The 72089-nt window shown below is 37.5% G+C and overlaps 3 protein-coding genes across 6 annotated transcripts; 2 read left to right on the top strand and 1 right to left on the bottom strand.

The window, feature by feature from the left end:
• Positions 1-26054: 26054 nt before the first annotated feature.
• hey1 (hes-related family bHLH transcription factor with YRPW motif 1) lies at positions 26055-29480 on the top strand. Its single transcript, XM_065253723.2, has 5 exons — positions 26055-26351; positions 26619-26694; positions 26773-26856; positions 26952-27033; positions 27556-29480. The coding sequence occupies exons 1-5, from the start codon at positions 26266-26268 to the stop codon at positions 28182-28184; spliced, it is 957 nt and encodes a 318-aa protein (XP_065109795.2). The 5' UTR covers positions 26055-26265; the 3' UTR covers positions 28185-29480.
• Positions 29481-32856: 3376 nt separating this feature from the next.
• stmn2b (stathmin 2b) lies at positions 32857-41102 on the bottom strand. Its single transcript, XM_065253724.2, has 5 exons — positions 40892-41102; positions 36375-36470; positions 36015-36190; positions 35336-35527; positions 32857-33945 (listed from the first exon to the last, which is right to left on the bottom strand). Exons 1-5 carry the CDS (start codon positions 40908-40910, stop codon positions 33886-33888), a joined length of 543 nt encoding a protein of 180 aa, XP_065109796.1. The 5' UTR covers positions 40911-41102; the 3' UTR covers positions 32857-33885.
• Positions 41103-45209: 4107 nt separating this feature from the next.
• On the top strand, positions 45210-71325 carry LOC135735083 (Y+L amino acid transporter 2). 4 transcript variants are annotated; one of them, XR_010527464.2, is made up of 10 exons: positions 45210-45341; positions 48668-49255; positions 60194-60319; positions 60780-60924; positions 61336-61459; positions 63309-63412; positions 63479-63575; positions 63672-63821; positions 67416-67577; positions 69629-71325. XR_010527464.2 is itself a non-coding variant. In XM_065253725.2 (10 exons), exons 2-10 carry the CDS (start codon positions 48820-48822, stop codon positions 69724-69726), a joined length of 1464 nt encoding a protein of 487 aa, XP_065109797.2. In that variant the 5' UTR covers positions 45210-45341; positions 48668-48819; the 3' UTR covers positions 69727-71324. The 4 variants fall into 4 exon arrangements, 3 of the variants coding, with proteins under 3 accessions (XP_065109797.2, XP_065109799.2, XP_065109800.2); XM_065253725.2 differs by having other exon boundaries at positions 67394-67577; positions 69629-71324; XM_065253727.2 differs by lacking the exon at positions 60194-60319 and having other exon boundaries at positions 67394-67577.
• Positions 71326-72089: the final 764 nt, after the last annotated feature.

The raw sequence follows: 72089 nt of genomic DNA, 5'->3' as shown, positions 1-72089 counted from the left end.
GTATGAGGTACTGTACAGTGCCAGGTATACTTTTTTACACGTCAGGCACGTGCATGCGTCCCCACAGCCTTTATAGTATACTCACCGAGGCTACGCGCGGATGGCCATTTTCGACACGTATACGCAATACAAATGATTTCTTATTCAAATTATTACTCTAACAGGCCGCCATTCAATTAAGGATGGATGAAGAAAAGTAGCAGATTCACCATTGCAAACAAAGTTTAGAACAAGCAAGAAGAAAACAAAGAACAGGAATCAAACATTATGGTGACATAAATGCTCCACAGCTTTCTGTTCTTGGAAGAAGTGAAAACGAAAGAAGGCAATATGATGGTGTGTGTGCAAACGCTGTCTATTGCCTTTGTGAAATTGTTTGTATTGGAGTGTCTCAATATTTTCATTCACATGCACTGTTGTACGCATACTGGTCTCCAAATTGCTTACAAAAAGGTTGGAGACCCCTGCGGTACGTGTACTGTCCGCGTACGTGTACGGCCCTACCCTCGGCTTTCTAGACCAAAGAATTCCAGTACTGATTTGAAGGTGAACGTCAACTTTTCACATTCCACCCACTCAAAAAAGGGGAGTTAAGGGGGTTTGGGGGGTAGTCAGTAAATGTTCCCCTTTTATTTTCCGTTCCCTCCAACTTCTTGTTATACAGAAGCACATTTCACAAACCTTGGATAAATCATCTTGTCTTGAAACATGTGTTTCGCGGTGAAAATTATTCTGAACGTTTCCATCTGACCTTTCTTATTTTTTCTTGAACAATGTAATGTTCTGAATGACATTTTAACCTTGCATTATGTGCAAACAAGTTTAATCCATTAAGTCTCTCACTTTCTTTTCTAAAAGGATAGAGTTTAACTGTCATATCCTCCCCTCAGGGCTTCGACACCTCTATAAATCTGGTTTTCTCACCTCATCCGCATCTCCTCTCATTCTCCATACGGCAGGTCCGGTCATGCAGAAGAAGGGATTTTCACCAGGTGCTGAAGGATGAAGTAGACAAACAAAGCCACTTGATCACTCGAGCTGATCCACAGTAAGAGTTTGCAGTCACAAATACTTGCATGTTGCATATAGATGTTTATGTGATACCATGATACAGCGGGTCCTTTGACAGCGTGAGTTTGAAAAGGTCTTCAGAATAAAACATGTGGCTTTTCATGTCCACTAACTCTCATTACACTTAGTTATTTATAAACAGATAAATGGAACCCAGTCTCATGGAGTTGCGTATAAATAGCACAAAGTGTGAAAATCGTGCAATACATATATACGCCAAATTCCAATTTGGCATGCATATGATAACGCTAGACACCCCATTCACTTAAATGAAAACTTTGTCATTTTATTTATTGGTTTCTCGATTTTTATGCTATTTTTTACCATTGTCGATTGGCTTTAGGCTTAGAACAACTTTATGTAACATTAAAATGAGATCCTAACCCCAACTCCAAGCGACCATGGCTTAAAAGTAGACAAAAACATGGAGCAATATATATTAGTATAGTATATTAAGTAACCTCTTTAAGCAAATCTCAAATCTAACCCTAAACCCAAGCGAAAATGGTTTAAAAAACTGAAAAAAAAGAAACCAATAAATGAAATGACAAAAAAAGATTGGCGTATCATATGCACGCCAAATTCCAGTTTGGAATATATGTATTATATATATATACATATATATATATGTATTGCACGATTTTCACACTTTGTGCTATTTATACACATCTACATGAGACTGGGTAGGTAAATGTCTGTTGGGTGATCATAAGAATATAGTGTAAGCTGATAGTCTATTAATACTGTAATGACCTGTAGTTGACAGACGAAAAGGTTGCAAAGTTACTTATAGTTGGTGATATTGCTGCGTCCCAAATGGCGCACTTCATGTGGACTTAGAGACCGTAGGGGGACCTATTTGTCATTTTAGGTATCAAATGATGCTCATGGGCCCCTTTTCGGTCACTATGTGCCAATGATCCACACCTTTTCTGTCCCTCAAAAAGTGTGAGCTTTGTGTCAGACTTCTTTTCGACAGCCAAAGCAACATTACATCACTCACAGTACTTTCACACGGGGCGTCAGCGTTAACGTTTCGCATTTACTTTGAATGGATGACGTCATGCGTCATACTGAATTGTGGATCCGTCTGCGTCGCGCAACTGCCATTGCTCGTGGCAGAAGTTGAATATTTTTCAACTTTTCAAGTGGCAACACGTGCAACAGCCAATCAGATCACCTTATGCAAATAACCTAGTGCAGAGCCAGCCAATTACGTTTATGCAAGTGTTAAGCGGTCACTATGATTGGCTGTTGGCCATGCTTCAGACACGCCTTACGTCAAGTGTAAACGCTGATGCCCCGTAAGAATGTATCGTAAGGTGTGGACTTGTAAGACCGGGAATGTTTAGGGTGCCATTTGGATGAGGCCAATGTCTGAAGTGGAATTATAAAAAAATAAGTGTTACCAAATAGTTACTATTATAGGTTGGAATTAAGGGTGCTTTCTCACCTGCTTTATTTAGTTTGGTTGAATTGCACCAGAGTTCGGTAGCTCACTTGGTGCTGTTTGTTTGGGAAGGTATGAATGCGGCAATCGAACTCTGGTGTACACCAAAAGCGGACCAAACAAGTGGACTGAGATCTCCTTGAAGAGGTGGTCTTGGTATGCTTTCAAACGAACTGTGGAGTGGTCTGTTTTTGGTGAGAACGTGATCCAAGATAAAACAAACCTAAATGCAAAAAGTACTGCAAATTTTTTGACTAAACCAGCTTCCATAGTCAGCTGCGCTGTACATTATGGGATGAGGAAGTTGACAGTTTCTATTAGCAATATTATCACAATGGCAAGTTGCTGACATACCTGGAGTTGCGAGGTGCGGAGCCTCATAGAAATATGGTGGCTTCGGCGTTTGCAGTTCATTAAAATGTTGTTTTCAAGCCGCATCCGCGCCTCATTCTGGAAATGAATAGTTTGCCTAGATTGCTGTATACCAACTATGTAGTATATAACAACCACGGACATAATTACAGCGATCAGCCGTCTCTCCATGTTATCTGCTGTATTTTCCTCCTTTTTGTTTACTTCCGGGGTTCCGTTGGAATTTCACACACATTGTTTCTGACCAATCGAGAAGCAGTTTAGGAAATACGTTCAAAGACATGTGGCCAACAAGTGATGTGGATGTTATCACGTGACTGCATTTTGGTTTGTTTGGTTCTTGTGGACCAGAGCAATCAGTTGGGTGTGAAAACAAACCAAAACTGCTAAAAAAGCTATATTATTTGACTTTGGTGTGGACCAAATGAACCAAACTACAGATGTGAAAGCACCCTAAGAAGTCAGAAACTATTAATATAGGAGCTTTGTGGGCTTTTGCATCTGTTACCCATGCAAAGGTTGTGCGCTCAATTCCTATGGGACACAGAAACTGCCAAACTACCAACTGCCAAATACATAAAATGTAAATGTAAGCATCAAAACTAGAAAAGATGCTTTGAATTGGGTTTAAAAAACACAAAACAAAGGTTTGCGTTTATATACAAGACATACTTGACCTGTCATCCACACTAATAGAGCTGTGTGATCTGTGTGAGCAGTTTACGATTCCCAGCATTTCACGTGAAGTTTTTATTTTTAAAGAGATGAATGCTAAGACCACTGTGTTTTTAGCAGGGGCCCGGTCCTTTACTGTGGCCCGCTGCATGTGTGTGGTGCGGTTAAGGCCTGAGAATGACAGAGAACAACAAGAATCTCCACGCTCGATCCAATCAGCCTTTCTTTCTGTCTGGGTCTTTGTACCCACATTCTTTCTCTGGTGGTTAGGGTGTGGTCAGGGGGGAATCTTTTCTGTCGCCTGCCAGTACGTCTGGACCATTGAGGACAAGCTTGATTATTCTTGGCTTCTTCTGCTTTGTTGTTGGAATGCAATTTGAAAACCACTTCTGTTTCGCTTTATTTGGATGTTTTTTATAACATCACCCACATCAAACTGAGCTGTCCAGAGTTCCACTTTGTGCTCAGCGTGTCATTATTGCGGACTGAACAGTGAAACTTCTTGTAGTCCAACAACAAAGCTAAATTCCTGACCGTGAGTGGATAACAATTTCATTTTACATCCATAATTTCCGTATTTAATTGTGAGGTATAAAGTTGCCACGGTGATGAGACGTTAGAGAGAAGCAGCGGTCACTGGACGCAGATCTACTGCACTGCTCGTGTATTCTTTTCATTCAGAACTGCTTTACAGTAAACAATGACTCAAAGGTTTATGTGTCAGGCATCACAGGCCATTGTATAAAGTGAATGAGTCTGGACGATCACAGTGTGTGATGCAATGGGAGAGTCAGATTCTGTCAGGCCGGTCTGGACCCCACGGCGCCTGAACCGTCAGGAAACACCAACAACAAACTGAGCTCTGAAGAGGACAGCACAGGTTTGGATTTGACCCATGCTTTTCCCACCATAAATATATGACTTCAAACTCTTTATTGGAAGTATTTACTGAGGCAAGCATCACTATTATTATTGGTCAATAATGGTGTTTTTCAGGGCCGTGCAGAGACCATTGGAGGGGCAGATGCTCAAAGAATAAAAAGGGCACTTTGCTCGCCGACACGCAAGCACACAACTGAAACAAATAATAAAGTAATACAGAGTAGAAAGATGATAAGTCTAACGTTTTTCTTTATTTTCCTTGAAAATAGAGTGAGACAGAAAAATCTATATAGACTGAGTTTTATATCTATATATTTATGCATTTGGCAGCAGCTTTTATCCAAAACGACTTACAGTGCATTTCATTTAGTGTTTGTGTGTGTCAACACAGTATATGCAGTTTTGAAATTATATGATATTATATATTGCATTGTGACATTAAGATATTATTACGTTTACAGGCTTGTGTTTTTGTTGTCATATTTAAAATATAATTCTATTCTATTCTAATCCTGTTCGAAATTTGTATAAAAAGAGAGTAGCCTACATATTTTAGTTTTGAATCGTGTTTGTGTTGTGTTTTTGCACACTTTGATGCCTTGATGACAGGGCAATAAAATAATGACATTCATCTCTCCTTTCATTCATTTCATGAAGCCTCTAGTACTTTCTTTATTTTCAGGTAAACTAAAACTGGTTGCAAAGCTGGAGAGTTTTTGACTGAGTTAATAATTTAGCACGAGTATGGCTATATTACCCAACATCAGCTCCCATTGTCTTTTATCAAAGGCGAGTCCAGGAATCGTAAATTCAATATGATACAAAAATTAAGTGTTTTTACCGTATTTATCGAATCTTGCTCTTCCAACAAACTCCGCGTGACAAGTGGATGACATTAGAACAGCGCGAGAGCGATTTGAAATCAAACTCCTCCGTATTATTTCCCGAATATTTCTCGCGGTACTTTGATGTCATGTGCGTTTCGGTTCTTGCATTGCTGCGTGAAGTTGAGCACACCTAAAAACTCGAGACAGCTACCTGTATGAACTTCCGGCAGAGAACGTCCCTGCCTTTGCCTCATCCATTGTTTTTATATGGGAAGAATGTTTTATTTTCAGCGTGAGAAATACAAGGTGTGGCGTGTGAAGGCTGAAATGCGTGAGACTTGAGAGCCCTATTTGCATTTAACGTTCTAGAGATGTTAATACACACAGACAGCAATAAACAAAAGCTGTGCATGCTCTCCTCACGTTGTTCTTGTAAAATAATAATAATATAACAAGCATACCGCTTCAGTTCAATGCCGGCTCGAGGAGGATCCTCCCTGGACTGCGCACCGTGTCGTGCACGTGTGGGCGCTGCTAGCGCTGTGAGTGTGAGCTTTCCCTAAAGAGATTGTCCAATAAAAGGTCAATACGTCATAATGTGACTAATTTTATTTTGCGGCTAAATTAATTTTTATTAATTTTACTAATAGTTAGATTGGGCAGGCCTTCACAAAAAGGCATTTAATTACAAAAAAAATGCCTTGACAAAAAGGGCACTTTGGTCATCCAGGGGTAAAGGGGCAGGTGCTTGGGCACCCGCCGCCCCCCCCCCCCCCCCCCCTCTGCACGTGCCTGGTGTTTTTCCACTGCATGATACAGCTCGGTATGACTCAATTCTTGGGGAAATTTCCACTCTTTACAGTACCTATTTCCTGGTACTTTTTTAGTACCACCTTTGTTGAGGTTCTAAGTGAGCAGTACTTTATTAATGGGACAATAAGTAGGATTTACCCCCATCTAGTGGTGAAATTGTATTTTGCATTCAAACGAATAGTGCTCTCTAGCGCCTTACTTTTCCAAATGCGTGTTGCAACTGCGGTAGCCGTTGTGTACTCACGGATCTCCTTGTCCATTTCAGCTGGTTCATGTGTTCTGAATGAAAACGCGTTGTGGAAACACGTTGGTAGGCTAGTGCTTTTTGTCCCTCTCTGCTATTATAGTTTATCAGTATGGCGGAACGACATGGAAGCCTCTTTGGACTTACCCGTTCAATGTAAGCCAAGAGAAGAAATTCTAAGCTTACAAAGAAAAGTCAGATCATCAGCAGAGGTCATTTGACACCAACGAGGACATATTTATGAATAAAGACATTAATAAAACACTTAAAACCCTATTACTGTCCCCTTCAGTGATTGGTCAGAGATAATCGTTACTACCAAGCATCATTGCTAAATGCAAGATTAGCCTACTCTCATGTGCTGTCGAGCAAACCAAGTGATGCCGCCATCTGTGCTTTGTCGTACAAGTTCCCAAAGTCAATGAAAAACACCCCCATGCCAAAAATCAAGAGCATCATTCCATCGACATGCTCCATTGCTCCTGTGTTGTTTGTGTCATGTTTCCGACGATATCATAGCCGTAGATGTGGTCCAACTAAAATAAGTCTATAATCTCACACACTTTGAAGCAGTGCTAAACTGCTGTGGAAAAGCAAACCAAGCCAAAGTAAAACAAGCCGCATCGTGGAAAGCCTAGTCATGCCGCACGGTTGAAAACTTCATTTGAAAAGTCATTTTGCATAGTTTTTACGCTTCTCATATACTTTGAATGGGTGACGTCATGTGTCTTAGTTGTGAATCCGTCTGTGTCGGTTTACTGGCATTGCTTGTGGCAGAAGTTGAAAATTTGTCAACTTTTTAAGCCTTATCGCCATATGGAAATAACCTAGTGCAGACCCTAATCAATAATGTTTATGCAAGACTGGAGAACAGAGAAGCAAAAAATGGAAGGAAGTTAAATTGCAGTGGGTAATCACTCTGTCCTTTATGACAAATCTCTTTTTTAGCATCTATTAGCTTTCAGACAAAGCTGTGATTGGCTGTTGTCACTATGACGATTTCATCAGGGCCACGTTTCAGACATACCCTCTGTCAAGCACGAAATAAAGTGTGCTATTATTTCGCTAAATAATTTACATTTTCAAATTAAACACTTCAATTGGTGGAGAAAATCATATATAGATTTACATTTGAGGAAGGACCGGAGTCATAAGGGCATCCCAATTCGAAGGCTGGATTCTTTTGAATGAGCCTCCGAATTAGGACAGCCTTCGTCGAGGCGTGGTGATGTCATTGGCCTTCAAATACAGCCTTTGGAGGACGAGGTCTTCAAATTGGGATGCACCCATACTGTATCTAAGAATCAGAATATCATGTTATCTGGCCATGGTCTATTTTGACTTCTTACTGTTTTGACTCCTTTGGCCAGTAAGCATGCACTTCGTAATGTCCACATAACCACCCAGCAACCCTAGCAAAATGTTAAGGACCACTCAGAAGTCCTTAGCAAGCGCTTATGTGACTTTCACATAGGATGCGGTTTGCGCTGCGCTATGAAACCCATTCATTTCAGTGGCTTGCACCGCGCAAGGACGGTTTGTTGTTGCGTCAAGCAAAGTGCTAGCGGAGCGCAGCAAAGGGCAGCTTGCTCATGCCACGGTCAAATTTTAAAATAGCTTAACTTTTGCACTGAGCTCTGTGATGATTACCCACACGGCCAATAGAAACGCGGCAATGGACAAAAAGCTTGCACTGTGTGATAATACAAGTTTACGCTCCAGAGACATCGGAGGGATTCAAGTTGGCATGTCAGGTGTGTTTTAAGTCGGGTAGCTTGTTGTAAGTAGGCAGCTTAAGTTACGTGACATGGAGACGAGCAACATCAGCGTCTGTATTCCTCATCTGCTATTTAACGCAAATATAAATACTGATCGTTTTGAAAACTCCGCCTACTTTGGTCTGACCAGCAGAGCACAGCGCACATCGCATTAGAATTGGCCTTCTGAATCCCACACTCTTGGAATTGAAAGTTCCTAAAAGGTTTTTGTTGGACTGTATGGTTCCATAAAGAACCTTTAACATCTGTTGAACAAAAGTTTCTTTGTAGCTAAAAATGTTCTATAGACTATATTTGGCAAAAATAAATTGTTCTTTTGAGAACCTTTGACCAGTTGCAGGTTTTGCTTGACTCACATTTTCCTCTGTAAATGTACAAAACTCACTTACTTTTATTTTGTTATCCATCATGTTTCATTAAAATGTTCCCCTGCTCTTTCCAGCTCACTCAGAGCTGTTTGGCCTACAGAGGAAGTTCTCACCAGGGTTTTGAGAGACTGCTCAGGTGCCAAAAAGAACATCTGTATAGATACACAGTCTAGCAAAACACAAGAACTGAATCTGCAGATAATTACATCTGAGAGGGTGGGACAGATCTGCATCTGGCTTTCTCACACACAAACACACACATTTCCCCACGCGCACACACACGCACACACAGTCACCTTAACTCAGAGAAACACATGACTGTGAGGTTATATATTCAAATTCATGACACTTGGCGTGTGTGTACTGTGATCCAGTGAGTCTTGTTTTTCTGCATCTACTGAGTATTACCGCACAGCTCAACCATGTGCACGAACAGCTGGATCCTGCTGCGGCCAACAGTTGCTTTCCGTGATTACGGCAGAGGAAGTGACATCAGCGGCCCAAGACAACAATAAAGGAGACAAAATCACAGCAGCTGACCGGTGAGTGATTTTTCAACCAAATTCATCCAAACACATCGAGCAGTTGGAGATCCAAAAGATGTCATTGGTCCTGAAGACGCATGCATGGGAAAATGTGAGTGGTTTTGTGTCTATGAATGACGTCAGTAGACGGACTCATGAGAGACTTCCTCCCTGTAATAAATACAGAAATTGTCAACATCTAATACAAAAACATTGGCTTTTTCAACTTTTTATTATTTATGAGAATATTACAGGACATAAGAATAATATGTGATCCTGTCTGTGAAATCCAGACTCATAATGATGATGAGGCATCAAAGTTTGATTTTAATGTTATAAATGATCTTACTCAGTCAATATTAAAGATATTAAGATTATATTTTAACAAAATCTTCTTTAAATAATTGTATATGTATTTTATGGTATAGACACAAACATTTCCTTATAAAGGTGCATTTAGTGCAATGAAACCCCAAACGAATAGATCTTAAAGGATAATTCCGGTATTTAACACTTTGAGTATCATTTCTGGTTTGTTTTGGATGAACTACAGTGATGGACACAGAAATTTTGACAATGGGTCGTGTCTTGAGTTTTTGGGCTCTATTTTAACGATCTAAGCGCATTGTCTAAAGCGCACAGCGCAACGTCTAAATGGGCGTGTCCGAATCCACTTTTGCTAATTTAACGACGGGAAAAATTGTTTTTGCGCCGAGCGCATGGTCGAAAAGGGTAGGTCCTTTTGTAATGGGAGTATTTTGGGCGTAACGTGCAGTAAACCAATGAGAGTCACAGCTCTCATCCCCTTTAAAAGCAAGTTGCGCTGGCGCTATGTCTAATCCCTATTTAAATGACGGACTTTGTAAACTGAAAAACTAAGCGGAGGAAGACGATCCCCAGTTTAAGATTAATGTTAAATAATTGTGTTGTTTTTCACTTGTATTGAAATTGTTATTTTTTATTAAAACCTTTAAAACCCGTTTTCTTTTAGTCATGGAAGTAAAAAGCAGGCTTGTAATTGCTTTAAATGTATGGCTATCCAATATCATCAAAACATAATTTACAAGTATGTAAGAAAAGGTTTGTACTCTAAAAATACTTTATTTGTAACAAACAGGAGATAAAGAATTTACAAACGGCTCTCCTCACGTTTCAGCACTTTGGACAGCGTTTTTTAGCAAAGAGTTTTTTTTTAAGCATTACTTAAAAATGTTTCTCATCTCACCATATCCACAGTTACAGAGTAATCATATACAATAAATCCGTGAGGTAGCATTAAAAAAAACATTTAAAAACAGATGCATTTGTTCAAAGCAAAGCATTTATTTACTAGGCTGCAGGTGAAGCAACTCTTTGCGCCTTAACGTCTCATAATCAGTCCTCATTTATAAATATGTCCAAGAGACTCAATAATAATCTTTTACATTCAATCCTTTAATCTTTCATATTTAAAAGCATTTTTGTGCTGCTGCGCATTCATGTAGCCTACTTTGTGATAAGCAAACCCGCGTTGTCCTCCCGTTTATAGGCGCATTTTACTAATGCGCTCTTTAAATAACATAAAACACATTGCGCCATTGACTTTAGACTTTAGACCAGGTTTTTGTTGGTCAATGGCGTAGTCTATTTTAGTTGCCTCAAAATAGCAACGCGCCAACAATGCGCCTGAACACACCTCATTTTCAGACCAGAACGCCCATGGGCGCAAAAGGGGGCGCAAATGCATTTGCTATTTAAACAACGCGGCGCTAAACGTGAAAATTAGGGTGGAAACTAGCGAAAGACACTTGCGTCGCGCATTGCGCTGCATTGCGCCGGGTGTAAGATAGAGCCCTTTGACTCGTTTAGAAGCGTCTCTTGACTGCTTCAGAATGGAAGTCAATGGCCATGCACAAACATGTCATTAAAACAACACTTAACGTTCATTTTCAAAATTGTACTACTCACCGAGTTGTTCGTGGTGTTCGTTGATGATTAAAAACAAATATATTGGCGCAATGTACTATATGATTTCAATCCGTGTTATTTGCTATAATGGAACTATTTTTTCAGATACCTCACAACCGCGTATATACTTCCGCTCTATATTTGAGTCTGAAGCGTTAGCACACTCGGCGTGCCTCTCACGCGTCCTGCGAGAACAGCATTAGTGAAACAAAACACAGGAGCAATACTTTTAATAAGGTAGCCTAACATTTTCTAACAAACAAACATTCCCGTATCAGAAATAAGCAGCACAGTAACAGCACAGCTGACAACAGAAAGGGTAGGCTATTTAAATAAAACAACGAAAATAAATGAACGAAGTTCAACAAACTGTAATAAAACGGTAGCATACTTTCAAAATCAAGTTTATTTATAACACTTACACCATCCAATATGTTTTTTCATCAGCAGAACAATAGAGAAGATATTTTGCAGAAACCCCAGTGCTCCGTCATGCAAGTCAACCGATCCGCACACTTTAAGAGCTAAAGCATATATATCCAATACAACAGTAATCACCCATAACTCCATGTGACATATTGACGTCTTGTGAAGCAAATCAATCAGTTTTTGCAAGAAACTGAACGTTAACACTATTAGCATGAATGCCAAAGCAGGAAGCGCGCTTTCCGTTCGAGGCGATCTCTTCTACTGGTGGCGTTTGGTGGCTGTTGGCTATGGATGTTGGTCTCTCTGCGCCACCTATAGAGCGGGAGTGTGAAGCGCACTTCCTGCTTGGCAAAAGCTCTGCATTAACGCTGTAAAATATTTATATATATATATATTCGAATCTCAAAACTGAAAATCGAATGTCAACCCACGGAACGAATATTTGAATATTCTGGTCCAGCTCTACAAATATGGGAAAAATTTCTTCTGAGAGAAACCGAGCGAAAAAACTACAACCACATGTAAACAGACCCTTTTCTGTTTCCCGGCGGCGGAGTGATATATCAGCAAGCAATGAGTCTTCCAAGCAAAGTCAATGGAATTTTCCAAAATGCCAAATAAAACACGACAGAAACTGTATTTCGCTACACAACTTGTTTTTAATCATCACCGAACACCACGCACCACTCGGTGAGTAGTACAGTTTTGAAAATGAACGTTAAGTGTTGTTTTAATGACATGTTTCTGCATGGCCATTGACTTCCATTCTGAAGCAGTCAAGAGACGCTTCTAAACGAGTCAAAAACTCAAGACACGACTCATTGTCAAAATTTCTGTGTCCATCAGTGTAGTTCATCCAAAACAAACCAGAAATGAGACCCAAAGTGTTAAATACCGGAATTATCCTTTAACATGAACCAATAAAACTGATTGATTGTTGTGCATCCTACAGTTTCCCCCAAATTAACAGTAAGGTCACTCTTGGTGACGTATGGTATGTCAAGGAGACAGTGATCAAAATATTTCATTGAAAATGAGTTTTTAATGCTGGGTTTGTCCTGTATCTATCCAAAACCCGTTGTTGGGTCAAATATAAACATTTTGTGGGTTCATCCCTTTAGACCCAACACTGGGGTAAAAATAACCCAGCATTTTTTCGGATGTATAATATAACATGACAGCCAATCTAATATTATATATTAGTCCGAGCACATGTGTGAGGGGAAGGACTGTCTCACGTGGGGATAGTGCCTCTTTTATGGGGCAGTCTGTGATTGTCCTTAGTTCCTGTTGTTCTATTTGGGACTCTGTGGTCGTCTCAAAGGTTTCCCACCAGATCAGATTGCTGCAGCGCACAGCCTAGACAAAACTCCATTCAGGTCCTTACCAGGCCAGCTTCTCCCTCTCTCACCACCCTCTTTCCTGTAACCCTTCCCCGGTCGGGACCCAGATGGAGAACAATGTGTCGTTACCTACAGAACAGTGTGACTGGGTGAGACAGAAACCAAACCACCCCTTAACTGCATGGGAATTGGCTCCTCGAGGGACAAAGGAAGTGTGTGTGTGTGTGTGTGTGTGTGTGTGTGTGTGTACCTGGTAATTATCACGTTGTGGGGACCGATTGTCCCCACAAAGATAGGAATACCAGTGTTTTTGTGACCTTGTCGGGACATTTTGATGTCCCCATGAGGAAACAAGCTTATAAATCAAACAAGATGATGTTTATTGAAAATCTAAGGTACAAGAAAGGTTTTTGTGATGGTTGGGGTTAGGGAATGGGGCAGGTAAGGGGAATAGAATATACAGTTTGTATGGTATAAAATGCATTACGTCTATGAAATGTCCCCATTAAACATGGAAACCAGAATGTGTGTGTGTGTGTGTGTGTGTGTGTGTGTGTGTGTGTGTGTGTGTGTGTGTGTGTGTGTGTGTGTGTGTGTGTGTGTGTGTGTGTGTGTGTGTGTGTGTGTGTGTGTGGGTTGGTCTATGTGGTTTACGAGGACATGAATAGTGTATAATAACATGTTTATTATGCTATAAAGGTGGTTTACGGGGACACAGAGAGTGTCCTCATAAACGGAAAAGCTAAAAAAACATACTAAATGGTAGTTTTTCATAGATTAAAGACTGGCAACAGGTTTTTGTGACATTGGGGTTAGGGACTGGGGTAGGTAAGGGGAATAGAATATAACAGTTTGGACAGTATAAAATGCATTGCGTCTATGGAGATGTCCCCGTAAACCACATACACCAACATGTGTGTGTGTGTGTGTGTGTGTGTGTGTGTGTGTGTGTGTGTGTGTGTGTGTGTGTGTGTGTGTGTGTGTGTGTGTGTTTGTGTGTGTCAATGTGTGCATTTGTGTGAATGTAAGTAAGAGAGTTTCTATTGAATGTGTTGATGCATATTTGTAAGGCAAACAGATGTACCATACAAAAACCATGTTCTTTGCTGATGTACTGTGCTATTTACTCAGTATTATTAATAAGTTTTTGCCACCAGCTAGTGCTTCTGTGTTGATTTATTTTGGATTTCTTTCAGTCAAAGTATTGCCACAGTATTATGTGTTGCATTGAATCTCCCGCTCTCCCTCCCTATGAGGTGTCACCATTGGAAGCTGTGACGTGACAGCTCTCCTCAGGGCGAACACTCACAAGTCACAACCAGATTAATTGATCGCATGTTGACAATGATATGATTGTCGTGGGTGTAACTAGTTACTATATAGTATACTATACTGTAAGTAATTTGTTACTATAATTTTATTACTTTTCCCTTGAAAAAGTAAAGGATTACTCTTATTTTTATTTTTATTATTAATGCCTGCAAAACCTTATTTTACATCCTTAATCCTACCCAATTCCTACCAATACTTAAACTTAACAGCTACTTCACTAAGTAAGAATAAGCAGTAATTAGGAGAATTGAGGCAAATGTAGTTAATAGTTAGTTAATAGTAAGAATTGCACCTTAAAATGTGTGAACAGATTAATTGATGTACTTTTATATGATTTATTCGAGCTGTTTTAAGCCTTTCTTTTTATCATTTACTAAATGGGTCATTCTACAGAAACATCCACTTTTGGTACGGCAAGACAATACTTTTAAACTTAGACCACATTATTAGATTACGCTTTGACTTTATAAGTACACATAAATGACAGCTTAACGATTTTTTATTTTTTGTGTGCATATACTTAAAAACTGCATACACCTTTTATTATTGTCACTGGTGTTACCTTACTTCTTTAGCAATATTAAAGGTGTTTATTAAATACTTTTTTTTTTCAGCTTTAAAGCTTAATTCTTAAGTGAAGCAGAATTCAATGAATTAAAATTTATCATCATGTCACATGTGAAAGATTTGATTTAATGTGTAAGAAAAAAGGTGCTCAAGAAGGTGTAATTGTTCAAATAACACATTGTTTCATTTTAAAATATAAAAAAATGTACCCCTAAAGGGTGTTTCAAGTGTAATATATCTGTAAAAGCTATGGACAGGAAAATTGACATTTCCATAGAATGACCCAAATAGGATTTATAAAGTAATTAGTAATAAGTAATGAAATAATTTTTGGAGAGAGAAATTTGTACAATAATCTAATTACATGATTAAAGATGTAATTAGTAGTGATTGGGACGAGACCGCCTATTCCGAGTCCTTGTCAAGACCGAGTCTTTGAAGGGTCGAGACCGAGTCAAGACCGAGTCTGTTGGTCTTCAAATACAGTCGAGTCGGAGTCAAGACTGAGTCTTTGAGAAAGCAAGTCTTAAGCCCGGTATACACTGTGCGATTTTAAAAAGTCCTTTAGGATTGTTGCTTGCCACACTGTGCGATCAATATCGTAGTAAAGTCCATGTCACACTGTATGATCTCAGTTTCCATCAATGTCGGACTGTACGAGTTTAAAGACTTTTAAAAATCGGACACACGCAAACAAACGCGTCCGCAGTTTTACGTCATCGATTGACGACGGCTGGGAAAACACACGCTGAAGCGAAGGCTAACAAACTGAAACAACATCTACTGTTCATTTTAATCATGACTTGTCTCGAGCATAAAAAGAAGACAAAACGAAGGAGACGAGTATTGGCATTTGAATTTCCAGCGCGATTTCTCTCCATGCTGCTTCATTTTTATCCTATCGTGGTAGAGTGGCGATGACACGTTGTACAAACACTCTTTATTGTTTCCATAACTCCACAAGTTTCTCCTCCTGCTGTACAGTCTACCTGGTTCTTTTTTACATTTGTCTGCGTTGATTTGTTGTCGCCGCACTAACTGTGTCATCGGGTTCTGTGCTTCTATTGGTTATTGAGCTGCCGGTTGTCGTAGGGAGATGTCACACAGCAGGATTGTATCTCAAAATTTCTGACACTGCCAGAATTTTGTCGGAGGATAATTTTGATCGCAACGCTCATTAATCGGCTGTCTGTGAACATGTCAAACTAGCGATCAAAGATGGCAGATTTTAGCCTGGGATTCCAGAAATCGTTTAGGATTTCAAAATTTGTCCCAGACAGCTAAATCCTGGCTGAAATCTCACAGTGTGCACCGGGCTTTAGTCAAGACCAAGACCATAAAAACATGTCAGTTTTCATATTCATGATTTAGTATCACTCCAGTTAATAATCAACAGTTAGGTCTACAGACTAAGCTAGATTGGGAATTGTTTAGGAGCAGTCTTAATGTCTTAAAGGGATAGTTCACCCAAAAATGAAAATTCTGTCATCATTTCATCAATCTCATGTTGTAACAAACCTGTATAAATGTCTTTGTTCTGGTGAACACAAAGGAATATATTGTAAGATATGTTTGTAACCAAAGCATTCGTAGACCCCATTTACTTCCATAGAATTCTTTTTTCCTACTATGGAAGTGAATGGAGTCCAAGAACATTTCTAAAAATATCTTTCTGACATTTCGTCATCAGAATAGTATTCACGTACCACGCATACTTTGTACTCGTAGGCGTAAAAAGCAAACTATACTCCAGAGTTTAAGAGCACCTTAAGAGATCTGGTTTCTCCCTGCTTAGGGAAACTGAGCTTCCTTGTCTTTACTCCGCTCAGGAAAAGCAAATAGCATGCACTGCGCAGCTTAAACATGGTTAGTGAACGTGCAGGAACTGTGTAAGCAGTTTTCACATGCCGTAAAGCAGCAGCCAGCTTCCATAAATAAGCAACACAATGGCACAAAAAAAACTCAGAAAGAAAAATGTTTACTTTCCTCTTTTTGGTTAAGCTTACATTCCTAGAGAAGAAGGAACCTAAAGCCCAGTCAGCTTACAGTTTATGCTGTTTCTCAGCTTTGTTGAAGGGTCGCCACCAGACTAGCTGACCACTTCCTATTGGTGTTTTGTAGCACTTCTGCTTTTGCTACGGACTGCTGCATGGTGGCATTGCAGAAGAGGTCTTCAGTGTGTGCTGATGTCAGTTGTTTACTGACAATTCCAAGTTTAAAGGAATTCATTTTACACTTACATTTATGCATTTGTGACCCGTGCTGGCAAAATGATTCGGAATGAGCAAATTTACAAAATTTGTTATTGGTATTTTGACATTTTCTATAAAAACTTTTCAAAATGATATATGGGTTGGTGGAATCTGACAAACATGTTAGAGCTACACCTGTTTGAAGTTGATAGAGTCAGCAAAGTCAGATTTTAACGATATTTAAAAAAATTGATTTTTTTATTCAAAAACAAAATCACTATACCTTAAAATCACCGGTAATACTAATAGATTTGACACACACAAAGTCAAAAACAATACTAATGTGTTCAACTTTTTTTTCTTTTATTATTTGATTGAGACAGAGAGCTTTAAGTTAATTAATGTAATTAATGTTACACATCAGATCCCAGACAATTACTTAAGACATAGCAGACTATATCTGCGTTACAAATATTTTTAAAACTGTAGTATAGACGTTTATATATCAGGGTCGCGCAATGCTTCAGATGTGTCGTTCAGCGCGAGGAAAATTTTTCGTCTTATCGCTCTTAATAACTCTTTTAACATCAATCAGGTCCTGAACTTTATCTCTCTTAATAACTCTTTAAACATCAAAAAAGTCCTTCAATTTTATTTTCTCATTCCTGCGTGTTTTAAGACCGAAACCAAAATATCAGACATGCATGTGGATGCATGCATCTTTGTTTTGCATTAGCATTTAGAATGGTACACCTCTCAGAAAAAATACAAATAAAGATGATTTTAGATTTTTAATGACTATTTAGAGAATTGAGATGGCTAGACGAGGGCTTGATGTAATGTTATTTTTATGAAAACTTAATATCGACCAACAATTATACTTGCCACTATGGGTCACATTTGGCAGATGTTTTTATCTTAAGCCGCACCGCATTAAAGTCATACATTTATGACTGTGCTTCCTGGGGATTGAACCCATGACCTTTGCACTGTTAATGCAGTTCTGTACCAGCTGAGCAACAGGAACACATGCTAAGAGGCGTAACATGCAAAGTTTAATGATTAATATTAGTGATACTATGAATATAAGTGATATTTTGCAATCACTAATAATTTCATATTTTCAAGTGGGGTGCAAAGCAGATGCGATTGGTGTGCACACGTAAGGACACACACAGCCCAATCGCTTACACTGATGACACACAGACACCAATCAGGACCTGCTGTGATCAGAGCTGGCCTGGGGCGGGTGGGCCGTGTGTATGTGTTTTGTAAGTACAGGATGGGAGTGTGGTGGCTGTAATCCCTGACCCCCCACCCCGTTCCTCTCCTGGCCTGGGAATCAACATCGGGGGGTCTCACACATGGGGTCATCGTGCGCAGACAGCTGCGCGGCTGCCGGTAAGCAGCCGTTACTGCGACCCTGTTTGCGGCCAATCTGAGCTTGATCCGCACAAGCTGTCTAAAAGACATCAGGCTTTGCTTGGGAGAGGTGGGGGAGTTCGGGCCTAGGGTACACTTCTTTGTCTTAAAATGTGTACATGTGTGGGTAAGTAAAATCAATTACATCTCAGATGTGAATTGATGTCAAAGATTTAAACTCTGTCATTTTTTTGTCATGTCAATCAAAATTTGCTAAATCTTAAACACGCCAGCTCTCAAATCCCATCCACACCTCTACATAGGTGTGACTGATAAGAGTCTTGGACCTCTGCATGTTAATAATCATTATTCAACACAATCTCTAACCAGAATAAATTTGTGATTATTTTATGAGGTGATTAATCTGTATGAATTAGTCTCATTTGAATGATCTGCTTTCACCCCAGTGATGTTGTACAATTTACATCATACTCATTTATCTTTCACAAGTTTTCCAGTGATGCTTCATAGAGGGGATTATTTTTAGTGATTAATGTAGAAAATTATTTGTCTTATACATTTGTGTGGGGGAGGTTGTTGTTATTTTGGTTGTGATGTTTGTTTCCATTTCATTTTTTTTATAAGAAAATTCACCACTTTAAAACAATATGGTAAGAGTGAGTAAATGTCTATGATAACCGGCCTTCTGGGAAAACAACATCCTTTAAACTCAAACATTTCAGTAATAGAAGAAGGTTATTTAATTTACCACCTCACCATAAACTCAAGGTCTCTTTACAGAAGGAGAATGGAAAGCACCCTTGGTACAAAACAATAACATTTTTGGAAACGTATGTTTTTATCCCCAGCCGCCGTTTCAATGTTCAACGTCAAGGTTGAATCAACGTTGAATTACCTTTTGATTTTGAAAATGAATCAATGAATCACTTTCAACATGGGTGAATTAAGATCTTTGTGTCAGCGGCACATTTTAACTTTAAAATATGCATTGATTTTGCAAATTGAATTAACATTGAAATCGCTTTTAGCATTAACCATGGTTTCAACGTTATATCTACGTTTAACAAACAACTGACATTATTTCAACCAAATTTCAAGTTGACTTTTAAGCATTTTATTAACCTTTTGCAGACATTTAGCATTAACTGTTGTTTCAACGTTATATCAACGTTTAACAATCAACTGACATTATTTCAACCAAATTTCAACGTTGACTTTTAAGCATTTTATTAACCTTTTGCAGACATTTAGCATTAACTGTTGTTTCAACGTTTTATCAACGTTTAACAAACAACTGACATTATTTCAACCAAATTTCAACGTTGATTTTTAATCATTTTATTAACCTCTTGCAGACATTTAGCATTAACTGTTGTTTCAACATTATATCAACGTTTAACAAACATCTGACATTATTTCAACCAAATTTCAACGTTGACTTTTAAGCATTTTATTAACCTTTTGCAGACATTTAGCATTAACTGTTGTTTCAACGTTTTATCAACGTTTAACAAACAACTGACATTATTTCAACCAAATTTCAACGTTGACTTTTAAGCATTTTATTAACCTTTTGCAGACATTTAGCATTAACTGTTGTTTCAACGTTATATCAACGTTTAACAAACAACTGACATTATTTTAACCAAATTTCAACGTTGACTTTTAAGCATTTTATTAACCTTTTGCAGACATTTAGCATTAACTGTTGTTTCAATGTTATATCAACGTTTAACAAACAACTGACATTATTTTAACCAAATTTCAACGTTGACTTTTAAGCATTTTATTAACTTTTTGCAGACGTTTAGCATTAACTGTTGTTTCAACGTTTTATCAACGTTTAACAAACATCTGACATTATTTCAACCAAATTTCAACATTGACTTTTAAGCATTTTATTAACCTTTTGCAGACATTTAGCATTAACTGTTGTTTCAACGTTATATCAACGTTTAACAAACAACTGACATTATTTCAACCAAATTTCAACGTTGACTTTTAAGCATTTTATTAACCTTTTGCAGAAATTTAGCATTAACTGTTGTTTCAACGTTTTATCAACGTTTAACAAACAACTGACATTATTTCAACCAAATTTCAAGTTGATTTTTAAGCATTTTATTAACCTTTTGCAGACATTTAGCATTAACTGTTGTTTCAACGTTATATCAACGTTTAACAAACAACTGACATTATTTCAACCAAATTTCAACGTTGACTTTTAAGCATTTTATTAACCTTTTGCAGAAATTTAGCATTAACTGTTGTTTCAACGTTTTATCAACGTTTAAAAAACAACTGACATTATTTCAACCAAATTTCAACGTTGACTTTTTAGCATTGTATTAACCTTTTGCAGACATTTAGCATTAACTGTTGTTTCAACGTTTTATCAATGTTTAACAAACAACTGACATTATTTTACCAAATTTCAAATCTTTCTAATTTTTAAGCATTTTATTAACTTTTTATCAACAGTTTAGCACTAACTAAGTTAAACAAAAAACGTATTTCAACCAAATTTCAACATTAAAGGTAGGTTGTGTGCCAGCTGGGATTGTATCTTGAAAAAGAATAATAGAGATAAATAATAAAGAGAAAGAGGTAATGAGATAAATGACGTGGATGTGTTATTTATTCAAAAGCTCACTTTCACACTTCTCAAAACTCTTTCAGTTATATTTCTGTACAGTGTTTAATCTTACAGCATCAGTTTGTGTTACAGACGTCTGAGCTGTGAGGTTTCGAGGTCTGGTGGAGGTGGTCAGAGTAAACCCCATGTTTGTGTTTCTGAACCAGCGGGACCTTCACAAAACAATCTGTCAGAGCTGAGGAGAGTCAGACGAGCAGACTGTGGTGTTAATGACTGCATAAACATCAATCAGACTATCAAAATCTTACCTTGACCACCTCTGCAGGTTCACACATAACTCAAAACTTCTCAAGCGCTCTTGACATTAAAAAAGAGGGTTAATTTCAGTATGTATCAATGTATCTTACTTAAACCACAGAAGTAAGAAAAATCATAAACAGGCTTTCAATATCACCCACGTTTTCCAACACCAAAGAGATTACATTGAAAACATGTAATTTCTGTGGGGAAAATACTGTAATTTCACATTTGTCTTGTCTAATTTTAACATCACAGACTGTGTATGAATTTGTCAAGTCTTCGAATTTTTAAAGGCAGAGATACTTAAGGGTAATATAACTGAAAACTCTAGTTAGTATTCTTGGCTATGACTTCAGTTGATAGCACAGAGATATTATGATGCTTTTACCTGTCAAATACAACAAAACCACAATCGTGAAGGTAAGATCGCATTACTTATGATCACTACATGTAAACTGAGGTAAAAGCAGAGCTTTAGAGATGCCTGAGCACTGACAGCTCTGTGATGTTTACGAGGCGTGTGTGCGACCTTGCAGCTGCTGGCAGCCTTCAAACTCACAACTTCATGACACTGAAACACATCAGGTTAAACACTTGCACTGTTCAATGAGCAGCTTGTGTGTGTCTGGAGAAAGCGTAGACTGTATTAACAGCACCTGTTTAAGAACATTACAAACCCTAACCCTTGCAGAAAGAAAATGGTCTATAGGTATAAAACTTACAAAAACATATCCAGGTAAATTCAAAAATGTGCATGAAAAGAAAATGATGGCTTTTGGCATCAGATGAAATTTCCAAGAAAAATTATTAAATGCATTTAGTCTAGTATACTACGATTGACCAATCAGAATCAATTAAGAGAGCTGCATAATAAATAAACTGCATTATTTATTTATTTATTTAGTATGGTGATAGAAATATAAGATAGGGCTGGGGCTTATTATCATTAATGCATTACAGTGCATTTTGCTGATCCTGAGAGTCTGTATTTACCTCAATCAAAAATAATTTCCCTGTTTCCAGACAGCGACGGGCAATCGGGCGATCCGCTGTGTGGGGCTTTTTCCGGTTGCGTCTGCTGCCCTGTTGCTGGCCCTGAGAGATTGATTTCACGGGCTCAGGCGGGCCCTAGAGACCCCGACCAATATTGCTGTCAACCAGCCTGCCCTCTGAACCCATGCATTACGCAGGTCACGGGGCGGCGCTCTCCCAGGCTGCCTGCACAAAGGCCAATATGCTGCCATTTTGTCAGGTTAAAGGTCAACTACTAGCATGTTTTGATCATCGGTAGCTTTATCAAATTAGACGCTGCACAAGTGAGATGTGCTATGGTTGTGTGTATGTCTGAATGTCTGGCTATTCAAACTTCGGCACATCTGAGCGCAGTGAGAGACATCGCTGAGAAACCTCTATATCCCAGAAGTGTTTTCTTCCCTATAGAGAGAAGACTTCTTCTCATATCTGAGTGTTTTATGTGCAACACTAGTGCATTTTACAATCTGCCTGTCAAAGCTTTGCTATTTCTCGCTTACGGACACGACAGACGGGAGAAGATGAAAGCATGAGAGTTCAGAGACCCCTTTCCCTCCCTGACCACAGTCCCGTGGCTGATGTGTTCACGTGGATGACCACCCACCTCGAGTCACCCCACCATTCAAAACACCTCATTATGAGCAACTCTGTCTCTTGTGTGCGATTACAGCTTGAGCCAATATCAACTTCATATTAACTACATTACAAAAGAAGCATAAACCCATCGGCAATCTTTCATAAGACACCTAAAGTTGCTTACAATTACTTCCTGTAGCTTAACTTGTAGTGCATTGCATTAGCAGCACAAAGGTCGTAAGTTTAACACTCAGAGATGCTCAGTTGATACCCAAATACTGATAGCTTCAATGCACTTTAAGTCATTTTGGATAAAACGTCTGCCAAATGTAAATCAAAATGTAAATTCCTGCCACTTAGTTATTAACTTTAAACCTTTGCCTAATAAAATAATAGTTAGTAGTGGGTAATAACTATCACTATCAGTGTATTTAGTGCATTGAATGCGAATGTGCCTAGCAGAGATAATGCTAATACATTTCGTTTATATAAAACCTAAAATGCGGTATCAAAAAACCACATATAGTCAAATATCAATAAAATAACGCATAGCCGTTGGAAGAAGCAGATGACTTTGATTAGATTTTTTTCCCCCAGTATTATTAATTTAACATTTAAATACACTTCTCATTCTTATTACTTTCACATACTTAATTTCTTTTATATACAGTATTTGTCTCTCTTACTTTTCTTTTTTGCAAAGAGTTCTTGTAAAGAGCCTATGAGAGGTGAAATACAGAGAGGCATTACGCCACTTCACCACTTCCACTGAAGCACTATAGCACATAGTTTCGCCAGACGTGTAGGAGGTCTTGTTGCTTAAAGTCGGGGAACTACACCAACTTCAGACACGCACACACACACACACACACACACACACACACACACACAAACAGACACACATGCACAAACCACACAATGCAAGGTGTCACACGTATTTCAGAAAGAAATAAGCCCTGCTTCCTCTCTCAGAGAAAGAAACAAAGCTGGTCTTCCTCTTCTGTGTGGATTCAATACACAGCTATTTATAAACAAAAACAAATCCCCCTGCTGCTTCTCCCGATGAGGACGGGATTGTTTAACACATTGTTTCAGGAACCCAACATCTGTCTGCGCAAGTCGCAGGACGCCACAGCCCAGCGTGAAGCAATGCTCCTCACTGCCAGGCCGTCTGCATGGCCTCAAGTGAGAGTTCATCGTGTCATCGGCTTTAGGCGATGATACCTGCGTTACACAATCATATGTGTTACACATTATTACTGAGGTTTAAAGGAAGGCCAGCTGTTATGCTTTTGCAATAGACACATCATTGATGCTGATCTATATTAGTTGCGGTCATCAAAATGAGAGACAAACTCTTTTTTAAACTCCCTGTCTGCTCTTCTTGTGTGGGTAGACAACACTTCTTGGCATGGACATAAAGGGATTGAAATGAAAACATGGCGACATGGAGACCCATTCGGAGAGGCGAAAACCTCAAGTTTGGAATGAGAAGAGGTTCTGGCATGCTTTGTGGGGGGAAATACTGTTGTGCTGTAGGCCCACACCTTCAAAAGAGAGCACTAATCACAACATGTGATGAGACGCAAGAACAAAGCCTAACGTCAGTAGAAAATAACAGCGTGGGAAACCTCTGTGAACTTGAGTTACAGCGACAAAAAGAGCCACCCCCGTCCCCGAGCACACATACACGTACAAACACACGGCGGCTCTCCGTCCACCCCGCTCTCTCTGGCACCCCTCTCGGAGGCAAACACAAGGAAGTTCATCCATGCTGTCGAGCCGAGGCTGGTAGCAAAAACAACGTAAAATCGGCCAGAGTGCTTCCTCTCATTCAAGCGTGCACCGCCGATGACAATTAAAGACGATAAGGATCCAAATCATACAAGCACCATACATAACCATACATAAAGCAGTATATGATGTGTGACATAACATTATATAATTTCATTTAGATTAACACACTCACTTAATCAATCAAATAATTTATTTATATAACACATTTCCAAACAAAGTAAGAAAAAAAGTATAACAACGAGGATGCATAAAATACACATAAACAAAATAAAAATTTCATATTAATCCATGAAAATACAAAAAAAAATATACTTAAATTATTGGAAAGCCAAAGTAAAAAAATAGGTTTTTAATTTTTGTCCCCTGGCGAGGGGCATAACGTCTGAAAGCAGCATCACCAAATGAGGTACAGTTAAAAAAAAATTATCTGAAGATCATAGAGTCCTAATAGGTTCATATGCTGTAAAATTATGAAATATAATCTGGAGCAATTTCATGCAATGTCTTGCAAATAATAAAAGATTTTAAAAACAGGTAACCAGTGTAACGACTTTAATTTGATATAATCTCTCTTTTTGGGTTTTGTTAGTATTCAAGCAGCCAGATTTTGGATCAGTTGAAACTGGTTTGATAATAAGAGGGCATTGCAATAATCAATAAGATCATTTAAAGCTGATCAGTTTGACAGAAAGGCATAGCCTATATTTAGAAATACACAGGAATATGTTTTCTATATATTGTAGGTTGCCAGATGTACCTTTGGAATGTAATATTGGTTTAAATATAAATCATATAATTAGTTATTATTCATTAATATTAGCATAAATAGATATTTTGTACATTCTTTTTTAAAATGAGGTTAGAACTGCTGGATTGTGCAGACAAGCCTAGCAGAATTTGTATATTTATATGTAAAATATGTTACTTTTCACCATTTTATACTTGCATAATGATATTATGTAGCATACCTGCTATGATTCTGTAAATATTCTAGTATTATTTTAATATAATTTTTAATATAAATATTTTTGCAATCGAAAACACAATTAGAGATAATCGTCTATGAAATGGTGTAATAAATAAAATGTGCTATATTAGATTTTTTTGCAAGTGAAACTTGCCTCCGGTGAAAAACAAGCATGTGATGGATGCACGTCAAGTGACTGGTCCGTTTGAATTGTATAATGTGCCTCAGGGAGTGCCCTTAAAAGAAGGTACGCACTGAATCTTCATGGTGTACACTTTAGACTCGGTGGCTTCCTCGTACACAGTGCACAGCTTCAGATGAGTTAGTATTAGATTACAGGTTCACACGCTCAGTCGCAGACCGCCCGTCGCCCCAACCAATTGCCCCATTCATTCCAGCGCCGGAGACGACCGTCGCCCCTGATTGGTTATCAGCGCTCTCCTAAGAAACTTTCCCACGGCTCACGCGTGCTGACAGCCGGCCGGCCACGCCCTTCAGCTGCCCTACACAACACAAGCGCCGGCGGAACCGAGGGGCGGAGCTCCGCACTCACGGACGAACGTTCTATTGGCCCTTGATTAAGCTATTCAAATGGGCAGGGCGGAGTAAAGAAGCGATTCCGGTCACTCAAACTCAGACGCGTTCGCTAATTGGCTGTCTCCGCGCCTAGCCCCGCCTCTCTTGGCTGGCTGTGGCGTTGAAATGATACCGTGGGAAAGCTTTTTGCTTCATACGAATGAACTTCAGTCTCACCTGACAGACGCACGCTGAGGATAGAGACGCCTGAAGATTGTCGCAAAATGAAGAGAAATCACGACTTTAGCTCGTCAGACAGCGAGCTTGACGAAAACATTGAAGTGGAGAAGGAGAGTGCTGATGAAAATGCGTAAGTTGACATTTATTTTGTGTCGTCTTAAGTTTCTGAGTAAGCATTACTTGTAACAAATGTATAATATAATATGATATAATATGATATAATATAATATAATATAATAATTAATTTCACCATTTTGCGGGGTACTTTTAAAAGATCACATGATTTCATATCATCTGTTTTAAGTTAAATATTGGCATTAGTAGAAAACTCTCATTTTAATGTTGATCAGGTAACCTCAAAGCAAGTATATCTAATTTAACTTTGGTTTGTTTTTAGTGGTATGAATTCTCCTCTTGGATCGATATCTCCATCTACAACCTCTCAAGTACAAGCGAGGAAACGTCGCAGAGGAGTAAGTACATTTCTCCATAATAAACCCTTAAATCTACAGGTTTTCCTTTAACTAATCATTTCACAATCATTTCAACAGATCATTGAGAAACGGCGTAGAGACCGGATCAATAACAGTTTATCTGAACTGCGCAGACTCGTGCCCAGCGCGTTTGAGAAACAGGTGAGTTTGTGCACCTGACTTACATCTATAATATTTATATATTTAACACATTTAACTTGCATTTGACTGATAAACACATCTGCTTTTGGTTTCAGGGCTCTGCAAAATTAGAAAAAGCGGAGATTTTACAGATGACAGTGGATCATTTAAAAATGCTTCATGCAGCTGGAGGAAAAGGTAAAGTTTATTCCATTAAACCTACTAAACATGCGCATATCACTATATAATAGCTTTGATCAATTAGCATTTATATAAATATATGTTGCATTAATTATTATAACACTAACACAATTATTTAGCACATGTAATAAATAGGTAGGTTCATGTATGTATATAAAATATATATATATAGTATACATAACATTTTCCTGTCAGTATAAGGGTACCTGAACTAATGCTATGTTAACTATTTGTTAATAGACTTTGAAAAATGCTAAAAGTTTTACTGAAACCTTTCCTTATAATCTTGCAATGTTTCTCAATGTATGCACCCTTGAATTAAAAGACCACCCAGTGCTTGTGAATCTGCTTTGGGAATTCCCACACTGCGAATAATTGCCACAGAACTGAAACAGGACAAACTAGATGTGTAAACTTGGTGTTGTTTATCTAGTGCCAATTTCAGTTTCATTCTCAGCCACTCCCAGCATATAGGCTTTCCTTTCACGAGCCCTGATCAGTTTTCTCTCTTTCCTACAGGTTTCTTCGATGCTCATGCGCTGGCCATGGATTACCGTGGGTTGGGTTTTCGTGAGTGCCTGGCAGAGACGGCTCGTTACCTCAGTATCATCGAGGGACTGGACAACACCGACCCCCTCCGTATCCGCTTGGTTTCACACCTGAACAGTTACGCCTCCCAGAGAGAAGCTCACTCCGGTTTGGGTCACCTGGCGTGGGGTTCTGCTTTCGGAACTCCGCCTGGCCACCTGGCTCACCACCTTCTCCTTCAACAGCAGGGGGCGCCACTCCCACGCAGCACCAGCAGTCCTCCATCCTCGAATTCATCATCGCCATCTTCCTCGTCTCCATCTGCCCCCTCCACAGAGCCGCACGTCCCCAGCAGGCTGACCGGCACGGTGATTACGGAGGCAGGGCAGACGGTGCCACTGAGGGTGCCGCCCAGTACCTCTCTGCCTCCCGGGCTTACGCCATCTTCAGCGTCCAAGCTATCCCCTCCCCTCCTGACGTCACTTTCGGGCCTGTCGGCGTTCCCTTTCCCCCTGAGCGCATTTCCTCTGCTGTCCCAGAGCTCGCTGGGTCCGGCGGCTCCCTCCAGCAGCCTGGGGAAGCCCTACAGGCCCTGGAGCATGGAAATAGGGGCCTTCTGAACTCTGCAAGAACATAAGACTATGGCCGGGCAGTCATTTAGAAACTAACTGTAATGTTCTTCTGTGACTATTTCGAGAGGATGGACTTTCTCCTTATTGCAAGCTAAACAGAGCTGATGTACTTTTTTTTAAATAAGCTGTCTTTCAATACAATCCTGTCTTTAGTTGATCTGAGATGGGTTCTGAAGATGGTCAGGTTTTATTTGTATAGTTCTTCCATCAGAAGAGCAAGGTACTACGCAGGTACCCTGCTGTTGAGGTTAGGAGAGGGACATAGAAATGCTGTAGAAACAGAGAGAGAGAGAGAGAGAACGGGAAAGAGAGAGAGAGCAAAAGCAATGGTGAGATGCGTTAGTGAATTAATGTTAATTCAATAAAACTTTTTTTAAATTAAATGGTAGAAAAGTTCTCGACTTTCTGGTCATAGAAATAAATCATTTGCATCCCAACCTTAATATCTACGAGACTTCTAGGCTTCAGAATAAATGAACTTTTTGTTCTTCAATGAATGAGATGTTTAGCATCCCTACACATTATCTACAACTATGCAACAATGTTGTGTGACTTATGCACTATGCAAATATACAAGAACTATGCAACAGAATCTCTTTTCACTCACCTTAATGAACTTTATGAACGGCAAAAATAGTACTTTATTTTTTCTAAAGATATTGCCATTTGGTCAGTGACCTGTAATGTTTTCACTGTGTTTATCTGTCATGAATTTGCTGTTTGCTGGGAAATTTGATCTTTAACCATGACAATCTAGATACTTTTTCAGGAGTGACAATCTCACAGAACTGCACTAATTTAATCATAATAAAAGTTTGTTAATAAAATCCCTGCAAACATGTGCATCTATCTATGGTCTTAAATCCTCTCTCTCTCTCTCTCTCTCTCTCTCTCTCTCTCTCTCTCTCTCTCTCTCTCTCTCTCTCTCTCTCTCTCTCTCTCTCTCTCTCTCTCTCTCTCTCTCTCTCTCTCTCTCTCTCTCTCTCAAACAGTACACGAGGAGTGTTATTTTTTTATAAAGATTTTTGCATTGGCAAATCAGATATTTTAGAAAGACTGTACATTTACATTTATACATTCGGCAGATGCTTTCATCCAAAGCAACTTACAGCACAATGCTCTTATGTTATATATTTTAACAGTGTGTTGAAAATCAAACCCATTATGTTGGTGTTGCTAACGCTACGCTCCTTTAACCGAACTGTAGTAATGGTTAGGACTGGTGTGGTACTGCGTCTGTCCATCACTAACCTGTAATAAAATCATATTTGTAGTTAAAAGTCATTTATTTGTGTCTTGTCCCAATTTAATTTGTAATCTTTCTTAGAGATACTGCAGCATAGACAGTCACTGTACACAGACTAGTTAAAAAATTGACACATTTTAATGACATATCAATTTATTTAAGCTACATCTAAACAAAAAAGATTAGTAAAGTAAAATAAAATAAAATAAAATAAACTTTTATTTAAATGTAGCTTAAATTAATTGATTGCAACAACTTACCTTAAAAAATTTGAGTAAATTGAATGAATCATTTTTTTCAGTGATATACTGTCGCCTATCCCTTACGAAAATTAACAATGGTTTTAATACAGATAAAAAAACATGGTTCCTGTATAGTAAAACCATGGTAACCATTCAAAAACCATAGTTAAACCATGGTTAGTGTAGTACAACTATGGTTTTGCTAAACCAAAAAACCATGGTTACTACACTTTTACCACAATAAAACCATGGTTCATTTTCATAAGGGATGACAGTATAAACAAACCCAACCAATGGGTTTCTATCAACCTGAACTGGGGTCTTTCAATCAAATATTTACATTTTCGATTTCGATTTGAAACAACGGTTTGGTTTGTCCATATTTTATCCAACCATGGGATGAAACAACCCAGCATCGTAAAGATGCACAAGATTTATTGCATCAAGGTGAAAAGCATCCTTTCATGCAACTAAAATGAGTCATTGCTGACTTTTATATGCTTGAACCAGTGCCTGTATGCATGTGTTTTGAACTGATATCAAACACAGCCCAGGGCCTTTCTGTGCCCTCTCTATGTATCCAGGAAGCCATTAACAGCCAAGGGATATCCTGGACAATGGCAGCTCGACTGGCTTGACTGCAAAGAAGGGAAATATAGAGGGAGAAGGGAGGGAAAGAGAGAGATGAAAATGTGGGAGGAGAAAGGTGCACAGTGCAGCTTTGTCCCTGAGCAATCCCATCAGCCTGCATGAGCTCCTGGTGTACTGAACTCCCACACTATTATTGCCAGCCAAAGCCGTAAAACAGATTCCCCACCTACACGCTGCAGCGCCAAGCCAGCGTCTTTATTTCTCTCTCTTGCTTTAAATCTATTTTAGGGGCTCTTTATTGTGTTTTTCCTCCTTCTCCCGAGAAGAAACGATTTTGAGTTTAGCATTTGCTAAAACTGGGATGTTAATTAGATGGCAAAACTGCTCAAACTACTCAAACTATTTCTGAAGTACGCAATCTGCATACTGCACATGCTGTATTATACATCAAATTTACAATGTTTAGGTTTGCAAATCAGACGTGAATGACCCACATTCACCAAAATACAGAAAGTAGAAACAGTAGCCACATCTCTTTTTCACTATGACACACTGCGTAATAGACTCAGCGGAAGAAGTGTACAGAATAGACTATATCTACAGTATGCAGTACGCTAGCTGTCAATGTCATAATTTAGAGATGTGTGGTCACATAACAGCTGGTCATGTACTGCCACCTGTTGGTAAACAGTGGTGTTACACTTTAGATTCCTTAAAAGTTCTTTGTCAGCTTGTATGGTTCCATAAAGAACCTTTCTTTTGCACAAAAGATTGTTTGTAGTTCTTTAAAGAACCTTTAATGAAAAGATTTCTTAGTAAAGAAAAATGGTTCTTACATGGCATTAATGCTAAGAACCCAAAGGCATAGATTACCTGTGGGACACGGGGGACATGTCCCCCTCACTTTTCAACTTGCCGCCACCATTACTCTGTATTTTGTTTGTTACTTAGATTTGAGTTAAGTAACATTAAACAAATCACACGTGGGCAAGCCTCTTTCATGCATGCACGTCTGTTTGAGCTTCAAAAGAGCAAACAGAACTCACTTGCCTGATCAGGTTAGTCACGCGTCGTCACAAACATCTTTTTTCGTATGCTTTTTAGTATTGCAAAGATTAACTCACATGTTGTTGCTAATTTCCACTTGAAGCGCGTGCCTGGAAACATGCATCTTAAAGTGAATTTTTCTTGCATTTAAACCTATTTTTACAGTCTTTAAATGCATGTTTGTGCAAAACGTAATTATCAACGTAATTATCATTGTAAGCACAGTGTATGTCAGTGTTTTCCAACCAGGGGGCCGGGGCCCGCAGATGGGCCTCAGCAGATTTCCAAGGGGGCCTCAAGATGACTTAACATTATTAAAATTGGACAAACAAGCATTAAAATAAGCTAAAACAAGCAAAAATCGAGATGTTTCTCTTTTTTGGCCATGTTAGTTGCGATATACATCTGTCGAGTCATTCCAAGTTCTATTTCATTTTATGTGGAAAAAATGCAGTGAGTGGTGGGGCTTTAAATATTGTTATGGGCAACTAGGGACCTTGAAGTGAAAAGGGTTGGCAACCACTCGTCCGTCTATGTCTTAAGTTACATGTAAGCCGTTGAGAAATTAAACGCACAGTAGCCTATTGGATCCATGCACTTCCTCTCAAAGTGAAAGTATGCTGTCTGTTTCTAATGTTAATCAAACAATGGTCAAAGAAAAAGTTCTTCATTGGTCATGTCTGCAAAAATTATGAATCTTTAGTTAATTTAGGGTATGCAGTATAAAGGGGGTCGCACACTAGACGCGCTGTCGCGTCTAGGACAACTCGGAGGTATCGTACACCGGAAGTGCACATTAAATAGCACAAGCTTAGTCAGATAGCATCTACTTCAAAATGCAAAATAAAATACGTTAGCAGCCAATGTTAATGGGACAAATATGATATTATTTAATGTTAAACTATGTGAGTGGTGCACTGTGGCAAGACAGGAATTTGAGCAACTTTCAGAGTCGTAGTTGGGCCCCTGTGTGCGTATACTCATAGAAAACAATGTGTTTGATTTTTTTAGAACAGCACGGCGCTGTGCGACGCTGAGCTGTGCGTCCGTTGTGCGACCCCCTTAAGACTATTCATGCAGTATTCATTTAAATTTGATTACATTTCTACAGACCAACCTGAAAAACATAAAAGCACTGTTTATTTGTATGCGTGTTATATTATAATTATGTGGGCTATTGCTCATAATTTGTTCGATTACTTACTTATTATTTGTTTTCTGTTACTGACCATTTACTTGTCTTTAAGAAAAAATGTATATTTTACTTAAAAAAAAAACACAAACACAAAAAAAAATTTTGGTCCCAATTTTTACCGGACCACCGTATGAAGAATTTGTTGGGTTTACTTTATTTAGTTTTATATACATAAACATGTCCCTGTCCCCCTTACTTTTAAAATGCCGGCTACTAACGCTTTATAGAACCTGTATTTGTAAAAGTGTACAGCCCACTTGTTACATTTTAAATGCGAATGTAACAAATTTGTATATACAAATTTAAAGGAAATAAAAAAAGAGACAATAGAGACACAGAGATTTTCATTTAAAGAACCCCAAGCCTTTATTTACCACAACTTGCTCCCAAAGTTACAGAGGTAAGAGGAATAGGACACACAGCTGTAAGAGGAAGATGATGAGGGTGCGACATTAAAGCTAATGGCACATCATAAAACTGTCTACCCACAGTGCTCTTAACACACACACACACACACACTTAAACACAACATCTTGTATTGTACAGCATTACTATCTCCTTTCTTTAAAGCTAGGTTCTCTATGGCACAATTTTTGATTAGAGAACTAAAAGCAATCATTTATTTGCCAAGATTGGAGAAGGTTACACAGTTGAAGTTGTTGTTACACAGTCAGCAGCACATTTGCAATCCAGACTATGGTTAAGGCATTGCTCAAACCACAGATTAAATACATTTCATATAAAGCAATGCAGTATGTCATTGTTACTAAATCATGCCTTTGTGTGTGTGTATGTGTGTGTGTGTATATCAGATGAATGTATGAATAAAGAGTAGAAGGTGTCCTGTATATGCAGAAAGAGCTGTGTGTACTGTGGCGAGTCACTCTACTCTCCACATGGATATAAAGACAACATGATCATTAGGTTTAGTGAAGACATTGTGAATGTCAACTAGCCAGCAAACTCACAAACACCAAAGCCTGGCACAAGAGAAACTGTAGTAGATTTGATACAGAGATAGAGAAAGAGAGAAACAAGTACATCCACTAAAAGAGAGAAAGATACAGAGAGAGAGAGAGAAACTTATAAAATGGCACACCGCAATACTTTTCTTTGTCTCATATAAAACAAATAATATTTACAAAAAACCAACACCCACTTTCACTTCTGTTTCGAATTGAGCAAAAAACACTTCATAATGGCGTTCCTGTTGCTTTCTGGATTATATCAGGAGAGGGTGCTGTCGATGATTCCCTTCCTCTGGGCGGGGCAGGGGTGTCAGAGGGTCTTCTCTAAACAGGGTCGAGGAGGGGGACAGAAGATCACAGGTATGAGGGTGGTTCGTGGAGGATCGTGGGTTTGATGTCTTCATGCTGTCAATTCTTCCTTCAACTCTTTGTTTTTGCGGACCACCTGAGCGTGTCTCTCCTGGGAGCAGAAACACAAATAACAAATGAAATAAATAATAAAAGCATTCCTTTCCATACAACCGCAGAGCTGCGCCATTTCAAATAAACATATCTGATGGTACTTTACTGCCCTCTTGTGTGAGAGATTAAAACCTGCTGTATCATTACATTGTCTGAAGAAAGAAATGGTGCCTGTGTACTGACTGTGATGCTAGGGTGCATTGTCATGCTGTTGCTAAGGTGCTTTTAGTATTTTTCCACATGTTTCTGGGTCATTCTACGGAAATGTCAATTTTTCCATCCCTAGACGCATTAAAGAAATATTACACTTGAAACACCCTTTAGGGGTACATTTTTTAATATTTTAAAATGAAACAATTATACCTTCTTGAGCCATCAATGTAGCAATATTTGATTTTTATTAATTGATTAGAATTCGAAGCACCACAGAAGTGCTCGTCCCCCACAGTCATGTACAGAGGGAAAATGCTTTATTTTGAGATTTAAAATACAATAATGTGTCCATAATTACCAAATATATGATGTAAATTACATTAAAAGACAAAATGCTAAATAAATATTATAAAATATATAATGAAAGTAGTGTCACTAGTGTTACCGCTTATTTTTAAATCAAAATCACACTGATGACATCACTTGACTTCCTTCTTTCAATTTCCTGGAGATCTATGAAGAGACGCCCATATAAGTCCACTGTCTCTTTTCAGTTATCAGAAATCTTCTCATTTATCTCATGATTTCATATGAAGCTTTTAGTTTAAGTCACTGGTATGACCTCCCTTATTGTTTGGGAATTGCAAAAAACTAGAATACAAATGGATTAAACTACTTAATTTAGTGAATATACAATGATTGACAACATGTGGTTTGATACTTTGCAGCAGCAATTTTGTAAAATGCAGATTTCATGAAAATTGTCACTGGTGTCACCTTCCTTATGGGTAACACCAGTGAAGATCAGTGACTGGTGATTTGTTGTGTCACTGGTGTTACTGTGTTTTTTCTTTCACATTAAATAAAATCTTTCAGATTTTACATGATGATAAATTTTAATTCATTGAATTCTGCTACACTTAAGAATTAAGCTTTAAAGCTGAAAAAAATAATAATATTTCAAAAACGCCTTTAATATTGCTAAAGAAGTAAGGTAACACCAGTGACAAAAAAAAGGTGTATGCAGTCTTTAAGTACATGCACAAAAAAAAAAAAATCATTAAGCTGTCATTTATGTGTACTTAACGAGTAATCTAATAATGTGGTCTAAGTTTAAATGTTAGAAAAAGAAATACATTTTAAGACATCTTGCCATACCAAAAGTGGACGTTTCCGTAGAATGACCCTTCTATTCAGTACCTCTGCATATTTCTTCTATTAATGTCAGGACTCACCCTCTCTTGCAGTCGCTCCATCATGGCTGCAAGGTAGGCGTCACGGTTTTCCTTGATCTGCTCCATCTTCATGTTCAGCTTCTCCTCCGCCATCCTGCTGAAGTTGCTGTTCTCCTCCATAGCTCTGAGCAGGACATCTCGCTCATGCTCTCGTTTCTCAGCCAGAGCTCTCAGAACATCAGCCTCCTGGGACTAAAGAGAGACAAAGAGAGAGAATGGAGATGTAATTCCCAGCTGCTTTGGTGTTTTAAGCCTTATGGATCTGTTGATAAATTCACAAGGTGGACATTACAAGTCAATAACCAATAAGCCATAGATTTTTGTTTAAATCTGATTTTATGACTGCAGACATTAACCATGTGACCATGTGCTCCATCTAAATTAATATGACTGATTCTACTTCTAATAAATAATACAGATTTAACTGGATGGTTATAAACCCTACTGGTTACCAGGGTGTGCTGGACGCAAACTAGGTGATATCTTTAAATCTCCATTACATTTACGTAGGCAGCCACTTTAATCTATACATTTGATCAGTTTGTGTCCAAAAGTCAGTATGATATGCTTGTCTCTGCTTGAATGCAAAATGATGAGCAATAGCCGTAGTGATGTTCAGCACTAAAAGCGAGCGCATTTAAATTATGTGAAAGATTTATTAGCAGATGCTGTGACTCACTCTCCTCCTGTCCTCGGCAGCCTCCAGCTTCTTCTGAATGTCCTCCAGGGACAGGTCCCTCTTTTTGGGAGGGGATGTGATGCTGTAGTTTCCGTCAGCCGTGGGCGAAGGCGGCTTGAGGATGACCTCGAACGCTTGGCCAGAAGCCCGCTTGTTTATGGGTTTAACCTCCATGTCTGAGTGCGCACAAATTAAGACGCATTTTTCATTTAGACAAAGCAGTGTGCCAGGCAACCGAGCAATCAAACACATAAAATCAGACATTTATTAAACCATATTAGCCATGAAAAACTCTATGCAGGCCAATAAATAGATAGTTATAATGAAGATCAAGACAAATGAGACATATTCACTTTCTACCTTCAAACTCGCCCACGAGGATGTTGCGTGCCTCTGGGTAGAGACAGGAACAGATGAGGGACACGAGGGAAAGCTCCTTCATCTTCTCTTTGTAGGCTGTTGGGAGACAACACATCATTGACCTACATCTTCTCATGTAGTTACTTAACTATTATTCCAGATTGCAATGTAATGTTGCACAAAATAACCAATAGAGAGTATAAACCTGGAAAGCCTTGGCACCCATGTACTAATATAAAGCTTTAAAAACACCAAAACATGATTATGTATTTATTAAATATTATAATTTGTTCTCAAATAAACCTTTCAAACAAACAGCCATTAATGATCCATCTGCAGGTTTAGACGTTTGCACACTTCAGATTAACATTAAAAATCTTTATTAAATGGACAATTAAATAAAGTCAGAAATATATATATAATATATGATGTTGATAATGATATTATTTGATCATGTTAACAGTAGAAGTTATAATATACTGTAGTGTAAATCATAAAACCTAGAATCATTGGCTGTTTAAGGTATGAAGGGTCAACCACGCCTTATATCTAGAACAAAATGGAACGGGCTATGTTCTCATTTGTGCTTTCCAAGAACAGCCGTGTCCTCATTTGCTCTGGTTCCTAAAAGACAATATTCATCACATCATCCACCCTTCCCCCAGCTTCCCAACCATCAGCTTGTGTTACATTATTTATTGGAATCCATTTATACTCAAGACTTCAATACTGAACGATGCATGTGTGCAAGACGGCATGATAAGAGCAGACACAAGGCCAGACAGATTTACAGACGGCTTTTATAATACACAGATTTGACCATAATTAATTCATGCACTATTTCAGCATCATTCGTCTTTTTCACTCTGCTTATAACCAGCAATGAAAGATCATGAGGAAAAATGCCAAATCTTTTGAACATCAGTGATGGAGGATGGGGATCTTTGGGTGTGACCAATTTTTCTGGGAGGCAGGGGTAGTACCAGTAGCGTTACATTACAGTACATTTATGCATTCGGCAGTGACTCTCGGTGCATTACAATATTTTAATCAGCATGTTTGTTTCCTGGGTATCGAACCCGTGACCTTTGTGCTGCTAAAGCGGTAATACAATTAAAAGTAAAACAATAATGTTTACAGTAGTTTAATATGTTGTTGTTTTTATAACGGTTTTGTTTAACATGCAAAGTATACTAATCTCAAATACAATTTAAAGGGGACATTTCACAAGACTTTTTTAAGATGTAAAATTCATTTTAGGTGTCCCCAGAGTACGTTTGTGAAGTTTTAGCTCAAAACAATATATAGATAATTTATTATAGCACGTTAAAATTGCCACTTTGTAGATGTAAACAAAATTGATTTTTACCACAACAAGAAAAAAAATCTAAAAAATCTAAAGAATAAAGTGTAGACATTTTTGAGATCCAAAAGTGAGTTTTAAGGGCGGGCAGATAATGACAAAATGATCAAGCACATGATCTACAGAAGGTGCGACAAACAGTGAATAATAATAGCATTACAGACAAACACTTTCATTTAACCTTGAATTATCATTTACCTACAACACAGTTAGTAAATACATTTATATGTCTTTATATTTATCTATAAATCAATACTCCAATAGCATCGATCAAATGCTCAAAGACAAATATCAGACAGCCATCATGTAGTGCTAACCAACTGCTTTTAACCCAAAGGACGCCTGAAACCAATTGATCAACTCACCCTCACTTACTGTAGCTCACTAATGGGTTTACTAACAACTATAGGAGAGAGAAAACAGAAAAGGAGGATGAGATTCACTCCTGCTGTAGGATTAAAAGCCCTCCGGCAGGCAGATTTTTGTGTGGGGGGCTTTAATGAGTAATTACTGGATACTGAGGGGGTGGAGATTGAGCTTCGACATTGTGATATTTTCATACCGAGCGCTCGCACACCTCAGCTAGCATACCCCTGTCTGTCTTGTCAAGAGAAGATAAGGATCGTAGACAGCTCGGTGAAGCAAGTAATTAAGGTCAATTCAGGGAGACAGGTGAAAGCATTTCAAACAGACGACTAGTCCTGTTCACCTGCGATATCCTTATCAAATTTTTGAGTTTCAGTCAGAGGCTTTGTAAACGGGAATGAGTAGCTTCACATGCCCGCCCCTCAGAGACCACGCCCTTCAGCTTTAAAAGTACTAATGTAATTTAGTGAAATAATAAACCGTAGCAGTGTATAACTTAAATACATGTTGTATTCTGTAATTGAAGACATTATGCATTTTCCATCTCATTGATTTTTAATATGATGATTTGTGCACTATAGATGTATCTGTAGCACTGGAGTAAAGAATACTCAAAATCTGCCATCAGCCGTTAAGGCCCAATCCTCAATGAAACTGTCTACCCTTTGTGTGGTTTCTTTGATCATGCATCAGCATGCCCACCCTGGAAATCAATAATGACCCCTCCCACCTCTCTCACACACACACACGCTCTCTGTCCACTGCAGCTGGGCAGATGCCCCCAAAGCTGAGCTTTTACTGGCTAGCAATCCATCATGACGTCCATCCACCAATTTATTTTAATTACAGTTCAGCTGACTTACATGGCATTATATTAAACTGACAATATGGAACTTTTAGTTAAAAATTAGCAAATGCATTTGTAGACTTTACATAAAACGGAGTGATGATGTAGCAGACATACATTAGAGGGTTTGAGGGGGTGGACGGGAGTTTTAAACAATGGCTGGCCCCACCCCAGTACTTTGCATTATTGCTGAATGTGTATATTTGAGCACATCTTAGTTCAATTACTTCCCGATAAGCCATAGATTAAAGGGGTTTGATTGGATTAGTCATACTCACATATCCAGTAATCTTACATGGGTGGGTGGGGTATTGGGTTACATAGACATTCATAAAGTGAATAAACACTGCGGTCAAACTTGAAGCACAATTAAAAGCCACGCTAAGTTAACCCTTCATGCTTTTAGTTGAGTCACATCAGGTGCCATCGTAAACTTATCATGGATGTATATTAAAAACCCAACAGACAGAAACTTACACAGCAATGCTTCATCTGCTTTTAATCTGCTTTGCTTAAGAGAGGTTTGCTGCTGATCAAAGCACAGATGTCTTTGTGAAAGCCCTATAAATATTCTGCTTTCATTGATTATATTGATTGAGTTGTTCTTACTCATTACTGGGAGAATTCCCACAAGGCTTTGTCAAACCGTTTCTTGCGTGTTCTGTAAAATAAAATTACATTTCTGCCCCATGTGATCACATAACACACCAAGATTAAGTGCACAAAACAAGGTTTCACCTCTCTCATGAAGGTAACCTTTTCATGCAACATGACAACTAGACAAGAGGAGGTCTACTATTGCCCTGCCCTGCAGACGACTTACAGCGATGCCATAAAGCCAGCATACACCTGCCCAACCTACAACATCATCCAAAATCACAACAGAAATCCTCCTGACACACTTTCATTTAAAACATCAGTCATTTCATACTGCAGTCTGCCTTTCGTATGGCCCTGTAGAGCACTTAAGAGCAAACCGTTATTAAATTTAATCTTATCATGCACATATAATTGCAAACAAATCCTATTTCGCTATACAACGTGTTTAATTTGTTCAATTAGCAAGACACATTTGTATGAATAATGCATTGGGATATACTGGCTAAGTAGTGAAATCTGCATAGACTGCATAAAGAAACATCACTAAATAATTTCATAAATGTAAAATACGGAAGAGTTATTTAGCCTATCCATTAGAAATAAGGTCAAATAAAATTAAACTGATGCCAGTGTGCACCAGCTAATGAGTCATTCTACAAATCAATGTATACCAAACCAATTAACCATCATATAATTTGTGGTATTTTGATCATTTAATAATAGTGATAATAATATTCACTGTAATAAAAACAGTTATCATCTATAATCATTAAAATTATTCGGTGTCTTTCCATGTCCATAACACTACAACAGCTTTTCTGACGCTAAATATACAAGCCACTCCTATAATTTACTGTCTCGCGCCATGAAGAGCCACCAAGGAGATAAAAAATATCGTGTTCAGCAAATGTCAAAAGCTTAAACTGCTCTCGGTTAGAAATACTGGAGAGCTTTATTGCAAAGGCTGAAACACAGAGCTTGATCTTGGGTGGGGTCCGTCTGCATTATGTTGGAGATGCATGAGCCGGCAGGTGCTGTCACTATCTGAAAATCATTTGAAGGGTTTAGAAAACATCTAAGATAAATACCGTGCACTAGAATTACATCATTAAATGGTTTTCTCATGATAAATCGCTGCAAAGTAGCCCAAATACACCATCAACATGATTTGAAAATAAACCCGCATGGTGAAAGCAGATCTATATTCGTCATACAAATTGTGTGACATTATATCTGCACGACATATATTCTGTATCTCCTGTGCGCATCCCTCAGCATCCCGCATCTCTGCATTAAGGAGAAATGGTCCAGTCAACAAAATGACATGAAGGTTTGTCTTACCGATCGCAGTTTTGGCCATGGCTGCAGTTGTTGCGGTGACTGGTGCCTCTCAGCTCTGTTCGGTGGCGGATCCGGTTCGCTTAAATAAGGCACTGAGTCAGCAGATCGGCGCGCAAGAGGGTTCGAGAATGATGCGCGCGCGTGCCTGTGTTCAATCAGACTGGCTCGCGTTCACGCGCAGCTAATGACAGGGTCTCACCCAACGGACTCGTGTACTGGAGGATGTCAGCAATGTGTAGCTTACAAGGTGAATTACTGCGTCTCACCCCCGTTTTTCAGCAGTGGTGCAGCCCGTTCATATAGTAGCTATACAGTTTCCAGTGATTTATATCCATTATATATGATGCTGGTATGGGATCAAAGAAAGAACAGTCATTCATAGGTGCATCATGGCCTCTTATAGATTATAGGAAATTGTTGTTATATCATTATAGGTGCTTACTGTATATTATCAGAACATCTGTCTGCCTTTTATTGTTAATCAATACAGGAAGGTCTGTCTCCTTCAATTAAGCTGATTTTTTATTTCACAACAGAGGTGTATATCATACTGTTTGTTATTTTACATTTTATGCAACTACACTCCAAAAAATATGGTTGTTTTAACTTATGGTTAATGACAAACCCTAGTTTTATGAACCTAGGAGTATTTAAAACCAAAACGCTGGGTTGTTTAATTCCATGGTGGACATTTTCAAGATTAATTTAAGCCAAAAATTGTATTCGTCCATATTTAACGCAACCATTGTTTGATACAACACAGCATTTTTTGGATAGTTACACAACCAGGCAGTTGTACTGGAACCAAGGTGCCCCTCCCGGTGATATTCAGCATCCCTTGATATTGTTATTGATACTATATTGCCTGCTTTGTGGTTCAGTTTAGGTATTAGTTCAAAGTTCAAAGAGTGTAATCCACATTTGGTTATATAGTAATGCACTGAACAAATATAATATTATGTTAGACAATTTATCTATTTTTCAAACTGCAATGTCCTGTAAAGGGTTTATACATTTGTATAGTCACATCCAGCCACACTTTATCACTCCATGCACAGCAATACACAAAGATGCACTTCCAGTTTGGGTAAAAAATACTCATGACATGTTTAACATCAATTATGAATGCTGAATGAATAATGAAAGTTCTGTGGTTTTAACAAAGCGGGTTAGAAATTGTACAACAGTACGTTGTGAATGACAGTAGGCTATGTGTAGCATCATATTCAGATATCATTATGAATAACAGAGAAGGTCCAAGTAATAACTTTGAATGGAATTTTTTGCAGATCAATTAAATAAATCAAAGACCACGATTTGCGCTTAAAAAAATCATATTTTATTAAGTCACTTTTGTATTTCTACTGTATACCTTCATATACTTTTTAAATTCAAAATAATATAGATTGTAAGAAAATATATTATTGTATGGACATTAACTTAGGTCACACCTAAAGATTCATCAAAATGAGCATTACTGCAGCATTATTTTTTTACCCACTAGGCGGCATAATATTTTCAGAAACGTTTGCGACGATCAGAAGCAAAGAATTGCACATCTAGTCCAGGGATGGGCCCTCCAGGATCGGTGTCCTGCAGAGTTTAGCTCCAACCATAATTAAACACACCTGAAGCAGCCAATTAAGGTCTGAAACTTCAAGGCAGGTGTGCTCAGGCATGTTAAAGCTAAACTCTGCAAGACACCGGCCCTCCAGGACCCTGATCTAGTCAATCATTAATCAAAAGAGGGCACTTAATTCATTTTGAATATGCTTGAATCAGACTCATGGCCAAGTGTGTTAAGACAAAATATCTGCATTATATTCAAATATTGTGAGGGAAATTAATTTCAGAAGCAAAGCAAAAGGGTCTGTGGTAAATGATGGGAAATAGCTCCACTAATGTTAATAATAAAACCTCTCTGAGGGCACTGCTTAACAGGACTAGAGGACCATTGTGCATCCAAAATAGCACCAACAAGGAATGCATTATTTAATGTTTTCAAATACCCAGAACATAAAGACCATGAATAAAAATCCAGTAGATATGTCTGTTTAACTGCTGAGTGGCATAACACATTAAAAATCCTCCCATAAAATCTCCTTTGAGCTGCTTAATCCTGCATTCCTAGAAAGAAAGGGCAACAGCTTGGTATACACAAATCTAACAATAATCCCTCTTAAAACCAGTTGCCTGAGAGTGCCCTGTTGAAAAAAACAATAAAACCATTACAGAAAATTTTTAATGGTTTCCATTAAAATACCAGTAGGAACCATTAGCTTTTACCATTAAAACCACTACGCTGTAGTGTGTTTTGGGCCATATTCCATTAGAACCAATACATAGAACCAATAGAACCAATACATACCATTAGAGACCAACAAAAACCAATACACTGTAGTGTGTTTTGGGCCATATTCCATTAGAACCAATAAAACCATTAGAATTTTCTGTAATGGTTTTATTGTTTTTTTTTTCAGCAGGGTGAAGTTTTGTTATTGAGATTGTATTGTAGTCTGAGTCCTTTGCAGCTTTCTAATAAAGCTAAATGTAAATGATTTGACTAATAAAACAGTCGAGTGAGCAGAAGCACAAATTAATTCTGAATGAATTCAAACCAGATACAAGGTACTGTATATGGGACAAGCAGAGTGCACTTAAACATATTTTTCTTGAAAAATCCTGAATGTATGTTTTATTTATATAATTTACTTTAAAACCATTTAGCCTTTTCAAGCATGCCGGTCATATCTTCCTGAAAGTGTTTTAGTTTCTTTATGTGAACTAACATCATGGTAAACAGATAATTTGACAATGAAACTGGACAGGAAAAAGGGAAATATGCATCTGTTTTATCATCAAACACCCTGCTTTGTCACGGTTATCAGGGTGAAACTTAACTTCCGGTCTCTGTTTGTTTAATGGTCTGGCAGTGGCTAAACTGATCTCTGGAACTAATACCTCATAAAAATAAATATTTAGTTTCAAGACTAGGGTAGCCATTCGTGCCAGTTCCAACAGGATTTCGGGTTCGTTCTCCAGAAGTCGCGTTGCTCGACCGCATACGTCATACGAGGTTCTCACATTTCAGTTCAAATGAAATTTACCGGAAGTTACGTTTGTTCCACGAAAGCCGTTTGTTTATGTTGTTACTGCTGAGGATATTGTATCGGGACCAAACGTAATTTCATTTTGGAATCAATTTGTAAGTGATGTTGACTGGAAAAAAGTCTGGTTTCTGCCCGATCGCTATCTCTTAACAAACAAAGTTAAAGAAGTATCTTTTAAAACTCCTTCACAGAATATATCCGGCTAGACATTATTTAACCAAATTTAAAAAAGATATAGATGAAAGATGTAGCTTTTGCAAGCAGAAACCAAAGACAGCTGTTCATTTATTTTGGCATCGTCCTCATGTATCTCTTTTTTTTTTTGACAATGTTGAAGAAAGTTTTAGTTTACAGTGGAAATATGTTATTTTAGGTATTACTGATAAACAGACCCACACTTATTTAAAAAAAATATATTTTTTTTTATGGCAAAATTTCACATAGTATAAAATGTCAGGAAAAAACATGTTTTATTGCTTTTAAAATGAAGTAAAGTGTTATATTGATTTGATATTGCCCTCAAAAAACTGCAAAGCCATCCATATATTACAATTATGTACTCTCTTCAAAGTATTTTTATAATAGTGTTTGTATTTGATATACCTCCCTCTAGCACTTGAAATGTTACTTGAGCAGTTTCATTGTGTTGCATCATTTACACTCATTGTTTTGCTTATATTTTCTTTAATAAAAGTAAAAAAAAGTACTTATCAATCTAAAAAAAAAAAAATGTTGTTACTGCTGAAAGCGTCTTATTTTTAGAAAGATGTGGAAATGTATATTTGTAGAAAATTGGGTTGTGTGGTAGAAATGGGTGTATTTTATGTTTTTATTTATTTAGAGAGAAATAATGAACAATATTTTATTCAGTTATTTATTGTATAGAAAAGTATACCAAAAACTTCATGGGCCCTTAATTTGTAAACAAAATCTGGGACATTTTATAATTTCAAATTATACAGCCTTTGGAAAAAGTAAAAAAAAGGAAAAACTCTGAAAACATATAATATTTTAAAAGTCCTCTTTTGTTCTCTCTTCCTCTTCTTACTTCTCTGGTATCACATGCGATTTATACCTTTTGAATATGGCATTGAGCAAAATGTGATTTTTGTATTTAATGTCGTTATTTAATAAACAAAAGAAAAAATAAAGCACGTGCACGTGTTGAAATAACATCAGTAAACTGTAAACATTTATTCAAAAACTGTCAACTCTCGGCAAGTATGAGTAAAATAAAGGATATAATAAAGGATGTGTGACTACTTGTAGTCTCCTCCTCCTCCAAGACTCAACGTTTCATCATTAACGCAGGCAGGCATGCACATGGCGTGTTCTCTGAGGTGAGATCTTGTGTGAAAATAAATTAAACTTTATCATTTTAGCCTTTTAGCTCACTGCTGTTAGCTACCTTGATGTTAGCATTTATCAGTACTGTATAGTAGTAGCGCTATGTGATACAGCTAACCTACTACCTAGTTGATGTGCTACACGCGATGTTTTATAGCGTGTGTGTTTATCCCGTACCTAAACTTGGCTTTAAGACTAACAATCGTTAAAATGATCAACTGTGGTTGGTAATTGTGAGCTTTTTGTACTATTTGTTTATGCTAAACCTGAATATCGTTTGACTTCCTTGAATGTGAAGCCGCTCGACTTGTTAGACGGATAGTTGATAAATAAAATTATTTGTACCTTCCAAATTAAGATAAAACACGTCAAAAAGCAGCAAATCGAGGATAATGTTTTTGGTTTATAGTTTAATATAAAGTGAAAGATGCTGTTTTGTGTTGGCGCGAATCTCTCATTTAAACTCGGTCTCGTTTCTGACAGCGTGTAGTAGCTGCAGTGAGCTTTGCTTTATTGTTAGCACAATGTTAACGTGAATGACTGATTTTAACACTTTGTCTTGTGTTATTTGGCATTTATGGGTAGTATGTGATCAGTCTGTCTTGATTTTTATTGAATAACACCACAGATACCATTGAGGAAATGATATTGTAACCATTGTGTTTTAACTAGCCAACATATAGTGTTACTGACAATGTTGTTTCAGACAGTATCTATGCAACAGTATTACTGTAAGTAAATCAAAATGCTAAACTTAAAAACAATTGTGAAACCTGAAAGAAACCCGATCAATAAATGTCTGTGAAATCCAGGTTAAAGTCTCATAACCTAATGGTGATGCTAAGAACATCATGTGATTTTTACATTGATTTGTCATTATCTTACTCAGTCAATCTTAAAGATATCAAGGTGATATTTTCACAGAACGTTTATTTTTTTATTATGCAAGATAATTTTATGTTAAAAACCGTAAATCATGATAAAGCTGAGTTTTCACAGATTGGGTCTCACATTTCAGTTGTCAAAGTGGCTATAAATTCTCATTTCTGAAGTTAAATGGTTACTCATTAAAAGCTGTTGATGATTTTGCATTTAGATTTTCTTTAGGGCAGATATTTATTAAAATAACACGCAACACCAGAATTAGGAAATAAAACAACAGAATCTGATCTGGTGTATAATCTATCTTTTATAATAGGATATTTTGAAGTTAATATAGCGGGCACGCTCACATAATACTTAACTGAACCGTACTGAGTATGATTGTTCCTACTCGTCTCTGCACTAACTAACACTAAACTTTATTATCTTAAACACACCTCTCTCTTATCTGGGATGCAGTGTCACACGGCTGATGTATTTGTGCAGTGCATATCAGTGTTATGCAATTGGGCTGCAAAATGATTAATTGCGACTAATTGTTTGCAGAATAATTTTTTTGTGTACATTATATATATATATATGTGTGTGTGCTGTCTGTCTGTGTATAAGTATGTTTATATAAATACACAAACACATACATACAAGTATACTTTTTTTAAGAAAAAAATCTCTATATTAAGTATTAATAATTTTAAATAATATAAATTCTAATTAAATATAAAAATATATATACACATGTAAATTTATATGTACGTACATAATTATTATACACAACACACACATATATATGATGTGAACAAAAACTTTATTTTGCAAGCATTTAGTTGCAATTAATCATTATGCAGCCCTATTTTACAGGGACAGCTGAAGTTTCGCATTCTGGTGGTGAGTGTCCTTCCTCTCCCCCGAATCAAAGTGATCCGTACATGAGACCACCTCTGCAAACCCTACCAGGGTACACTTTAGTCTGTTTTTTTTTTTAAATATACGTGAACATACAAACACGGTCTAATGCACAACTTTGCAAAGTGTAGTTAATTGGACTTGAACGTGTACACAGATACATGCGCATTGTGAAAAATGCATCGTGTCTCCTGCAGGGCTCAACGCAAGAATTTTTATACTTGCCCGGTCGGGCCAGTGGTTCAGGTTTTCAACTTGCCCTGCCAAAATTTTCACTGCCCCCCCCCCAAAAAAAATGTCAGTGTTACGTATTTAAAAATAATAATTCAGAAGTCAAATATGATTGTATACATATACAACAAAAAAAGGCTCACAAAGTTTCTGCTTTATCTGTAAACTGACAGCAAACTGTGCAAAATATTACATCAATTCTTTCGTCGTGTTTTATCCAAGTAAATGTCTGCTTCCAAGATGTTAAAGATTATACATCCATGAAAAAATGACTTTAGTGACTGAGGATGAAGCACTGGCCCGATCGGGCAAGTGACAATACTTTTTACTGTGCCGAACGTCTCACACGCTTGCCCCGGGCCACCGGGCAGTCCTTTATGTTGAGCCCTATCCTGGGTTACATACTACATTCTCCTGTAGGTGCATGCGGGACATATATCTAAGCAGGGTTTTAGAAATTCGCACACTTTTCTGATGACACATATTGCGTCATGCACACTGTACGCGGAACCTTACATACGCATATTTTTTTTTTACATACTTTAGCTTTAAGCGTACCGCACCCAGATACAGTACAGAGCGATTACACTAACCAAATGAACCGTATTTGGGTCAAACATACTCGGGAACGGTACCGTTCACATAATGTGGGTACACCCAGAATTTTATGAATGGGTTTATCTGTGGAAGCAGCTGGTCTGAAAGCAGATGTAGATGACAAGACACGACACACGTTTGTTTCTGATCAGGCACTCCAGGCAAAGGTGTGGTCTGTAAAAAATGCTCCAATTAAAAACTTGTTCTTTAAAAAACCCTTGAGAATAGTAGTTATTCAGCACTGGAAAAAAAATGACAAGACAGTGTGTTTGTTTTTAAATTCTCTTCAGACCTTGCTGAAAAGTGATATACGTGTAGCAAAAACTATTGGTCGACCGATATGGGCTTTCTAATGGCCGATACCAATAGTAAGAAAACTGCATACCCGGTAAGGCTGATGTAACGCAAATTTAATTACAGTAAATAAGAGACGAACAGAAAAATTGAGAAACTATGTAAACTTTTTTTAATGGATAACATTTATAAATATACCCATAAATTTTACTGGCCGCTGGAAAAGATTGTTCGGCCGATGCCTATAATAAAAAAGCCGATATATCAGCCAGCAAAAAAAAAAAAAAAACCATGATAACATGTGACTGTACATTGAAAACATGTTTTTTTTTTTTTAAATGATACATGTCTCAACATCTGTAGTATTTTATCGTGTGCCCTTTTGTTCAATTCTTTTAACTTTCTTACTCAGATTTGGTGGTGATGGTGGTCATGGATGAGTCTCAAAAGCTGAAAAATCAAGCTTGATGTTAGCAAGTCCACTCCTCCTGCCAACTCCTCATCCCTCCACGCTTGCCTCCTGTCTGTCCTTCCACGCCCCTGCTCCTTATCTCTCCGTTCATCATGGCAGATGCTGTCTCCACCAGCTCCATGCGTCTGAAGCAGGAGATCTCGCTGCTGCATGGTGTCTGCCTCATTGTTGGAAACATGATTGGATCGGGCATCTTCGTGTCTCCCATAGGTGTCCTTCAACACACAGACTCTTACGGTCTGTCGCTAGTGATTTGGGTTATAGGAGGGATCTTCTCTGTGTTTGGTGCCCTGTGCTACGCTGAGCTGGGCACCACCATCCGCAAGTCCGGGGCAAGTTACGCTTACATCCTGGAGTCCTTTGGAGGCTTCTTGGCCTTTATTCGTCTGTGGACGTCTCTGATGATCGTGGAACCGGCCTGCCAGGCGGTCATTGCTCTTACTTTTTCAACTTACTTAGTAAAACCATTTTTTCCCACCTGCCCGGCACCGTACGAAGCTGTCCGGCTCATTGCAGCTGTTATTATCGGTGAGTACGTCTCCGTTCGTGCCTGCTTTAAGAGATCTTTTTGATAAAAATGTAACATGCAACAGTCACAGGATCAAATGTTGTAGTGGCAAAATATAAGCTGGCTTTCACTACTGTTTACTGTTAACACACAAGGCTTTTAAGCAGTAAAGCAACACCTAATGTTTTGATGTTATCAGATAGATCAGAGAATGCTATACTGCCATTAGATACAAACACAGCATGCTTATTTTTGTGTATTTAGGAACCCAATTTCAAAAGACGACATCCAGTCTAAATCATGTTCACATACCAATTTAATGCTTTTGATTTATGTTGTTTCATTTGAACTCAGTCGCTTTATTTTAAAGCAAGGCAATTTCATTTTTCATTAAAATGCCTTTATCGAAAGGGTTAACAGTGCATTAGTAGGTACATACATTTTATTAGTGTGTGTGTGTGTTTTCTGGCTTCGAACCCATAACCTTTTGTGCTGCTAACACAATGCTCTACAAGTTGAACTACAGAAATAGACATGAAGAATAATTTTTCTTGCTATGACTTTTTTTAACAAATGCATAAAATCCCAAGAGAGCAAGCATGTGATGCTTTTTCTGCCTTATTGTCATTTGGACATAATGATTTTTTTCAAAAGGTTCAGGAAAATGAAATGGGCTGGGGTTGAATGCAGATGTCACTTACAGTAAGTGAAATGCTGTAATCTTCACTTTTCTATTTTCAGCAAGGGCACATTTGCTTAAGGAATATGGACTTGTTGAATTTGTTTTTAAGGTTAATCTAAATGACATGTTCTTCATTTATGTGTACAGCTGTGTACTAGTTACTAGTAGAACTGCACGATAAATTGCATGTGATTGTCATGCGTATCTCGTTAGTAAAGTCTGTCCCTTGATTAGTAATAAATTGCCATCACCTGCTTTCAGAGAGAGCAGCATTTACTACACAAAGCCGGAGTTAAGTTGGGACAATTTCGCATTTATTATTGCGGATGTATCGCCTGCGATATGTATGTGATATGGCCAAGCTTGAGACATGTTTTTCAAATCTATCGTTAGTATATGAGTCAATAGCCTCTTTCACACAGTAATTCTGGTAAATTACCATGAATTTACCAGAATTAATTGACCAGAATTAATTTACCAGTAAATACAAAAATGTGCTGTTCACACATGCAGTGACGTTCCGTCTTTTTACCAGTAAGACATCAATCACACATCAGTATCAAAATACCAGTAAACTCTGAGAGAAAGCGGAAGTTACCTGTGGCGCGCGGCCGGCGAGCTACGTGTCGTATTTGTAAACAATGGTGGGTTATGACTTAATATCGTTGGTCCGTATTTTGTTGTTTTCACATCTGTGGCAAACGTTCACGAAGTTGCTCGTGACCAAACAACATTGCGCTAGGCGGCATCAAGCTGAACCTGCATTTGCACATTAGGCTTCACAAAGGGTGTGCTAAGGACGTAGGCAATTTAGCAAATAGATGGTAAGCTGTTTTAAACAACTTTGGTGAAGAAATGTGGAAATGTGGATGTTAACTTCAAGTGTGCTCGACTTTTAAGCAGCATGTGCTTGTGGAAACGTAAACAGTGCGGGGGTAAACGCGTCATCTTTATAAAAACGTTCTGATTGGCCCGATCTGTCAACGCAGTCTGACGTCGTCCGTTCTAAATGCCGGTAATCCTATATTTTACCGGTAAATTACAGGTAATCTTACAACTTGTCTTACTGGTAAATTGGAAGCACTGATTTCCAGGAAGGTTCTTAACATTTTTTAAAAAAGGCTTATAAATTATAAGGCGCAATGTTTTTAGGGGCATTCATAGCAGTTGCATCCTTTGACTTTCTAGTTGCACCACCTGACCTCTGCAATGAATTTACAATTAATAGAATTCTACTTTAATGCTGGTATGAGCTTTTGTTTGTAAAAATTAAATTTATAAATATACTTTATAAATACAATTAAATGTGTTTGATTTAAAAAAAAAATTTAGTTTTACATTGGTTGTACCACCTGACACAGAAAGTGTACCAGCCTACTCATTATTGTAGATTAAAGTGTAACATTACATAATTTTTTCAGTACAAACTTTTCATTCAGCTATAAAGACCACCAGGAGTTCACTGCATGATCTGATATCATGTTTCTGTTTATACTTGTTCACTTCTTAATAAATAGCCCATTCATTGCGGTTGTACTACTGTACCTTGACATTTAAAACTTGAAATGTAAAATTGTTGAACAAAAGTTTTTCAGTTATCCTAACAACTACTAATATTTGTGAATTTGTTTATAGGAAAGGTTTCGCAGACAAAATAATGCCAAAGTGTCTTATTTTTAATAATTGAAACACTGTTTTTAATTGTTAAACTGCTAATTTGTAGGGGCAGTTGCCACAACTGCCATTTTACATATTCTCTTTTTAATCACCTCTTAAAGGGACAGTAAGTAGGATTTACCCCCATCTAGTGTAGTTTGCATTCAAATGATCAGTGCTCTCTAGCGCCTCGCTTTTCCAAATGCGTTTTGCAACTACAGTAGCCGTGCTAGTGCTTTTTGTTCCTCTCTGCTATTATAGTTTATCAATACGGAGGAACGACATGGAAGCCTCCTTGGACTTACCCGATTTATAGATTAATAGATTAAAACATTCCTTCAGATTAAAGCCATGTTAAAGCACATATTTTAGAGGTATTGCCTCCCTTACACAAAATATCACTGCCACATTGCATTTGGCACTACTACTTTTTTCACAAACAGTAACCAAACTTGTGAACATTTGCTGCTGTCATTCATAGTGCCGTATATACTGCTTTTGGATCCATATATAGGGCCCTATAAAATCCGTTTTATTTTTTCCCAAATTCCGTTTAATGTTTTCCCAAATTCCGTTTTATCCGTTTTAATTTTTGACAATTTTTTTTCCCTTTACTGTTATTTGAGTTAGGGCTGCACGATTAATCGTTTTTAAACCGAAATCGCGATGTGAATGGATGCGATTTTCGAATCGCAAGAAATGCGATTATTTCGATTCAAAACTATTAAATATAACAATCATCTAGTACGCCGTTTTTGACAGTTCGCTTCATGCGCATTTTACGTTTGATGCAGTTTAGACCAATAGAGTGCATGAACACTGAGGTGCTGACTACACGTCATCACACCATTTGGAAAACATGAGCGCGAGCAGCAGTTCAACTCCTCAACAAAGTGTACGGCCATATGATTTCCGCGATGCGGAAAACACGGACAGAATCGCGAAATGCATACAAATGGAATAAACTGCACAACGCGGAATGTCATGAAGTTGGCAGATTTTGGATTCAGTCATTTTAAAAACGCATTATAACTCATTAACCGGCAAATGAAAGGACAGAAATGCGCGAAAACATTTCCCTTTTGTGTAATGTTGGACTTAAAGAAAGGTGTATATACGTCCGTTTCTTGTCATGCATCGCAAACAATGGCAAGCGCCTCATCAGACTATAAGCAGGTTTCATTAAAGCCCGGAACACAGCAGACGAAACAGGTACATTATACTTTCTTGCACGCGCACATCTGCACCGCTTTGAATATTTACAGGCATGAGGGTTCATGAAGCGCGCACACAGAGAGCAGTCAGCACACGCGTGATCACTAAACTTAAGTTTTCTTTCTTGTCTAAGTGAACATAAACAGCTGGATGTTTATCAGTAGGCTATATTGAAGCAGAGCAGTTTAGCTGTCTTCTGTCTTAAAGTGACAGTAACCTGGTGCTTTCTGTGTCAGAAATGTTTATTACACACCAAAAATTAAAATCAGTCCTTACTCTTAACTGAACAAGCTTCTGCAGCTCCACATTTAAAATCCTACAGTGAGGACTGTGCAGTCTTTTATTTGTATTTTTTGCTTATGTTAAATCATAGATTCTAATAACTAATATATTTACATTTATTACAGATGCCTGAAAAGTAAAACAAGATGAGTATAGTCTTATGATTAAAAGAAAAACTAAACATTTGCTTGTCAGATGCATTGTTGTAGTGACAGCCAAAATACATTGGCCTATATGTTATTTTAAATAAAACTTTCAAAAAAAAAATTTAATTTGTATTTTTTTAATGTTCTTAGATTTAAAAAAAAGTGTGTCTGCAGAATAGCAAAGTCCTGCAGACAACTTGGTACAATGTTTAAGAGGTTTTAAATAAACAGTAGCACAGCATCTTTCTTTGGTGCTATTAAAACCACCACAACAAACCTGGATGTACCTCTTTTATTATATACTAATGAATCGCACTTTAAATCGCGAATCGCAATTTTGATCAGAAAAATCGAAATTAGATTTTTTCTCCGAATCGTGCAGCCCTAATTTGAGTCATAAAAAGAGTGTGCCTTTAATGTTAATGATTAAAATGTCAATTATTTGGTAGGGGTGTGCAAAAAAATCGATTCACATTTGAATCGCGATTCAAGCTTTGCCGATTCAGAATCTATTCATAGCATTACAAAATCGATTCATACATTTTTTTTGTAATGCCGTGTTACTATTGTCCTGAAATGAGTTTATCTCAGTATTCCCATAGATGACGCTGCGTCGTATTCACTCTGACGCCTGCACACTCTTGTCACAGTGTTTCCCACACATTGACTTTACTTGGGCGCGCTGCCCAGTTATATTAACAAGTGCCCAAGTATATCTGGAATCAAATTTTATCTTTTTTGTTTTTCTGTGATGATGACAGTCTTTAATAATGACATTTTGTTTGCGACATGATGAGTTTGGTATGCGTTCACGTGCTCTCTGTTTCTCAATGAATTGGGATGCGACGCGAACAAGCTCGTGTCACATTGTATCCTTCATGTTTCTGAGCTTGAGCAGAGTTTTAACATTAGAGGAGTTCACAGAGCAAACCCGGACCGTATGGTTCCGGGTTTGTATTTGAAATGGTCAGTCGGGTCCGGGTCAGTCATAGTTCAATTACTTCGGGTCCCAAGTCTGATTAATATTGTGTGTAAAACCCGAGTCGAATGGAGAATGGCCGTGAGTGCTACCGCGCTAAAGCTCGCATGCAGTTTCAGCGTGCCTGTGGTTTCTATGGCGATAACTGGCTCTTTTCTATTATTATTAATAAACCTTTTCTTAAATCTATTGCACTGAACGAGCAAAGCTCAAGCTGACTCAAGATTTACAAAACGCAAAGCTGTAATGTAAAGTCCCCTGTCACTGGGACAGCAAGCAGACTTTTGAATCTGAAATAATGAGTGGATTTAGCTTTTTTTTAATTGGCAAGAGAGAAATAGAGAGGCACTTTCCTTGCTTCTGCTCTATCTAATAGACATAATAACCATTATAACACCAGTCACATTTATAATCTATAGACCTGCACTGTCTATCATTCATATATAGGGGTGCAACGGGTCACAAAACTCACGGTTCGGATCACATTACGGATTTTGAGGCACGGATCGGATCATTTTTCGGATCAGCAAAAAAAAAGTATGGGAAAATTCTAATAACAAATCAAGAAATTACAAACATTTATAAAAAGAACAAGGTTGCACATCAAGTAAGGTCTAAAATCATTAGTTACAGAAATCAAATGAATAATAACACTGCATTTATTGTATTAATTAAATGTAATTATTATTTTTTTAAAGCTTCAGAAGTGATTTTCTCTTTGTCTTGGGTTGTTTGATTAACATTAATGACACAGACTTAAGTAGGTCAATTGAGCTTACTGTCTCTTTAAGACCAAATGTGCACAGACTGCATCTCTCTGTTTGTGCACTACCGAGTCCCCTTAAACGAGCGCACAGACACAGACAAAGGGTGAATTACAGACGGGGCAGCATTACAGTCGTCCCACATAAAAACGTTACGTTGTTTTTCATTGCTCTATTAGCCAAATGTATTTTAATACACTACAGTATGAGAGAGAGTAGCGCAACTCTCTGAAATTTAAACATCAAGAGTTCTGATCTTTGAAGGATGATTACGTCTTACTCGAGCTGGACCAGACGCATTCAACCGCACGCGTGCGTTTGTGCGTAAAGTAAACTGATCACTTTAGCGCCGTTTCGCAGTTAAACTGTTTAAAATCACTTGAATGTTAACATTTGCAAACCTTTATAACACTTACAAATTATAAACTTTCCCTATTTAAATTTGCGTATTAATCCGCGAATCACATGCGAGCCGAACCGTGGGTCGTGATCCGTACGGATCACGGATCAACTGCGATCCGTTGCACCACTACATTTATAATCTATAGACCTGCACTGTCTATCATTCATATACTATATTATTGTATTTAATAGAGTTTCATAAAAGGGTTCATCTAATTGCTACATAACAGTTTTTATTTTTGCATAAAGACATACGTAATATCAAGCTACATTTGATTTGTTATCTTTCTTTTCTTTAAAATTGCATATCTACTACAATCAGTCACATAGGAAAAAGTAAACTACATTTACATACTGTGAATAGTTTTTTTAAATCGAGAATCGTTTTTGAATCGAAAATCGATTTTGAATCGAATCTTGAGCCTAAAAATCGGAATTGAATCCTGAAATTTTCTGAATCGTGCACCCCTATTATTTGGGGAAAAACGGGATAACACGATTACTTAATGACTGTAAAACATGCATTTACACGCACACACACACACACACACACACACACACACACACACACACACACACACACACACACACACACACTTCAATTCAATTAGGGCTGCAACTAACGATTATTTTAATAATCGATTAATCTGGCGATTATTTGTTCGATTAATCGATGAATCGGATAAAAAACAAGAAAAGCATTCATTTCCAACCCCTTATTCAAAACAGAACTAAAATCTTTAGAAATTGCACAAACATGTTGCTCCTTGAACACGCCTGAGCTGTTACAATAATTATAAAATAAAATAAAAATGGACTAACACAAAAAATACACATGTATGCTTTACATCTGCCAAATATATAGACTTTTTTTTATGATGCATTACCCATCAAGAAGCCTCTCTTGATGGGATCAAAAAAGATAGTATATGAGTACACTCTCAGAAATAAAAGTACAAAAGTTGTCACTGGACAGTACAGTACTTAGTATATCACCCGCACCTCATCAGCTCTGCTTATTTGCGACCCTAAACTGATTTTCTTAATTCCTTAATGCATAAATTTTTCACGTTAGTCTCAGAATGTCCCGGGTGGGTTTGAGGTCTTATCGACAGTTTGAGAATCTTAATTTAAACTGAGTTGTGCCTTATATCGCCTTTTAATAATTATTTGTGTTTTCGAATTTTTATACAGTTTCATTGTTTGTCCATAATTTTTATAATTATGTAACTTTTTCCCTTAAAAGTAGCAATAATGTAAAGATATCAATGTGAAAAAAGTAAATGACTGAGAAATGACGTCATATATATGGCCAGATCAATTAATCTAATCAAATTATGGATGTGAATTTTTAATGTTAGTTTGCAACAGAAATTAGTCCAAATGGATTTATTGAGTCAAAATGAATTTATCAAAGTGGATTTATTAGTCGAAATGGATTTTTTTAAAGCGGTTTTATACACGTTTCTTCCTTTTTAAATTGACAAGCATTATTTTTTTTAAAATATAATTTAAAGTAAATTCATTGATATGCTGATTTATTACAGAAACTTGTCAGCAACAAAGATACTGTACTAACCTTCATAAGTACAAGAAAACAGCACAGTTTCCAATGAGCAATAAAACAGCATGTGATGTAAATCTGTTCAATTCCATAGATTTGTAGCATTTTGAGAACAAACTTGTCATAGATTTATCGCATTTTGCAGAAAAAATTATAAATTTTTAATAATAAATTTTTAATGAAAATCAAATTATGGATGTGAATTTTTTATAACCTAAAGGTGCTATGTGAAAGTTTGTAACAGAAAATAGTGGTTTTCATCTTGTCACTTTCCTTGTAAAAAAACACATTTTTCCCCAAATTAGTCAAAATGGATTTTTTGCGTTTTGGAACCAAACTCTTCATATATGTTAAATTAAGTTAAGCAAAATCAACTTCATTTTATACCATTCATTTGAAATAACTTGGTGTAAGTTATAGTAAATTTGTTTAAATGGCTTTTAAACAAAGGCAACAATTTTCACTGGCCCCACCAAAAAATATTTTTGTGTCACATATTAAAAATAATAATTCAAAAGTCAAAATAATTGTACACATTTTATTCATCATTAGCCTGTCAGGGCTACGGTCTCAGATATTTCAGCATAAAAACTGCACAAAAGATTCATTCATTCATAAATGAAATATTGTTGCAAGAACGTTAACTAACCCATATTACTAAAACAGTGTTATTACATTTTATACACTGTTTTTTTGTTTCTGCATGCTAATAAAGTGGATTGCCTTAATCTCAGTTAGCATCTTTCCAAAGAACCTCAAAGATAGTGTCTGTGAATCTAGAATTATAAATATTTAGAAAATGTTATAAAATCATAGTATGATGGAAACAAACAGAAGTATGGAAAATATCTACTGCATATATTTCCATGCAGTTCTATCCATTTGAACAAATAGTGGAGCTTTTAGTGGACTTATTTCTTTAATGCCAGCGGATTTTTTTTTAAGTTGCCAGCCAGCGCCAGCATTTTTTATGATTTCACAAAAGTTTAATGCTTTCAAACAAAATACAGTTTCATCCCATCTTCATTTTTATTCATCACCTCTCAAATATGGGTGGGTTTTAAGGACGTTTGTTAGAGATCAAATAATATCAGTTAATGCTCCAGTGTTTTATAAGTTGGGTAAGCGTGTCACCTAGTGGGTAATAGCGGAAATATAGATTGCCTTAAACTCATCATTAGTGGGGAAAGAGTTAACTATTAAATATTTCTTACCTCCGACATGCAATATCTGTGTGGTACTGAGATCCTACACGAACTCTGTTTTTATTTTTTTAAGCAAGTCAATACACTGTTCGAATGACACAATGGCTTTTCATTCTTGATGATGTGATATGCTGTGTTGATATGTCTCTCGATGCGCTGGAAATTCTCCTCCTACTTCTCGCCATTAAGTTCAGTGGACCAGATAAAGCGTTATCAGACTTTTCTCATGGGCTTCGACTTTTTGTTTGCGGTAGTTGCTGGTCCTAACGAAAAAAGATCCCAACTTGTCTGCTATACCTGGAAATTGACGGAAAACTGGTCGAAGCATCGTTTCTTTCATCGTGTTTTATTTAAGTAAATGTATGCTTCCGAGATGCTAAAAAAAGTTGACATTTGGCCTTATAATCGGAGGGCGCCGGCGCCTCCGCCATCTTAACGTATCTTTGCTCTAACTTACTACTACCAGCTGAGTATCACGCAAAACACGCAACAGTCACCACAACAACCAATAAGGTAAGAGAAACTTTATGATATTGCTAAGAAGTTTACGTTTGCGCCGCTTAAAATGCGTCTCGATGGTAACATTGCGTAAGAGTACATAGAGACAAACGGCCGCAGACAGAAAATATATTTTAGTGACTGAGGGTGAAGCACTGGCCCGATCAGTCAAGTGACAATACGATTTACTGGCCCGAGCTTCTCACACACTGGCCCCGGGCAACCGGGTAGTCCCTTATGTCGAGCCCTGAAAGGAACTGCAAGGGTAGGAATTAAAACTATTAAAACTACCCCAGACTATGCTTATGAAAACCGGCAAAACTGGTTTTCTTTCAATTTCCTTTACACATTGTGAGAGGAGATCGATTGATGTTGGGTGTTGGCAAAGACTTGGCCTGGGGGTGGTTTGCATTTTCTTGACTATGTGTCAGTTGTTTATAAAGGTAAAATGTTCTGTAGCATCTACAACAAAGTCTGTGGGTAGACCTAAATAATACATGTTTTATTTGTGTTTTTTATTTTATTTTTTTATTTAACCAAATAGTGCACATTATTAGGGCTGGGATAAACGATTATTTTTAAACGATTAATCTAGCGATTCTTTTTTCGATGCATCGATTAATCTAACGATTCATTTTATCAGTCCGATTTGATTATCTCCCCATTAATTAACTAATAGCAATTTATACATGTTAATTTACATATCTGAATGTAAACATTTCAATATATTGATTGCTCTTGAAATTTCAAAATAAAAAAAGACTATACAAGTGCAAAATAATGCATTCTTAGTCAGAGGTAGCATTTCATAAAGCGTTTGCAGCTCATTCTGTGCTGTTTAGTAACAGTATAAAAATCTCAAGTTCAAATGACTTTATTTTGCATGCATTCATGAGCAAAACCTCTTCAATGTGCCTTTTGATGGTCACACAGTGTCATTTTTATAACTTGATTTGTTTAATCCACATTGTTTTCGTGCTGTTGTAGTCCAGTTGTTCAGGGTCTTCTAGATAACTTGAGATTTACAGGCAGGTGTAAACTATGCAAGACTGTGACCCACCAGAAGCAGGACTGGACATCTTTACAATAAAAGCCACAGACTTGATGACAATTGTTAGGGCTTGGTGAATTAATGTCTGGGTCATGCAGTCAAGGTTTGCGGTAGAAACTACTGCCAAGTATTGACTACAATATTAAGTAAATCTGTGTTTCTCAACCCTGTTACTGGAGGATCCTGTAGGAGACGTGCAAATTGTGCACCGTTCTTGTGCTTTCAGAAACAGGGCTAGGAAACACAGGTTTACTCAATGTTGTTGTGAGCGGTGAATTATATGGCAGAACTTGAATTGCCAGTTGTTTAGTTATTGTTAGTTCATTGTGCATTAACTATAATGTTATCAGATACAGCCTCAAACTATTTTTTACTTGAGATTAATAAATGCTGTAGTATTTGGAAGTGGTTATCTTAACCAAAGGGTTTTACCTTGTTGCATTAACATAAACTAAATGTGTATCTGTGACTAAAAGGCACACTGTGGTCATGTCTATACCCGTGTCTTTCTCAGGTCTTCTGACGTTTGTGAACTGTATGAAGGTAAAATGGGGCGCTATTCTTCAAGTCGTGTCTACTGTTGCTAAAGTCCTGGCTCTTATAGTCATCATCATCGCTGGAATAGTAGTTCTGGCTCAAGGTACGAACATACACTGTAGGCTATTCACTCTCAGTGTCTTTATATTTAGCATTTAATAAATGACTTCACTTCATTCTTCTGATATTGCTGTTGCGTAATGCTGCTCCAGAAGAATTTTAAGCACTTCCAGATCTGCTTTCTGTTTAAACTCAACACATTTGCTATGAGAGTCTTTGCATCTTTAAGCCAAGATTTGTGTTGTTGCTAGCTTATGAGTTTTCAAAAAAACTAAAGCTCCTTCAAGCTTTTTCAAACCTTTTTTTGTCTCGTCCATACTGCACTAAAAGAGAAAACATGAGACTGATATTTTTCTGATGTCTGGACTCTTATCATCAGGAGTTTATAAAAATATAAACAGATGGTTCAATATGTTGGTAATAAATGCACTCTTAAAGAAATTATATTACAAGTTAAATGTCACGTCCATAATGCTGAAATTGTCCATATGGTTATGCCACAGGCAAGACGAGCAACTTCCAGGATTCGTTTGAGAACTCCAAGCTGAATCCAGGAGACATGGCTCTGGCTCTGTACGCAGCTCTCTACTCTTACTCCGGCTGGGATACTCTGAACTTCATCACAGAGGAGATTAAAAACCCAGAGAGGTTGGCATTTACACAGCTTTTCATTTCATATAAAGATGATATGGAGAGTTCCAAAACGCAAAAAATCCAATGACTAATTTCAGTAAAACGTGAAAATGAACTGAAAATGTATCAAACAGTAGACAATTGTACATAATCATCTGCATGACTGTACCAAAGCATTTGCAATTTGTCCAAACCAATGAGAATTTGCTTTTATGTTCTGACTTTCTGCTGTAGAGGTTATATATAATAAAATTTTGATCTGGCTCCAAAGTGACTGAGAAAAGCTGAAATGCTTCACCTCCTGTGAGATGCGAGGAAAGGAAATGAGGATGCACAAATAAGAATTGAGAAGCACCCAATGACTTGCTATGTTTTAGAAAAAGGAGGAAGATTATGTTATTGAGCGAAATCTCTTTTCTACTAAAGGAACCTGCCGTTGTCAATAGCGATCTCCATGCCCATTGTCACAGTCATCTACATCCTCACTAACATCGCCTACTATGCTGTACTGGATAAGACGACACTGCTGAACAGTGAAGCTGTGGCTGTGGTAAGATCAGTATTGTTTAGGTCATTAAAGGGCCAAACTAAAATAAATAAATAAACCCAATATACAGTGTGTATGTATCTATGTATGTTTGTATGTATATATGTATATTTAATATTTATATTTAACCACATATTCTTGCACAAACCATGATGGTTAGTTGACCGTGTCTGTTTAGTGTAAAAGCTTCATATTCTAATCTCCTGTTATAGTGATCTGGTTTTGTCGAGCAGCCTGAAGCAGCTCTCTCTCTCTCTCTCTCGGTCTCTCTCTCGGTCTCTCTCTCGGTCTCTCTCTCGGTCTCTGTCTCTAGAGATGCCATCCGAAACCTCTGACGCACTGTTGCCTGGTTATAAGACTTGTGTGCTACTCTGAGCTTTCAAAGCCCATTTATGTACCATATACTGTTTTTCTGAAAAGAGTATTGAATGTCATTTTGTTTACTGTTAAAAAAAAAATTATTAGCTCCGTTGATGGAAATGTTGATGCTACATTTTTTCAAACACTATAAAAACCTTATTTTTATGTCATGGCTTACCCATTGAGTTCTGTAACCAAAGTCCCTATAGAGAAGTCGCGCCACAAGGCAGCCATATTTGCATTGTCTCCGGGCAGTTATTTCAGTCATGCAAGACTAAACTCCTCTCTACTTAATGTTAACACAATTAAACAACATATTTCTAACCAACAATTAAACCTGACATCAACTGTATCAGAATTTTTTTTTACGCTACTACCCATGTACACAGGTTGGCAAGCGTCTCACATGACTCAGAGCCACTCCCCCAGAGAATCATCATCAGTCTTTATCCGTTGATGATTGGTTCTTTTTAACAGAAAGGCGGGACTTCTTTTGCTAGAGCGACCATTTTTAGGGTTCCCACAGGTCCTTGAAATCGTTGAAAGTTTGTGAATCTGAGAAATATAATAATAAAAAAGGTTTTGAAAATAAACACATTGAAAGTGCTTAAATCTAATTTGTGCAAGACTTTTCTGAAATGTTTTTTTAATATTATTCCCTGTATAGTAAAAATTCTTACGACTTTTTTGCGCACTTGCTTAACTGTAAGTATTGAATGCGGATATCTTCTGTATGCCAATTTTGATCCATCCCAAAATGCTTTTTTGCATAGCTGTGTTTGATGCATGAAAACTGTAACAATGTATCTTACAAGGTAAACCAATGTAACCTTGCTCTCACTTAAAACGTGTCCCCAAATAAAGTCCTTGAATTTAAGGATATTGAAATTTGGACCTGGAAAGTGGGAACAGATAATGGACACATACTGATAAAATATATAGCTTGCTTTAAATAAAAGTGCATATATGTAGATAAATATGGATCTTGAAACATTTGTAAGGCCAAATAAGGTATAAATAGCTCCAAGGAATAGTGTGCCCCCAAATAAAAAATGTGCCTATATTTCAAAGGACGGCTTGATGGTGAGTAAAGAAGTGACGTAGTGGAAACATTTATATTTCAGACCTGTACCGGTTCATAAGAAAAAAAAGAGTAAACTTTCATTTTGCGGTGAACTATTCCTTAAAAGTGTGACATGAGTCATTTCATATTCTTTGTATGTTTAAAATACTAAATAATACTTGATATGCAGAGACGACTATAAGTAAACCTTTTCTTTTCTTGGTTGATTCCCCTGTAAAATGTTAAACATTCATGGTTTCAAAAGAGGAACTGGAAAACAGACAAACAACATTATCTTGCACAAAATGTAGAAAATGTGTTATATTGTGTATTGTATTGTATTGACGTTCGGCTCTATCTGTCATATAATGTAGTGATGAGCAAAAAGCAAGAGGTGTAACAAACTGAATGTGTTTGTATCTCATCCAGACTTTTGCTGACCATGTGCTGAGTTATGCCGGTTGGCTCATCCCACTGTCTGTGGCCATCTCTTGTTATGGAGGCCTAAACTCTTCTATCATAGCTGCTTCCAGGTAAATGTCTTATAATCTCATCTCATTGTGGTGGTGATCTGTTTTTAAGATCATCTTTTCTTCTAGATTGTTCTTTGTGGGGTCACGTGAGGGCCATCTACCCAACGTCCTTTGCATGATCCACGTGGAGCGCTACACACCGATCCCAGCTCTGCTCTTTAATGTAAGAATCCTGAGGCAGGCGCTGACACGTCTGTGTTATGCATCGTATCCACATCATCAGCATTCCTCACTGTGTGTGTCTGGTTTTCATCTGTAGGGTGGCATGTCCCTTATATTCCTGTGTGTGAGAGATGTCTTCCAGCTAATTAACTACTTCAGTTTTAATTACTGGCTCTTTATTGGCCTTTCCATCGGCAGTCAGATCTACCTGCGAATTAAAGAACCCAACAGGCACCGTCCTGTAAAGGTGAGACAAGAGATCACCAAATAAATGTGCTGATTATGATGCCATATAAGATGCATTTTTAGCCAAATTTTAAGTAGAATCGTATAAATTCATCATAGGGACACGGTACCATGTAAGAAGCTGGATGATGAAATAAAATGTAGTTGGCAGATGAGGCAAGAGAAATGTGATAATAAATATGTGTATTGTTGTGTAAGGCAGGGTTTTCTGGGGTTTGCAGATGTGAGGGGTTTTAAAGTTAATGGGGGGAAAAAAGTATAAATTGCAATTAAATCATAAAATGTAAAAAAATATTTTAAAAAATCTAAATAAAAACCTCACTTACTATGTCCATTACACAACACTATTATTATATGTGAGGAAACTGAGAACAGTTCATGGACAGATTTATGTACCAATAAAAGAATAATTACAGACAAAGGTCCAGTAGCAGGTGGTAATAACAATAACTATGTGAAATGCTACTTATAAAAACTGATCAAATTAATGTTTTAGAACTTAAGCATGCAAATGTGCTAATAAATTATTAAAATATTTATTTAAAAGCTCAGAGGGTACTTCAAGGAATAAATTTACTGTATAAAAATATAGTTTTAAAAACCGTTATATATCAAAGAGAATAGCAGAGTTCACACCACAACTATAACAATAAAGATATAATGAACTAGTTAGAATCACTTTCTGAGTGATTTTTTTCCAACTTATGAACAATAACCATTGACGACCAATCAAATCTTTGAACTTCAAGTGCATGCACATTTGAAATGACAGATGACACTGTGGAGAAGCTCATTGCTCAGGTCAATAACATAAAATGACCTCAGGTATCCAGCGCTGATGCCCTTGCGGTGAAATTCAATTTAAAATTTAATATTTTTTTATTCTACTACATTGACTATGCCAAAATGTAAGAGATTATATTACACAAAATACTAGATTCACTGTTTAGAGATGTTGAGCGTGTTGAGGACATCTGCTGGTTTTACCTGCTGTGTAAATGCAACAATAACAGCATGTTTACACATCCAATGATATGTAAACAATCACAAAAGCTTTTATTACAGGAAATATCCAATATTAGTTTATGACTAGGGATGTTAACCGATGACGGTTTGACCGATGGTTGACCGTATCAACGTTAACCGGTCAAAGTTGTCGGTTGTCGGTTAAAAAAAGGGATCTGTAAATTAGGCTATTATAGACAGTGGACTAAACGCTACTACAGTTAGTCATCTAAACACAGCAATAAAATAATTAAAATTAAAGTCTCTCCTGGTTGTGTTCCGAATTATTAACATTTATGTCTTTTAGGCTAACAGTAAAGTGCAGAGTAAGTTTTGTTTCTGTAAATTTTCAGGCATGATTTTTACCACTTTATTAAGTTTTGCTTTGTAGAAAGCATTTCTTTAAAGTGAATTTTGTTTTGTATAAATTGTATCTTAATTTTAATAAATGTTTCATCAACCAAATGCATGTATTTAAGAAATAAAAAGCAAATATAGCAGAGTATATAATTACCGGTCCGTGCATGAAGGCGCAGGCACGGCGCATTCACTTGCATTGCATTGTTTATTAGAACGCACCTCATCATAAATAAATAAAACTCAGTGTAGGCCTATATACTTCATACAAGCATTAAAGGTGCTCTAAGCGAATTGAAGCGTTTTAGACCATAAAACATTTTTTATTACATACCGGAAACATCTCCTCACTATCTGCTTGCTCCCTGTCCGCTGATCAAACTGTAAAAAAACGCGATCTCTGTAGACAGCCCAGGCTTCACAAACGGCAATATCAACAAGTGGCCAAACCTAGCATCACAAAACAAAACAAAGTGTTCCAGCCAATAAATGACAAAAAGGATTTGGGGGTGGGGGTTGGGCGCGTTCATGAAAGCACGGAAGGGAGGGGGAGGAGTTAGCTATGCTCCGTCTGTTTGAAAACAGTTTCAAACGTCAACAATAACTAACGTCTCGCAGATTCGCTTAGAGAGCCTTTAAATATCTTTGCTGCATTTGTTCTAGAACAAACACAGTGCAAGACCTGCTTTGGCCGGTGCGTCTTTTACACATTCTGAAGGTGCCCGTTTAATCCATTGGTTTTATCGTGTTGCAGTCTATTAGGCAACATTCCGCATAAGATGGGTTTAGATTTGGAAATACATTACATCTATATTTCAGTGGTAACAGAAAAGGTGATGATGATCATCCTATGTCTTTATTATTACTACCCCAAACTAAAGCGCAGTCTCTTCTGAGCTGTCATTTTCTTAAATGAGCCGCGGCAATTTTCAAATGAGCTTCACAAACGCCTTTATTTTCAAGTTCAACGCGATCACCTAGTACCTAAACTATTTCGAAACTAAGCACGGCGCCGCGTTTGCGGTACTTATGTTTCGTGCTGTAGGGGATTTAAAAAGTGTTGTGAGGTCTGTGTGTGTGTGTGTGTGTGTGTGTGTGTGTGTGTGAGCCGCATAGCATATTTTAAACTAATAGGCCTATCGGTTAACCGGTTTCAACCGGCGTATGAGGCTCGGTGGCCGGTCAAGAAAATTTTTCGTTTTCGCCATCCCTATTTATGACATAGGGCCCTATTTTAACGATCTAAGTGCATTGTCTTAAGCGCACAGCGCAACGTCTAAATGGGCGTGTCTGAATCCACTTTTGCTAATTTAACGACTGGAAAAATAGTTTGTGCGCCGAGTGCATGGTCGAAAAGGGTTGGTCCTATTTTTTTAATAAGTATTGGGAATATTTTGGGCGTAACGTGCAGTAAACCAATGAGAGTCTCAGCTCTCATCCCCTTTAAAAGCCAGTTGCTCTGGCGCTATGTCTAATCCCTATTTAGATGACGGACTTTGTAAACTGAAAAACTAAGCGGAGGAGGAAGATCCCCAGTTTAAGATTAATGTTAAATAATTGTGTTGTTTTTAAAAAGTAAGTTATAAAAACATTTCTGTCAACCTATCTGCAATCTCTGAGATTTAATTCTCTGTAAGAAACTACCTTAGAAGGAAGCATTATGCTGTTTGTGTCCTGTTTTTTGTGTTTAAATGTGGTCTAGTCTAACTAATCTGATTGTTAAGTGATGACGTAAGGAATAGTGTTTCCGGGTCCAAACCTCCACTTATTTCAATTAAGAATATTTTTTTAAACGGCCGATTATGAACACTATTTATTCATATCACACATTAAGCGAAAATTGTATAAACTCGCGTGTAAACTGCAGTCTCAGGCTCCCAGAATCAAAGACGGCAATTCATAAAAATCCACGTCCATTAATCCATGTCTGGTCATCTCGGATTTTGTTATGGAGATAAAAATTAGGATCGAATGTTTTTGTAGTTTTTCATTATGATACGAGTGTATTATAGCCATGATTTTTTTTGTTATTTTTCTATGACATCTGTGAGCGGTTGGACCCGGAAGCAGACTTAACAACCGGATATCTCTCACTTGAAACAAATGACTGTTACTTGATTTATTGTTGTAGTGTTCAACAAGATTAATTGACACTAATGATGTGTGTGTGTGTGTGTGTGTGTGTGTGTGTGTGTGTGTGTATGTGTGTAGTTGAGTCTCTTCTTCCCTATAGTCTACTGTTTGTGTACGGTGTTTTTGGTGGTTGTACCTCTCTACAGTGACACCATAAACACTATGGTGGGAATTGTTGTGGCTCTCTCTGGAGCTCCAGTGTATTTCATCTGCGTGCACCTTCCACCCAGCTCCAGACCGGCCTTTCTGGGACAGATGCTCGGTGAGCTATGCACACAAACACACACACATGACTTGTGTTTCTCTGCTTTCATTTTTCTTTGTTCAGTCAAACACCTCAGATTACAGTTCAGATTTCTGCTGTGAAAGTGGGTTTTTTTATGTGCACCCAGGTTTGGTTTGCCTTGCCTTCTAGGGTGGGTTTTTTTTCATAATTTTACAACTGAATATTTATGGTTCGCAAGTTGTCTAGAACGAGATATTAATATACACTGACCTAAAGGATTATTAGGAACACCTGCTCAATTCTCATTAATGCAATTATCTAATCAGCCAATCACATGGCAGTTGCTTCAATGCATTTAGGGGTGTGGTCCTGGTCAAGACAATCTCCAGAACTCCAAACTGAATGTCAGAATGGGAAAGAAAGGTGATTTAAGCAATTTTGAGCGTGGCATGGTTGTTGGTGCCAGACGGGCCAGTCTGAGTATTTCACAATCTGCTCAGTTAATGGGATTTTCACGCACAACCATTTCTAGGGTTTACAAAGAATGGTGTGTAAAGGGAAAAACATCCAGTATGTGGCAGTCCTGTGGGTGAAAATGCCTTGTTGATGCTAGAGGTCAGAGGAGAATGGGCCGACTGATTCAAGCTGATAGAAGAGCAACTTTAACTGAAATAACCACTCGTTACAACCGAGGTATGCAGCAAAGCATTTGTGAAGCCACAACACGCACAACCTTGTGACGGATGGGCTACAACAGCAGAAGACCCCACCGGGTACCACTCATCTCCACTACAAATAGGAAAAAGAAGCTACAATTTGCATGAGCTCACCAAATTTGGACAGTTGAGTCTCGATTTCTGTTGAGACATTCAGATGGTAGAGTCAGTATTTGGCGTAAACAGAATAAGAACATGGATCCATCATGCCTTGTTACCACTGTGCAGGCTGGTGGTGGTGTAATGGTGTGGGGGATGTTTTCTTGGCACACTTTATGCCCCTTAGTGCCTATTGGGCATTATTTAAATGCCACGGCCTACCTGAGCATTGTTTCTGAACATGTCTATCCATTAATGACCACCATGTACCCATCCTCTGATGGCTATTTCCAGCAGGATAATGCACCATGTCACAAAGCTCAAATCATTTCAAATTGGTTTCTTGAACATGACAATGAGTTCACTGTACTAAAATGGCCCCCACAGTCACCAGATCTCAACCCAATAGAGCATCTTTGGGATGTGGTGGAACGGGAGCTTCGTGCCCTCGATGTGCATCCCACAAATCTCCATCAACTGCAAGATGCTATCCTATCAATATGGGCCAACATTTCTAAAGAATGCTTTCAGCACCTTGTTGAATCAATGCCACGTAGAATTAGGCAGTTCTGAAGGCGAAAGGGGGCAAACACAGTATTAGTATGGTGTTCCTAATAATCCTTTAGGTGAGTGTATATTTACTGTGTACACAGCGATGTTGCTCTTTACATTCTAACTGAAGGCTTCTGTTTTCTTTACTTAAGTATAGGTGTATTTATTTAAAATTGTTAAATTATTTTAGTTTGCATGTATGGTAATTTTATATAGTGACAAAACACACTCTGTATAAAAATGATTTATTCTAAGGTAATAAAAACAATACAGTTGATAATGTGAGGTCTTGATACACCCCTGATAATATAGTTATGTAGACTATATTGCGTTACACAATGCGCCTTTAACTAAGCCAGTAGAGTTATTTAATTTAATTTGTTTATTTTTGAGCCAGCATTGACATTAAATATTAGATAGAGAAATAATTGTATCCAGACTGTTTCACTGGAATGTGGTTTAATACATTTAAATGATTGTGCTTTTATGAAATAGGAGGTTTGTGGCCACAAAATGACCCATACTGTATTTACTGCATGTACTAAAAGAGCTTTACTCTCAACAATCACTTCACTGTTTCATCCATTTAATACTGCAGTTCTTAGATTTGTGTTATAAATCCAAAGTACATTACAGAGAAACGCTTTGCAGCGCTTGACTATTTTGTATGAACACTATTAGTCTGATGCAGATATCTGTAATGATGTTTGTATTTTGCAGATACGTTTTCAGTGCACACCCAGAAGCTGTGCTTTTGCTGCGTAGCAGAACCTGGTTTGGACCTTGACAATCCACCAGAGGAGGACAAAAACGATTAAACGCAGACTCCAAAGGAATCTTATCCGAGAAAGTCGGATTATCCAGAACCTCATGTTTGCAATGCACAAGGAACAGAGAGACGGATGTGTGTAAAGATTAGGATTGAAACACAAACACACTTGTGCCTCTTATGCCTCAGGCTTCACACATGTGATGTCTCATCAGTTTAGTCCAGTTTCAGTTTAGTGGACCAAATATAATTCAGTAACACTTAACAATAAGGTTGTATTTGTTAACATTAGTTAAATCACAGTGAACTATAATATGAACAAAGATATTGACACTAAACTAATAAAGAGGAATAAATGTTGAGAAACTATTTATTGTTAGCTTATCAATTAGCAAATGTTAACAAAAACAACTTTATTGTAAAGTGCTCCCAATCATTTATTAAGACAGACAGTTAGTTAGACTTTAAAGAAGGCTGTGAAAGTGATTTTAATGTGATGTTTTGTTTTTAAGGTTCACTACCCGATGGTCTCATATGTTTGGATTAGTTCTCCTTCACTGCATTGGTCTTCTGCAAGGCTTTATACTGAATATTATAACGTTTATAAAGGCCAAGTAACTGCAGTACAAAGCAGTCGTATGGCTGCTGTAAGAGAAACACTTTTGTGTCGTTTACGGATTTTGAGAGTAATTGTTTGCTTGGCAAGATGAAGGATTGTGTTACATTTTGTACACCAGACTGAAAAGCCATATATTTTTACCTAAAGTTTCAGTTGTGCAAAGTTTATATTTGACTTAAAAGCTTTATTGGGGCCTTTTTTTTCTTTATGCAGCCTAGATATACGTGTTTTTAATTTTTTTTTTATGATTCGTTTACTGGCATTTTAATGATTTATATGTGTGTCTATTTTTAAGGAGATTAAAATGTATTTTTATGCTGGATAAATCCCTATAGGAATAGCATGAAGGTACTGTATGGTCTACAGGAATTCTGTTATATGACACCACTGTCAATGATTTCAGGAATTTAACCATAATGCATCATATAGGACCAGTAATAGACACAGTCTACTTTGAAGTTTATGGGCAGAAAGGCAATGTTTAAAACGTGTTTTGATCGGTTTTAGTTTATTTCTACATTTGGATGATGTTTAAGTGAAATCCGTTTACACAGTTGTTTAATGAAATGTATGCAGGTTACTGTATACCTCACATGCACATATATCACTGTAAACCGCTGTACTTTATTATATTTCTAGAGTGCTGATCATTCCTACACCAAAGAATGACTGACAGGAACAGTAGTTTATGCGTCTTAAAGGTACAGCAGTACCTCCAGTAAACTGCTGTTATTATTGTTGAGAAGTACACTTTGTTTTAGTTACCCAAACAGTTTTTTTATCTGATCTGAATATGTAATTCAATGTTTATTGTAGTCCGCAGATTAAGATGACATTTTTATCAAACGTTATGTGCAGTGTGGTTGTTGATTTCTTATTTTTATGGCCAGAGTGCGTACAAAACAATCAAATTCTCAGATGTCAGGTTAATGTTAGGAACCTATTCTTTTTAAAAATATTTACATTCATAAGAGGTTTACTATGATTATTTATTTCACTGTTGCAAAATTGTACCCACCAATTCACAATAAACATTCAAAAAGAATTTTGTGGTTACCTTCTTTTAAATCTCTGTTTGTTAGGTTAAACATCATTAATGTCCTACAGTTCTTTAGTCAAGGATTTTTCAAAATCCAGGGTTCCCACGGGTCCTTGAAATCCTTGAAAGTTTGTGAATCTAGGGGAAAAAATTCAGGGCCTTGGGAAGTTGCCTTGGGAAAAATACATACATAGATACAGGTCATTGAAAGTGCTTGAATCTATTTTATGCAAGAGGTTTTCTGGAAAAAATCAATATTCCCTGTGTAATGTAGGATAATATCATAAAAATTCTTGACTTTTTAAGCAAAACTGTTCGCTTTAAATGCTTATATCTTCTGTTTGCAAATGTTGATTCATACCAAAATGCTTTTTTGCAAATGAAAACGTCTCTGGTTATGTATGTAACTGTTGTTTCCTGCGAAGGGAACGTGATGCTGCGTCTCCCTTGCCATACTTCCTGTGTCCCTGTAACGCCGTCTTTGGCAATATTTCAGATAGCGATATACTTCCTGCACCCTGCGTCACCCTGTCTTTGTCCTTAAGCATCACCATTGGTTGAATTTGATATACACATTCAGACGCAGATGTCCCAAAGTGTCACCGCAGTGACGCAGCATGAGTTCCCTCGAAAGGGAACTGTAACAATGTGTCTTTAAAGGTAACACGATGTAACCTTGCTCTCACTTGAAATTTCCCCACATTTAGTCCTTGAATTTGAGGGTATTGGACTTGGAAAGTCCTTGAATTAAGTT

The sequence above is a fragment of the Paramisgurnus dabryanus genome, chromosome 19 (assembly GCF_030506205.2).
Source record: "Paramisgurnus dabryanus chromosome 19, PD_genome_1.1, whole genome shotgun sequence".
Lineage (NCBI taxonomy): Eukaryota > Metazoa > Chordata > Actinopteri > Cypriniformes > Cobitidae > Paramisgurnus > Paramisgurnus dabryanus.
Note: the sequence above shows the minus strand (reverse complement) of the source record. Positions and strands in the feature narration are given on the sequence as shown.

Excerpts from the sequence above, each read along its gene's own strand:
- hey1 (XM_065253723.2), top strand. The coding sequence starts at position 26,266 with ATGAAGAGAAATCACGACTTTAGCTCGTCAGACAGCGAGCTTGACGAA. Across the intron at positions 26,352-26,618 it reads GAGAGTGCTGATGAAAATGC|TGGTATGAATTCTCCTCTTG; the intron begins GTAAGTTGACAT and ends GTTTGTTTTTAG. Across the intron at positions 26,695-26,772 it reads CGAGGAAACGTCGCAGAGGA|ATCATTGAGAAACGGCGTAG; the intron begins GTAAGTACATTT and ends TCATTTCAACAG.
- stmn2b (XM_065253724.2), bottom strand. Across the intron at positions 36,191-36,374 it reads CCTCGTGGGCGAGTTTGAAG|ACATGGAGGTTAAACCCATA; the intron begins GTAGAAAGTGAA and ends GTGCGCACTCAG. Across the intron at positions 35,528-36,014 it reads CTGCCGAGGACAGGAGGAGA|TCCCAGGAGGCTGATGTTCT; the intron begins GTGAGTCACAGC and ends GTCTCTCTTTAG.
- LOC135735083 (XM_065253725.2), top strand. The coding sequence starts at position 48,820 with ATGGCAGATGCTGTCTCCACCAGCTCCATGCGTCTGAAGCAGGAGATC. Across the intron at positions 60,320-60,779 it reads AATAGTAGTTCTGGCTCAAG|GCAAGACGAGCAACTTCCAG; the intron begins GTACGAACATAC and ends GTTATGCCACAG. Across the intron at positions 67,578-69,628 it reads CTTTCTGGGACAGATGCTCG|ATACGTTTTCAGTGCACACC; the intron begins GTGAGCTATGCA and ends TGTATTTTGCAG.